At 38.8% G+C, this 63,197-nt stretch overlaps 2 protein-coding genes across 6 annotated transcripts; both read right to left on the bottom strand.

The window, feature by feature from the left end:
* Positions 1-15,402: 15,402 nt before the first annotated feature.
* On the bottom strand, positions 15,403-17,794 carry LOC121782383 (GMP synthase [glutamine-hydrolyzing]-like). Its single transcript, XM_042180193.1, has 6 exons — positions 17,119-17,794; positions 16,686-16,936; positions 16,184-16,559; positions 15,981-16,112; positions 15,723-15,898; positions 15,403-15,650 (listed from the first exon to the last, which is right to left on the bottom strand). The coding sequence occupies exons 1-6, from the start codon at positions 17,662-17,664 to the stop codon at positions 15,527-15,529; spliced, it is 1,605 nt and encodes a 534-aa protein (XP_042036127.1). The 5' UTR covers positions 17,665-17,794; the 3' UTR covers positions 15,403-15,526.
* Positions 17,795-18,360: 566 nt separating this feature from the next.
* Positions 18,361-22,333, bottom strand: LOC121782381. Of its 5 annotated transcripts, none has more exons than XM_042180189.1 (7): positions 21,987-22,333; positions 21,706-21,871; positions 21,364-21,422; positions 19,624-21,091; positions 19,450-19,535; positions 19,155-19,347; positions 18,361-19,062 (listed from the first exon to the last, which is right to left on the bottom strand). In XM_042180189.1, the coding sequence occupies exons 2-7, from the start codon at positions 21,854-21,856 to the stop codon at positions 18,494-18,496; spliced, it is 2,526 nt and encodes an 841-aa protein (XP_042036123.1). In that variant the 5' UTR covers positions 21,857-21,871; positions 21,987-22,333; the 3' UTR covers positions 18,361-18,493. The 5 variants fall into 5 exon arrangements, with proteins under 5 accessions (XP_042036123.1, XP_042036121.1, XP_042036122.1 ...); XM_042180187.1 differs by having other exon boundaries at positions 21,706-21,885; positions 21,987-22,332; XM_042180188.1 differs by having other exon boundaries at positions 21,706-22,333.
* Positions 22,334-63,197: the final 40,864 nt, after the last annotated feature.

Raw genomic sequence — 63,197 nt, 5'->3', positions numbered from 1 at the left:
TTCGGTGTGAGATTTTTACCGACCACAAGAGTCTGAAATACTTCTTTGAGCAGAAAGATTTGAACATGAGGCAACGCGGATGGCTCGAGTTAGTCAAGGATTATGACTGTGGTATCAACTATCATCCGGGTAAAGCAAACGTAGTGGCGGATGCTTTGAGCTGGAAAGCTCAACCGCAGTTGGCTACTTATCTCACTCAGGAAGCGGAGTTGATTTGCGATTTTAGCAAGATGCAATTGGAGGTAGTAAGAGCTCCGGAGACCGTGAAGGGAAAGATTTCCACCTTGGTAATTGCATCCGATCTGCGGACAAGGATAATAGAAGGGCAGCGAAATGATGAAATTTTGGAGAAAATTCGACTGAAGGTGAGGAAGGGTGAACAAGAGAAGTTTCGAGAGGAGGCTGATAATGCTCTCACCTATGAGGGGAGACTATGTGTGCCAAGCGACGAAGGACTTCAAAATGAAATTCTGACCGAGGCACACGAGACTCCATACACCGCTCATCCTGGAAGTACGAAGATGTACCAGGACTTGAAGGGATCATTCTGGTGGGATGGAATGAAGAGGGACATAGCTTCGTTTGTAGAGAGATGTTTTGCGTGTCAACAAGTAAAAGCTTTACATCAACGACCCTATGGGAAGTTGCAACCGTTGGGGATTCCGGAGTGGAAATGGGAACATATCGCCATGGATTTTGTGACGGGACTACCAAAGACCAGACAAGGGAATACAGCCATTTGGGTGATTATAGACCGCCTCACCAAGAGTGCGCATTTTATACACATCCCTATAACGCATGGATCCGACAAACTGGCCCGGATTTACGTGAAGGAAATCATTCGGCTACATGGGGTGCCAGTAACAATCACGTCAAACCGGGATACAAGGTTTACTTCAAGGTTTTGGATAAGTCTGCAACGGGAGCTTGGTACACGACTGAATTTTAGTACTGCCTTCCATCCACAAACCGATGGACAGTCCGAGAGAACGATTCAAACTCTTGAGGACATGCTGAGAGTTGTGGTGCTCGACAGAGGAGAAAATTGGGAAGTAGTACTACCATTGATCGAGTTCGCCTATAACAATAGTTTCCAGGCGACAATAAATATGGCCCCGTATGAAGCATTGTATGGGAGGAAATGTAGATCACCACTTTACTGGGATGAGGTTGGTGAAAGAAGAATAATCGGGCCAGATTCGGTCAAGGAAATGATAGAGATCGTGCGACAAATTCGACAAAGGATAAAGGAAGCTCAAGACCGACAGAAGTCGTATGCTGATGTCCGGCGTACAGATTTACAGTTCAATATGGGAGATAAGGTGTTCTTGAAAGTATCTCCGTCAAAGGGAATAACGAGGTTCGGTGTAAAGGGGAAGTTGAAGCCACGATACGTAGGGCCTTATGAAATCCTTGAGAAGGTGGGACCCGTAGCGTATAGGTTGGTACTACCACCAAGTTTTGGGACTGTGCACAATGTTTTCCATGTGTCACAATTACGAAAGTACGTGTTCGATCCCAAGCACGTGGTTCATCACGAGGAAATGATTTTGAATCCTGACTTGAGTTACGAGGAGAAGCCCGAAGCTATTCTGGACAGGAAAGTGCAAGAGTTGAGGAAAAAATCGATCGCGTCCGTGAAAGTACGTTGGAAACACCATGGCCACGAGGAGGCTACTTGGGAACTCGAGGATAAAATGAAAGAGAAATACCCGGAACTTTTCGTTAGAAATGAGTAAATTTCGGGACGAAATTTCTGTTAAGGTGGGTAGAATGTAACACCCGTACCTTAAGTTTGAAATTAATTTTATGTAACGGAATAATTGATAAAATTATTTCGAAATGCTATGCTTCTCGGTAAATGTGATATGGGAAAAATTGTGGGTTATGTGTGTGGTGTGAAAAGGAATGTGTTTTTGTTTTTTTTTTAATTGTGAACGATGGGAGGCACGCTTAAGGTCTCGTTGAAAGGTCAATGATGAAATTGCTATTCTTTAGCAAGGCGAATGAATTAAGTGGAAAGGTATGTATGTTTTATGGATAATGAAGCGCATAATTTGAGGAACGGTTGAATGAATTTTATATTTGGAACAACACCAAATATAAGTTATGTACGATTTCTCGTACTTTAATTTTTGGTTATGAAGAACGAGATAACAAAATTTAATAAAGGCCAGTGAATTTTATTTAACGAAGGAAAATGCGAAAAATATAAAAATGTATGAAATTACTTTGGACTTTCCAAAATAAATTTGAAGTCCAATTAAAAATAAAATAACTTGAGTTTTAATCACTCTTTAAATACATCAAGTGGTAGTTTTTAACTTGGGCTTGTAATTTATTTATTGGTTTTAGCCCAATTGAAATTTAATTTATGGAAGCCCAAGTTTGGTTTTAAACTAGCTAAGCCCAAAAAGAGCCCCTCCCCCCCCCCCGTCGACGGTTTTCCATCCCCTCCCCCATGACCGATCGGTTTTACTCCTCTTTGATCCACCTCTCCACTTTCCCCATCAATATCTACACCCCAAAGCCACCCCCCCACTTACTCTTGTAACCTTTCACTTAGCAAAAAAAAAAGAGAGAAGAGAGAAGGAGAAGCGACGAGAGAGAGTGCCGAGAGGGAGGAGGAAGCTTTGAGCCACTACCTTGTGTATTTTCCTCCATTTTCAACCATCTTGGAGGTATAATCCATTCCTTGTTTAAGCATGTGTTGTTCTAGTTTTTCATGCATATTACATCCTTGTTTCGTAGCTTTTCTTCCATAACCAAACTAAATAGGAACCAACTTAGAATCTTCCAAACGATCGTCGTACATAGCTGAAGCTTAGAAAGAACTTAACTTTATAGTAATAGCACGTGTTTCGGGAAGTTTCGGGGTGGTTTCGGGCGTGTTCAGAGTGGCGTGGTGGCTGTCCGGCGACTGGACCTCTCGGCGATGGCAGGTGGGTGGCTGTCCGGCGGCTGGGTCTGCCTCCGCTCCAGGCGCGACGACCGACGGCGACGGAGCAGCAGTCGGCGACAGCTGCTGTGCCATCCGGCGACGGCAGCGACCGACGACGCCAACAGGAGCTGCACGGCTGTAAAGGACGACGGTGACAGGCTGGAAGCGTCGACTCCTCGACGACGGGGCAGTAGCAGCGACGTCTCTCGCCAGGGGCGACGACGGCGTGCCTTCATCGTGGTGGCAGTCGGCGAGAGAGAAGGAGTCGGGGAGAGAGAAAGAAGGGAGGAGAGAGAGAGGGAAGAAAGAGAGGAAGAAGATAGAGGGAATTGGGCCATGTACTTTTGTTGTTGGGCCTTGGATTTTTTTTTAGTTGTTGGGCTCTTCCTTTAATTGATGGGGGCTCACTATGTAATTTTGGAGGAATAAGGTGGCTAAGAAATTTAATCCCGGGTCGGTGATTGAGAGTTTAATCGGGGGAAAATATTTAATTAAATTCCGTAAGTTCTTTTGACGAGTAAATAATTTACCTAGGTATGAAATAATACTTTTTCAACGGTAAATAATTACGGAAATTAAAGTATGCGCGTAAATAATTTTTTTAAAAAATTATTTTCGAAGTTATGGAAAATACGAGGAGCCAACGGAGGAAAGAACGAATCCAAGCCCCTTGGCCTAGCGGTAAAGGGTGCTGGATACCGCATCCATCCTGGAGGTCTCGAGTTCGAACCCTGGGTGGCGTAATTTGTCTTTCCTCCTTGTTATAGGAGTTGATTTATAATTTCCTCCTTCATATATATGATATAAATATATGAAGTTAATTTAAAAAAACGGAGGAAAGAACGAGTGTAAGCGGCCGACCGGCGTCGCACGCGACGCCTTGGGCGGCCGCCGAATAATCTAAAGTGCGCGAAAATCAAGAAAGAGAATTAAAAGATTTTAATTAGAGTGCATGCATTCTAATTATCGTCGTTACAGAGGTTTGATGTGAACTTTATGTGTTTTCCAAAAAAGGTGGTTCGCACGCACGCTGAAAGTCGGAACGAGGAATTTTTACGGAAAACTTAAGCATTTGAGGTGGGCTTTATTCTTTAACGTTTATTTTAAATCAATATGTTCACGGTGTTATAAAGATGTTTCTATAAGTATGTCATGTCGTGTTTATGTTTTGAAACTGCCTATCTGATTGTCTACTAGAATAAAACTCTACTAGACTTTGATGGTTAACGAATTCGGGTCTAACTAGGGTCTACGCCCTACTTAGACTAGTGCACTGATGGGGATCGTGAGCCGTCCCCTAGGTCGGCCAGTCCAGTGATCGAGATTGTGGCCATAGTCTCGTTTCACATGATGGTTCAGATATGGTATATGATGGAGGATGATGTTAGTCCGCGCGGACACTATTTCATGGAAATGGTTTTTCTTGTGCTTCTCGGTTCTTTTAAAGTGAAACCCGGGATCCACACGATGATGGCTTGACATATCTTAACGATGAATGTTTTCGGGCGTGAGTTCATTGGGTGCATCAAGTACTCAGCCCCTGCATATGTTTTCCCTATGTGCAGGTTGAGCGAGGTCGGGAGGCGGAGGATGTTGAGTGGTGATTCAAGAACTGGTCCGGTTACTATTATGTCTTCATACGTAGTAGTAGCTAAACTCTCAAATTGCTTCCGCTATTCAATGTCCCAAGAGACTCAATTATTTTCTTTATTGTCGAACTCTGTTATCTTTCATGTTGTAGATTTCGGGATTGAAACGTTGGTTAACTTAAAATGGAATTTCGTCTTTGACTGTTAAGTGGTATTGCCTTGAATTGTTTGATTGTTTCCCCCTTCATCCCCGCTCCTTATTTCCCCCCACTAGTCACGATTTCCCGTGCTTCATATCCTTAGGAAGTGTGGTCGTGACACGAAAGTAGACCACCTTGGGTAGATACCATCGGCGAGATAGTAACCCATGTGGTATGCATTTCCTTTGACGGTGAAGTCGATCGCCGGTGCTACACCATTCAAAACATCATTGAAGAGTGGTGAAGAATAGAGCACGTTCAAGTCGTTGTTGGATCCGACAACACCGAAATATGCATGCCAAATCCATAGGCGGTAGTCGGCGACTGCTTCAAGGATAAGCGTTGGGCCGCCGCCTTTGTGGCCGCTTAAGTATTGCCCCCTCCAAGCAGTCGGACAATTCTTCCACTTCCAATGCATGCAGTCAATGCTGCCAAGCATACCGGGAAAACCATGGACTATTTCGTGAAGATGAAGCAACCGTTGACAATCTTCGGTGGTGGGTGCCCGAAGGAATTCCTCACTGAAAGTAGAACTAATACCGTCGCAGAAATTTTTTAGGTATAGAATTCCAGTTGACTCATCCACATGCAAATACTCGTCGAAGAGGTCAGCCGTTTGCCCAGTAGCAAGTTGTTGGATGACACAAGTACACTTCTGCAACGCCGAGAGACTTTGCTGACCGCTTGCGTCTCTAGTTGATTGAAAGTATTCAACACGGGCGGACAATGTGTTGACAATACGCATAAACAATAATTTTGACATGCGAAAAAGGCACCGGAAGTAATCTTCCGAAAACCGTGGCTGGTCGGAAAAATAATCGGCAACGAGCCTTTCGTTGGCTCCCTTCAGGTCACGAGGTATGTAGAGGCGAATTGATCTAGTTGGTCGAGGAGGAGGGGCGGGAGTGGCGGCGGCGACATAGGCTTCATAGGCGGCACGATATTGTTCATAGTATTCTTGTTCTTCGCGCTCCGCTTCAGCCATGATATCGGTGAAATCCATTTTTAGATAGAGTTTGAGTGAGAGAGGAAGATGTAGAGGAAGATGTAGATGAGTTGTATGAAAAAGGATGAATGAGAGATAATTTGATGTAAAAAATGGATGATGAATGTGTGTATTTGTAGATGATTTTGGGATTTTAAAAAATTTTAAAAAAAATCAAAAAATTTCAAAAAAAAACGGTAATAAACGGCTATATTTTTGGGAATCAGAAAATATATTTTTTTTAATTTTTGGTATTATTTTCAAGTATTATTTTCGATTTTTAAAAAAATCCAACGGATAATCCGTTGGCGAATAGAAACGCGCCACGTCGCCTGCTCAACGGTACGGACGAGCTCGATGCATCGAGCAGCGTCGTGCCAGCGGCGAGCAGGGCGTTGCCGCACCAGCGGCACGGACTCCGTCCGTCCCAACGAGCACCGCTGCGGATGCTCTAATGGAAAGTGAGTTGAAAAAGTTGATAGAATGTGAGTCATACTTTTAAAGTATTAGTTTTATAATAAAATATGAGTGAAAAATAAGTTAGTGGAATGTATGGTCTATTACAAAAAATTGTAAAAAGTGAAATGTGATAAATTTTATGGGATGGACGGAAATGAAAAAATGTAACAAAATTTTAGAGATAGATAGAGAATATTTTTCTCTTTTTTTGAAATATTGGGGTTGTGATAGCACAACACCTCCCGCTGTAGTGGGAGCTCAAAAAGGGATCTATGCCCTCTCACCAAAGCCTTTATTCTTTTACTCAGGAACCTCTCAAAAAGGGATCTATGCCCTCTCACCAAAGCCTTTATTCTTTTATTCAGGAACCTCTCAAAAACAAAAAGGGATCTATGCCCTCTCACCAAAGCCTTTATTCTTTTATTCAGGAACCTCTCAAAAAGGGATCTATGCCCTCTCACCAAAGCCTTTATTCTTTTATTCAGGAACCTCTCAAAAAGGGATCTATGCCCTCTCACCAAAGCCTTTATTCTTTTATTCAGGAACCTTAAACCTTAAAACCTTTTTCGTCCATAGTCGGTCGATTTTGATATCATTACTCTTCGTCTCTTAAAAAACATGTATTTGGGATTTGACACATATTTTAATACAAAATTAAAAAAGTAGTACAGATGTAGAGAGAAAAAGTAATTAAAATATTATTAGTGAGGAATGAGGCCTACCTCATTACAGAGAAAAGGGTTTCCAAAAATTGGAAAGTGCATATTCATGTGGGACAGACTAAAAAGAAAAGAGTGTATATTCTTGTGGGATGAAGGAAGTATATTTTACACATATTTGATCAATGGAAATTTAGAGGAAATATTGCATTATATATTTATGATTTATATTTTAAATGTATTTCAATTTTATTATTTTAATAAAATACTCTATCAATGAAATAATATTATCTCATTTTATTATTTTGGGACATCCATCTTTTAAAATTTTAATCTCTTCGTTCCATAGTAGTAGAGCCATTTCTTTCCGGCACGAAGATTAAGAAAAAATATGTAATGTGATGCAGTACTATTTATTACTCCTTCCACCCCAATAAATGTTGCATTTTGACCCAACATGGGTTATTAAAAAACATTTCATTTAGTATAAATCTAGTCTTTATATTTAAATTCATGCATTTAACCGAAAACATAAACATGCAAATTTGATACTACTTAGTAACTTATTTTAAAGGTCAAATAAATTTTAAAATAATATTTTTATTTATTTGTTTTATATCATACTCCCTCCGGTCCCAATAAAAGTACCAGTTTGCTGTATTTATCCAGTCCCCATTAAAATTCTAACTTTTTCATTTTTACTAACTTTTAGCAAATGGATTCCACGTTCCACTAACTTACTCTCACATTTTATTATAAAATAAATATTGTATATGAAAATACGCTTCCACATTTCACTAGCTATCACATTCATTTACTGTATCAAACAATTTTTTTGAAACCCCTATTGGTATCTCTCAGTTCCATAGTAATGGAAGCGTTTCTTTTCGGCACGGATATTAAAAAAATTTGTGTTAGGTGAGTTAAGTAAAAGAAGAATAAAGTGGAAAATGAAAAAAGTAGAGAGATGGAGAGAGAAAAAAGTAAGAGAGAATAAAGTAGGTGTGGAAAAATGTATTGACTTTTACTAAAAAGGGAAATAACTCTACTACTATGAAACGTACCAAAATGACAAAATAACTCTATTACTATGAAACGGGGGAGTAGTACAGTAGGACTTTTATTGGGAGCAGGAGGGAATAGGTTCTAGCATGAGAAAATAAATACTACTCTCTTTGTCCTTTAAAATAAATTATATTTGACCTTTACATATGTCTCTTAAAAATAGACATTTTATATAAGGAAACTCTTTTCTCATTAATGAGGTGTGTTTCATTCTCTATTAACAGTTACTTTACTAATTGTGCATTAAAACATGAATCGTTCAAAAAATTGTCTACTTTTTAAGGATAGATGGAGTAAGTACTTTTGATGCTTAGAGTGGTCAATGTAAAATATTATTAATATGTTGTTACGACCATACCACTATCTTTTCCTCAACATTATTGGTTCTTCTAATGCCGATGTTTGCTTTTAACTATAGCTCTCTTACGACTTTATTGAAAATGCCATATAAATATTAATAGTAATTTGGGCTTTCAGAATTTAACTTCTGGTTTTGTTTCTAGTCACATTCACTACTAAGAGCATCCGCAGCTGTCGGTCCATCCGACCATCCGTCCGTGACGCTGGCGCGGCGTGGTGTTGTCCGCCACTGTGCTCTTGCCGTTGGCACGGCGCAGCTCGATACATCGAGCATGTCCGTGCCGCTGAGCAGGCTGATGTGGCGGCTTCTAATTGGCCAATGGCAATTCCGTTGGAAATTTTTTTTTAAATCGTAAATAATACCAAAAATTAAAAAAAATTCAGATTCCCAAAAATATGGCCGTTTTTATTACCATTCTTAAGGAATTTTTTTTGATTTTTTTAAATTTTTTATTCCCAAAATCATCTATAAATACACACATTCATCATCCATTTTTCACATCAAAATCATCTCCCACTCATCTCTCATTCATCATTTTTCATACAACTCATCTACATCTTCATCTTTCGCTCAAACCCTCTCAAATGGAATTCAACAATCTCATTGCGGAAGCGGATCACGAAGAACAAGAATACTATGAACAACATCGTGCCGCCTATGAAGCCTATGTCACCGCGACTACCCCCGCCCCTCCGCCTCGACCAACTAGATCAACTCGCCGCTACATCCATCGTGACAGGGAGGGAGCCAACGAAAGGCTCGTTGCCGACTATTTTTCCGACAAGCCGCGATTTCCGGAAGATTACCTTTCGCATGTCAAAACGGTTGTTTATGCGTATTGTCAACACATTGTCCGCCCGTGTTGAATACTTTCAAACAAGTAGAGATGCAACCGGTCGGCGTTGCAGAAGTGTACTTGTGCCATCCGACAACTTGCTACTGGGCAAACGGCTGACCTCTTTGACGAGTATTTGCATGTCGGTGAGTCAACTAAAATCCTTTGCCTTAAAATTTTTTACGACGGTGTTCGTTCTACTTTCGGTGAGGAATTCCTTCTGGCACCCACCACCGAAGATTGTCAACGGTTGCTTCATCTTCACGAAACAGTCTACAGTTTTTCCGGTATGCTTGGCAGCATTGACTGCATGCATTGGAAGTGGAAGAATTTCCCGACTGCTTGGAGGGGGCAACACTTAAGCGGCCACAAAGACGGAGGCCCAACACTTATCCTTGAAGCGGTCGCCGACTACCACCTATGGATTTGGCATGCTTATTTCGGTGTTGCCGGATCCAACAGCGACTTGAACGTGCTCTATTGTTTACCACTCTTCAATGATGTTTTGAATGGTGTAGCACCGGCGATCGATTTCACCGTCAACGTAAATGCATACCACATTGGTTACTATCTCGCCGATGGTATCTTCCCAAGGTGGTCGACTTTCGTGAAGACGGTCAGCAATCCGCATGACCCGAGACGTGTTTTTTTTGCGCAGCGTCAAGAATCTGCTTGGAAAGACGTCGAAAGAGCTTTTGGTCCTTCAAGGCCGATTCAACATTGTGAAGGCCCCGTCTCGGTTGTGGTACGTTAACAATATCGCTGACATCATGTACACGCGTATTATCTTGCACAACATGATTATAGCTGACGAAGGACCAAGGGCGGCTAACTTTTACCAATAGGATGAAGCCGGAAGCTCAACCGCGAGGTCCCCCACGCCGAGATATGCATACGACGGTGGGCGAGAGGATCGAAACAAGAAACACAATGCGCGATACTCGAGCCCACATTGAGCTACAATAAGACCTAATCAAACACATTTGGACAAAATTCGGCCACGAGTAGTGGGTTTTTAATTTTTAAGATTTTAATTATGTAATTTTTAATTTTTAGGATTTTAATTATGTAATTTTTAATTTTTAGGATTTTAATCATGTAATTTTTTTTTTGTAATTTGTAATATTATTCCGGTTATTTTTAATGCATTTTAATATTGTGGAAATATTTTTATTTAAATTGAATAATAGAATGGTGAGACCCTTGAGCATGTCCTTGCGGAAGAGCACGGATGTGGGTATTGTACTCTTGCCTAAGAGCAGGGAGTAAAAGTGGGTCCGGGCCAACATCCGTGCTCGTTGGCAAGAGCACGGATGGGGATGCTCTAATAATACTCCAATTATTTTTCCATTTTCACTATTGTTGTTCTATAAGTTTCTATTTTTATAAGACGAAAAGAATAGTAAAACTAAATGGAGAAAAATATATTATTAGAACGAAAAGAATACTTTTTTGATAAATAAATAACACACTCAATAAATTTATTATATTTATATTCTAAGTATTAGTAAACATAAAATAGGATCCAATAAAATATAACTCGCATATCCTAAAATAATAAGTCTAGAATTTTAAATTGTGAAAGATACGTAGTACTCCATCCGTTCCTTGTTAGTTGAGTCATTTATCTATTTTAAAAAAATCTAAGATTATTGAATCATTTTATTTCAAAAAATAACATTTTTTTACTTTTATTCCTTTATCTCTCTTATTTTATTCACTATCGACCTAACACGTTATTTTTAATATGCATGCAAATATAATGGCTCAATTAAAACAAGGACCGAGAGAGCATTATCTAGTTAGAGCATCCACTATAGGGGCGGCACCGCCCCCAATCCGCCGTCGCCGCGCCTACCTATAGTGTAAGAAGCGTCCGCCCCGAGGCGGAAGCATTTTTTGGGCGGAAGGCACTTCGGCGAGAAATGTGCGAGAACGCGCTGGGGGAGATTCGTCGCGCAGATAGGCGTGCCGGCCTATAGCGCGGTGGTGAGCGGCGCAGCGGTTAGGGACTGACGATTTTTTTTTCATTTTTTAATAAAATTCAATTTAATTTACCTATAAATACACCACATTCCCTTCATTATTTTCACACCATTCCAACTCTTCACTCATACTTTCTCTCACTAAAATTTCTGGATTCAGTTGGTATTAAAAATGGACGATTTGTGGAAAGACGTGTGGAATTCTCTGATTCAAGAGGTGCAGAACCAAGCCAACGAGGAGGATGCGGCGCGCGCGGCGGAATTTGCTGAGGCCTCGATCCCTCGTGAGATTACTCGTCGTCGGACCATCCAACGAGACCATAGCGGAGCGCACTAGCGGCTAATGGCGGACTACTTTGTGGATAACCCCCGTTATCCACCTAAGATTTTCCGTCGGCGTTTCAGAATGTCGTAACGGCTCTTCAACCATATAGTGATGAATTTGGCGGAGCAGTACCGGTGCTTTACCCTCCGGAGTGATTGCACTGGCCGGATCGAGCTCTCTACTTTTCATAAATGCACCGCTGCAATTAGGCAGCTTGCCTATGCCAGACCGACTGATATGTTCGACGAATATCTACAGTTGGGTGAGACGACTAGCCTAACGGTGCTCAGGCAGTTTTGTAAGGGGATTCGGGAAATATTTGGTCCAGAGTTCCTACGAAAGCCAACCTCTGATGAGTGCCAGAGACTGCTAGATATGCATGGTTCGGTTCATAGTTTCCCATGGATGTTAGGAAGCATCGATTGCACGCATTGGGAGTAGAAAAACTGCCCGGTGGTTTGGAAAGGCCAGTTCACTACTGGTTTCAAAAGCAATGGTCCATCGATGATTCTGGAAGCCGTTGCTAACTACCGTTTGTGGATCTGACATGCGTATTTCGGTGTTGCAGGTTCGAACAACGACATCAATGTTCTTCAGTCATCGCCTCTCTTCAATGATGAATGCTGGGGGAGGGTCCAGAAATCAGCTTCGTAGCCAACGGAACGCAGTACCGTAGGGGATACTAATTGGCAGATGAGATATACCCTCGGTGGCCCGTATTCGTCAAGACAGTTCGCCAACTGGTTGGACCGAAGAAACAATATTTTGCGCTAAAGCAAGAGGCTGCTAGGAAGGATGTTGAGCGAGCTTTTGGTGTGCTCCAAGCGCGATGAGCCATTATACGGTGCCCGGCACGAGTTTGGCGCGAAGATGACGTCGCGAATATTATGTTAACATGTATCATGTTGCACTATATGATAATAGAAGATGAAGGATTTGCTGCAGAGCGTTGGGCACCGGAAGTTGGTGCAAGTACAAGTCATGGTGTTGCCTCCGTGCCGATACAGATGGGTGTATCACGTAGTAATGAATATTTGCTCCAACGTTTCACTGATATGCACAGGAGCACAACACATACCACACTCCAGGCCGATTTGATTGAAGAAGTTTGGGCACGTAGAGGAGGTGGCACAGCGTGAAGAACATTGTGATTTTTTATAGATTAAATTTTCGTTGATTTTTCCATTACTTTAATACAACGAAAATTTAGTGTTTAATTTTAATTTATTTAATTATAGCCTTTTTTCTAATTATGTATAGTCCGATAATTTTAATTATAATTGAATAAAAATAAACGAAATTTTTTTTGGGGCTATTGGAAGTGTCCACCTATAGCTGCGGACACTTTTTTTTGTGGGCACTGACAAATAAGAAGTGGGCGTAGACAAAAAAAATTTAGGACTATTGGAAGTGTCCACCTTATAGTAGATTCTCTTATAGTACTCCCTATAGTACTCCCTAGCATTCATTTTTATACGTCACATCTTTGATATCAAATCAACAGATTACGCAGCTTTAAGCCCACGGGCAATCTTAGAGTTTTACGTCCCATCCTTCTAAGTACTGTGACTTTTGAGTTCGACATGAATTTTAATAAGTAAGGGAAAAAGTATAAGAGAGAGAAAGAGTAGTGAAAATAATGTTAGTGGAGAGTGATGTCCACATTATTACAATGATATAAGTGTTAATGGTAATAGTATACGTTATAAATAAAATGATGTTTAAGGGTAGTATGCCATTTTAATTTTTTAGAATTAGAAAGTTCAAACTCTTTAGGGACGGATAAAAAAAGAAATAGTTCATACTCTTTGGGGACGGATAGAGTATTAAAGTTCTCCTCCACCCTTCATAAAAGATGATCTCATCCCTTCTTTCTGTTCTTTCTGTCCCTAAAAAATATGCACTTTGGATTCGACACAAATTTTAATGTAAAATTGGTAAAGTAAGTGAGATATGGAGAGAAAAAATAATTAAAGTATAATTAGTGGAAAATGAGTCGCATCTCATTAGAAAAAAAGTTTCCAAAATTAAAAAGTGCATATTCTTGTGAGACCGACTAAAAAAAGAGGGCATATCCTTATGGGACGAAGAAAGTACAAATTAATTTTGTATATTGAATTAGAAGAATATAGTAAAAAGAGAAATAAAATAGATACTATTTATTTTTAATTATGAGTCGTTGATTGGAACAAATTAAATAAAAAAGTGAATTATTATCGGTGGAATTGAGGGATTACAAAAATGAACATTTCATCCCTCTATACTCTCTTTCTCTATCCTTTTCAAATTCTACCGAGCAATAATTGGATCTATCTACTGAATTTCTTTTAGTCTTTAATCCATACTATATTTAGCTTCACCCTCATGTATATCAATACAATTAATATATTTTCGAAAAATAAAATACTTCCTCTGTTTTAGAGTACATGTCAAATTTTCTTTTTTAATTTATCTAAAAAAAAGTAACATTTCTATATTAGAAAAAAACTCTCATATTAATATACACTAGAATATATTTTCGTTCTCCACTTAAGAAAAACATCTTCTAAAATTATGTGAAATCACCCAAGTGTGATATTTATCTTAGGCCATCAGCAATACTGACTCTTATCCGCCTCTTATCCATATATCTTCTCTTCACTAGTTATGTGCTTCACACCACTTTTTACTTCGACTCGTAATCAAGAGACAACTACCTGCAACCTTCCATCTCTTAATCATCTCTTAACTATTCATGAATCCTACCAATTTAATTTCATTTTTATTTTTTCGCAACAAGTTCAATTTTAAAATTTTTAACACTCCCTCCGTCCGATACAAATAGGGACGCTTCATTTTTCTTTCGTACCATAAGTATAACTCATTTTCATTTATGGAAAGTTTTCCCAATATATTACCCATACTATTACTCATATACATCAATTTATTTACAACTTATATCATTAGGGTCCACCATTAAACACTACTAATAATGTGGGTTCCAGTATCCACTAACATTATTTTAACTACCATCCCTTCTTCTTTTTTACTTTACCAATAATGCATTAATTCTTCTGTCATCTTAAATGTCCCTATTTTTATCGGATGGAGAAATTATTATAAAAATTGACATTTTTATAGAAAAAAAAAATCAAGAATGACATAATTCAAATCCTAAAATTACATCATTCAAAATCCTAAAATTAGTGAGACTGAGAGAATGTAAAATTTTGAAGAAAAAAAATGAGTTTCTATGCTGTATAACTTTTTTTTTTTGGTGATGAATGAATTTTATAACTTTTTTTTGTGATGAATGAATTTATAAATGAATTTAGGATATATTGAATGATAAAGAAATGAAGAAAACAGTAATATAATCACAACACTTCGGCAGTTTTGAGCTTCAATTTACAACAATTTTTATTTGATGGATAGTGGATTACACATTTTTCCCTGGAATTCCAATTTGATCCCTCAAAATGAATTTTACTCATAAAATTGGTAGAAAAAATGATTCTGGAGAATACGATTTCTAACAACTTTATTTTGTTTAAAAAATTATAATGATTTTAAGTTTTGTAACACTAAACCAAAAATATGGAGTAATAATTTATTTATAATGATAATAAATTATTATTATGATTAAATTAAAATCTTCAATGCATAATAGTAATAAATGATAAATTAAAAGTATAGTTATTTGTTAGTATTATAATATAATTCATCATTTTAGAAACTATACTTTGATTAAATAATAAAAAAAATTGAACAAAGCTAGGAATTAAAATTCTAAAAAATTGCACTATTTTTCTTTTTTCAAGATTCTGATTATTTTCTTAATATCAGATTCTAAAAATTAGGGAATAAGATTATTTTTACTGGTAGAATCTAACATACGAACAGTAAGATTTTCTTATCACATAGTATAGACACGATGACTGCACTCTGCACCTTCACTGACTGTTGAGACTGTAGAACTGCACTTGAAATAGAATCTACCATGAATGAAAACTGAAAAATAGAAAGAAACAGTAATATACCACAGAAGCTGTCTCAATTCTCAATCAGCATCTTCATCAAAATACAGTAAATTGCATATTACACTTTTAGCATAAAATTGGGACAGATTCCATAACTTGATCTTCATTCCCATTCAATAGTAGATGGAGGCTTCGAAGTAATGTCCATAAGAACTCGATTTACACCAACCACTTCGTTGCAAATCCTTGTGGATAACTCAGCCAGAAACTTGTGATCAAAGTCATACCTGGTTGTTGCAACAAAAGACACAGTTCATACTCAGCAGTCGATATATGAGCAGAGAGAGGAGAATACGAACCAATCTGCAGTCATTCCATCATGACTGGTGACGGCTCTTAGTGCAATGGCATGACTGTACGTTCTTTGATCTCCTTGCACACCAACAGTTAGTACAGGCAAGAACACAGCAAAGGCTTGCCATATGTTGTCGTAGATCCCAGCATCTTTGATCGATTGAATGAAAATCTCATCCGCCTAATACGGATCACCAGTCAGAAAACTACTTACAATGCAATCTCAGTGCCATGTTGATGTGCAAGGTAAAATTATTTTATACCTTACGGAGGGTGTCCAAATGGTTTCCCAATGTAACATCACCAGGCACACGAACTGCAAGGCCAGGCCCAGGGAAGGGGTGGCGCTTCAAGAAGCCCTCTGGAACACCCATGATTTTTCCCAGTTCACGAACCTGCCAATCATTCACATACAGAATCAAATATCAATGCACCAACACAGAAAAGTAAAAACCTAAACACATACCTCATCCTTAAACAGAAGTTTAAGGGGCTCGATGAGCTTCAGTTTCATGTTCTTGGGAAGGCCTCCAACGTTATGATGACTTTTGATTGTGTGAGAGTGAGTGCTTCCACTTCCAGGAGGAGGGCAGGATTCAATCACATCAGGGTACAAGGTTCCTTGAACCAAATACACAGGTTCCTTTCCATATTTCTGTTTCAATTCTTGACCAAAAGAATCAAATATATTGATGAACTCCTCCCCAATGATTTTCCTTTTCTTCTCAGGCTCTGTAACACCCTTTAGCCTGCTGAGAAATTGCTCTGACGCATCAACACAAGTAACAGGTAAATGAAGATCTCTCTCGAATGTCTCCATCACTCTCTCCCTCTCACGCCACCTATATAAGAATCAAGGAGCGAACTAAGAGAATTAGAATAGCAATAAACATAAAACATATCATCAACAACGTGCATACAACCAAAATCACTTATTGAAATTGAATAAGCATCCATAGCAAGAGAACCTCAACAACCCATTGTCAACAAAAAGACAATGAAGCCTATCTCCAATCGCCTTATGCACAAGAGTAGCCGCAACAGTTGAGTCTACGCCACCAGACAGTCCACAGATGACAAGATCATCAGGTCCGACTTTACTTTTAATCACCTTCAGCTCCTCGTCAAGAATGTCTTGCATCTTCCAACTAGCACTTATTTCACAAATATCAAACAGGAAGTATTTGAGTGTATCCATTCCCTCCGGTGAATGTGTCACCTGCAAAGAATATAGTTTTCTTTTACATCATATTACCAAAAGCACCACACTCACTTTACAATTCATTTTAAACCAGCTGACAAATTAGTAGTATTCACATCACAAGCAACTACCTTTTCAATAAAAAGCAGAGTAACCTATAAAATTCCAAACAAAATCGAAAACAGAGGGTAATTGAATACCTCGGGATGATACTGCAATCCGTAAAAACCCCTAGCTCGATTCTCAATTGCGGCAACGGCTCCTTGATTGCTCCTCGCGACGACCTCAAACCCCTCGGGAAGCTTGACAGCCTCATCGCCGTGGCTCATCCACACGCTCTGCGTAGCCCCAACCTTCTTATTCCCAAACAATCCCTCAGCCTTGGCCACCTCAATCTCCATCCTTCCATACTCATGCTTCCCAGCAACCTTAACCTCGCCCCCCAATTTCTGCACGATTAGCTGCAGGCCATAGCAAATGCCCAAAACAGGGATGTTTTTAGACTCGACGCAGTGGATGAGCTCGGGGGCGAAGCAGGGCGCGCCATCGGCGTGGACGCTGTGCGGGCCGCCGGAGAGGATGATCGCGCTAGGGTTCAATTCGGCGATGGATTGCAAAGTGGAGGTGCCGCTGATGCAGAGGGAGAAGACGTTGAGGGCGCGAATTCGGCGGGTGATGAGATGCGTGTACTGAGAGCCGAAGTCTAGGATTAGGACGAGGTTGGATTTGTTAGATTGAGCGCCCATTGTTTGTGGCGGAATTGCAGAAGACGAGTGAGCGAGAAGGGTGAAGGGTTTAGGGTTTAGGGAGAGTGGAGGCTAGGGTTTTTATTCCTAATCTTTTCTTATCTATTCTATCTGCGGTAGGATTGAAAAGCTTAGCTGTAGATAGCCATATTTGACTCAAAAAATCATAATCCTTTTTATTCTATTCCATACAAAATGCATTCTTTCTTTTTATATTCGTCTCATAAAAATATAGTAGTACAATTTTTAAATTTAGAAACTTTTTTCTCTCATAGTCTCTACGAGGTGAGACCCGTTAATCACTAACCCTACTTTAATTATTTTTTCTTTCTACTTCTCTCGTGCTTTATCAATTATGCATTAAAGTTGTGTCCAACCAAAAGTGTATATTTATGTGGGCGGAATAAGTAACATCTTCTTCCAAATAATCAAGTATGGTAATTTTATGGAGTAAAAAAATCACAGTAAGTTAATAATCAAATATGGTATTTGTATGGAGTACTACTAAATTTGTCACTCATTTCGTATTGTCATTTTTTTGAGATATTTGGTATATTTATGTTGGACTACTTTTGACGAATAAAATATATTTATTCTTTATGCTATTACCGGAGATATTTTAACATATTATGGCGTAACGCATATATTTGCTTCTTAAACATAATATTTGCCTAATCGCAAGCAAATTTTAAAAAGTATAGAATCCTCAAATATTATATTTACAAAATGGAGCCCCCATATATCAATCTGTATATTCCTATTAACTAGATAGATCCTGCAGAATTCACTACAAACATGATGGTTCACATAATTTTACAATATGGAGAAATCAAACTTCTGATGCATGAAACTCAAGTAATGCTTCCTCCAAGATGGCTTCTGAAATCTCAACCACAATACGTTCTGTATCGAGTCGAACATCATCAAGCCACGGTTCACATTTCGCGCCTTCTGAGACAATCTCATCCAAGCTTCTTCCCTCAGTCGTGGGGAGTAAGAAATGGTCAGCTTCTGCCAATATCTCATCGAGCACTGTTTCAGCCAGTGGCCCCGGCCTGGCCTTTAACGGGACAGGAAGTGGTGAGCAGTGATGGCATTCGTACATCTCCAGTAGCAATTGGTTTATCCTGTCAAAGAGAAGCTTAGGGTCATAGTAGCAGCCGAGGGGTGGAAGCTCAACTTCTTCGAATAAGGATTCATGGATCAGCAGCTGTTCGGGTTGGGATCTTATCTCGGATAGGTGATCCCAATCTAAGGAGGAGGCGTCCATCACCAACTGCACGTATTGGCAGAGTTGTTCTTCCATGCAGGGATGTGCACTAGCCGGTGTGTGCTGAGGGGATGAGTCGAATGAGCACTCTTCAAAGATGAGGCGATGTGGCTGCAGTGGCTTTCTGCCTGAGAATTGGTTCGAGTTCTAGTTAGTAAGATGCAGCTGCGAGTACAGAAGGTTAGGAAGGGGTCTTGAGTTTTCGCAATGGCGAGTTTACCTGTTTGAAGTGAGATTGTTGGCGGACTGGTGGTGTCTTCTACGAAGAAAGGCTCAAGAACGGAAACTGGGCTTTGATGCTCTTCTTGAAATTTGATGTTTTCAGCCGAATCTATGTGGTGGCCACCGTTTGAAGAAGTGGATGGGAAATCATCCAGTGTAGAATTAACTGCCTCATTTTCTGCTAGTGAAGACTGCAAAGTTGCAACATTTAAGATGGTAAATAAAAAGATAATGTTACATTGTGTCACCTCAGTGGCAAGGAAGGGCAAAGAGGAGAGGGATCAGATAGATACCAAACGCATTGCGATACCATCGCATTTCTGTGCTTTGACAGTTTCTGTCGTCTCTGAAGGTTTGGTTGTTTCACTGAGGACTTCTCCTGAAACATGTGAGTATGAAAAAAGAATTAGTAAAAACACAGATAGATAGAAGCATATGATCATGGCAGAAATAGGAAAATTTCCTACCATCAGTTTTCATTTTGTCTGCAGTGAGAAAATAATTTTCTCTGGATGCTGCTTCGGTTCTTGGAGTCACAGAATATGCCGTTGCATCAACTGTGTTCGGTCTTAGTTCATTTTGTACATGACAACTGCTTTCAATGACTCTGGGTGTGGTGTTGTAAGGACTAAATCTCTCTGCAGAGCCAGGGCAATACAGGCTGTCCCTTCTCGGGCTGAAGGGCCACGAGTCATGCTCGGGTGAGGAGAGGATCCACTCCAGGGCTACCGGGGATTTTCTACTTGTCACTCCCTCCACAGAGGTCAGATTATTCAATCTTGTGGACAGGTGCCTCTTTGCCTCCAAAATCATGTCAGATTCTGGTTTGTTAAAAGATCTATCACTCGAGACGTATAATTTTCGGCGCGTGGTATCAGCCACACAAGCTATGTCGGACTCAGATCCCCTGCGGGATTTAAGCACTTGATTCTTCAACACCTTCCTTTCCTTCTCAGCATTGGTAGAAGAATTGCAGCAATTCCTGGATTCCTTTTTGGTGACTCCAAATGAAAGTTTTAGTTTTTTCTTCATCTCTCTGAAGGAGTAGGATGCAGTTTTCTCCTCGGATACTCTTATATTCGATTTAGGAAAATGCAACGATGAGCAGCTGCAGGTCCTGTTCCCCAAACCATTTCGGGGATCTGGCCTCAGTAGTACTATTTTATCTGAAGGCTGGGTTGTGAAATACGCTTTCGAGGAGCACGTGAGCTCATAATTTATCCTCTGCAATATATTTTTGTTCATGATGGCAGCCTCGTCCATCACCAACGTGCTTCTAGACTTAGCAGAAGTGCTGTCCTCGCTTAGTTCTGACTCTATTTTATCTTTCTTATCCATATTCTTCGAGGGCATTGCTAGCATCGAGTTTGGATCTGGAAGGAACTCCATATATAGGTCCCTTTTAGAGCTAAGCACTTCCAGTGCATTAGAGAATGATTTGGACTCGGAGTTCCTTCCTTCTTCAAGAACGATCCTTCTGTCGATATAAATTTGATCAACGAAAGCCTTGGCCCTCATCTGCACTTGCTTATGGCTAATGTTATCAACCTTGTCATACTTTTCAAGAAAACTATTTCTTTGTAGATATTCTGAAAGTTGAATCTCTTTCCGGTGATTCCCAGCACAGACCACCCCTAAAGTTGAATCGCTTTCAGTTGAAGTCGAAGGAACCTCGGTCATCAACCTAGCTACATTGTTCAAACGACACGAAGAAGATGGCTGATAGATGTCTTGGCTGTTTTTCCTCGTTTTCTTTTGAGTTTTCGTCAGCCGATGGTCTACAAGTTCACAATCTGTTTTACCATATTGCTGTCTCTTGACTATGTCTCGTTTGTTTCTGTGCTGCTCAATGGGCATCTCATCTCCAATGCAGCTCCTCGCACTTCTGCTTTTACAATCAACACGAACGCTGTCACTTCTCTGACCTGCCCCATTCTGAACCAGAACAAATGCTAAACTAGTTCAGTGTCCTTTTCTTGAAATACTAATGAAGATCTCTCTCAAGCCGAGAAAGCTTCAAGAAAACAATTCGGATGAATTCAAGTAAATACATCACTCGAAAAAGGCACACAGAGAGGGGAGGACTAAAGCAGCAGATTCACTCATTTTGGATACAAAAAAATCTCTCAATCTGAATAACTTGTGCAATTGAAACATAGATTCCTCTACAGTTTGCAAGAAAAAAATACTCTGAACTGAATGCTTACATGAATCTTTCGACATTCTTCATCAAAGCTAGCAATCGTGTCAAGTGGTCTCGGATAATCTGTTGAAAAGTAGGTTCAATGTCTGTAACAAATCATTGACAGTACAAGGAGGCATGATGTTATAAGATTTTCCCACAAATGGTTAATAGCTAGTTGCATTCAACAAGAACCATACAAGAAATAGGCATTTATGGCATAAATTCCCCACAACCATCTAACTGCCACTGCCATTGCCATTTTATCTCTCTATTCATAAATAGCATCACCTAACAATTTGACTCAACATGTATTGCTGAAACAGAATGCACAAAACTCAACATGATACCGATATAAGATACATACCAATGATGTTTCTGCTTGCTGGCCTCCCGTTGGAGATGGCCATATGGCCGGGACGGCCTTGGCATGATTCGAGGATGCTGAACAATCCCCCCACAAAGCTCAGTCCACTTTTCTCCCCTACTTCATGAATTCTTGATGATCTTCTTGCCATAATTGATTTAATTCTCTACAGTAGTATTTCTGAATTGTAATGAATTAGACAAAAACAGAGAGAAAATGATAAGAGGATGAGTGGAAACATTCCTCAAACACATAGAGTGCAGGAAAAGTTAACAACTCACTCAAATTTCTCAGAATCTTCCCCATTTTCATGAACTTTTTCCCAACCAAGTCAAAACACCTAATAAATAATATCCTTAACCAATTCCCTAAAAACAATGCAATCATGCATATGTTTGAGCAGAAAATAGGGTGTTGGGGGTGGGAATACTAACTTAGTCCTATAAAAAACAGCTCTTGACAATGAAGGGAGAGTAAATGCCACTAAAAGGGCATCAATGGTTTGTTTGTTTGTATGCATTTGTACTCATCCAACTTGGCATTAGTTTATGACTTTTTGTGACATTGACTATAATTGATGGCCATATAGGCAACTCCATATATTTATTTCATTCAGGATCTTAAGAGCATCCGCAGCGGTGGCGGTTGGCGCCACCGCCGTCCGTGCCAGCGGCAAGGCGAAGAACCGCCGCCGCTGCAACCGCGCCGCTGGCACGGCGCTGCTCGATGTATCGAGCACGTCCGTGCCAGCGGACGCACACGTGTCACTCTCCCATTCGCCAACGGCATAGCCGTTGGTTTCAAACAATTTTTTATTTTTATTTTTAAAAAATCGGTTTTTTATTAAAAAAACCGATAAAAAATAATAAAAAAAAATTTTTCACTTCCCCAAAAAATTATATCCGTTATAACCGTTTTTCCCCACTTTTTAATTTTTTTTTTATTTTTTTTACCCCAAAAATACACACTTTCATCTATAAATACCCCCAATTTCACTCCCAAAAATTCACACTTTCACTACACAATTCTCATCATCATTCTCTCATCTCCATTCTCATCTTCAATCTCTCATATCCATTTTCATCTTCCTCTCACACCCTACAACACCACTATGTCCGGTAACGCCTCGCTGAGCACCTACCAATCCATGAACGGTAAGTCGTTCAAATATCTTAACGTTTGGCAGGAGACGCGGAAGCACCCGAAGTATAAGGGAGGCATAACATCCTCCTCTAGCGGCTCCTCCAAACGCTCACGGTCGGTAGCACTATCCGACTCCGGCTCGGAAGAAGTGGCTAGCCAACTCGCCGGAGCTAACTTGGGTAGCCCCGATGCCGGACCAAGCGGTTCCCGACGCCGACCGCAAGGTAGGAAGAAGGCGGCGGCCGAACGACGTCGCGCCGCGACTCCATCTGCCCCTGCTCCCGAACCCGCACCCTATGTTCCACCTCCACCCCCGAACAACTCGTTGTGGGCCCTTTTGGCCCAACTCAATATGGCCGATAGGTCAACTATGACCCCCACGCAACTTCAAACGCACGAGTCCATGATATTGGGTCTCCAAAAACAATTGGGGTTGGTGCCGCCGGATGCGTAGTCTTCCTCGGGTTATATTAGCCAATAATTATGTAATTTTTAATTTTTAGGAGTTTAATTATGTAATTTTTAATTTTTAGTATTTTAATTATGTAATTTTTAATTTTTAGGATTTTAATTATGTCTTTTTATTTTATTTGTAATTTGTAATTTTTATTGTGGTTTTTTTAATGAATTTTAGTATTATGAAAATGTTGTTGTGTAATTGAATTTTATATTAATTGTGCTCGTCCTTGCGGAAGAGCACAGTTGTGGGTGTTGTGCTCTTGCCAGAGAGCAGGCATGAATAGTACCGCCCGGGCCCACAACCGTGCCGCTGGCAAGAGCACGGTTGTGGATGCTCTAAATAAATTCATTTGTATTTTTGCTACACAAGAAATCTCCTTATTTTAATCCCAACAAGCATGGTCATGGTGACAAGGCGCCGTTAGTTTCTCTGATTTGTTATTTTTAATCGAATAATAAATAAATGTTTCATTTTGTCTAGTTCTTCAGATCTCTGGTACACTCTCATTTTGAATAAAATAATTATTGAACAAATAGGGATTATTTTTTATTCCATCTTCTTTAAACCTCACAACTCACAGTCTGCACTCCAAACTTCAGCTGATCAGTGAAAATTCTCAACGTGTTAAGTTTTTTCAGAGTATAGTGAGTGGAAAACTTTGACTTCTTACCAACAACTTTAATAGTACTTGTGAGTATACTAAGAAAATTATGATGATTACTAAAATTAACAGTTTCCTCTCATTCTACTAATATGGAGTACTCAACAATGTAATGCCATGGCTCGATTTGAACACAACAAAATTTGGCCTATGGGGCTCGCCAGCAAAATCAAATTAAATTAAAGTTAGTTGAGTAATCATATTAAGTCGTAATTTGATTAATGTAAAGATTATTATCCCAAAATGCAGTACTATTAGTCATATATGCATGAGTTCTAGACCGTGAACCTTATTACGTGACATATATAACTAATAGTACTATATTTTGGGATAATAACCTTTACATTAATCAAATTACGATTCCGCAGTTTAGAGTGTGAAAAGTTTAGGACTCAATTCTCCCAAAGTATAACAGTTAAATGTATTTCTGATTCTGATTTTTTTATATATGGGTGAGACGTATGCTAATTGAAATTTTATCATATTAAATTATACATATCAAAAATAAAATTTGGAATTCATTTTAATTTTTCACTAATAGGCCGGTTGATTGGATATGATTGGAGGGAAGAACAATACTTCAATGTGGTTTCTGTACATGTACGATTCCTCTATAAAACATACTATTTTAATTGCAAAATTTAAAGTTGATAGATATATCAATGACTTTAGTTTGTTAAATTTCAACCATTTATGGCACACAGGGTTAGCTAATTCACTGCCTACATCATGTACAATAAGGATGAATCCAGTATTGGTACGTAAGAATATAAGTTTGTTTTTACTTTTTCCACCAAATGTTTTTTCATAGCAATATGCTGACAATCATATTAATCAGTGTTTATTCCCGGAAAACTTAGTCAATGATATCCAGAAGCCCCTATTTTTAGTTGAATCAACTTTTGGCATGTACCAGGTAAGATTTTTGTCCATTCCAAAAGTATTTGTTTACATTCGACATATATTATTAACATATGTTCATTTTGGATTAAATCTCGTGAATGATTCTTTAATTTTATTAGTTTGATTAGTTTTACATGACATCATGACTATTATTACTCTTTTATTACTGTACATTTCTTGTAAACCTTCCAATCTCATATTATGTTTCAGATTCAACATATACTTTAGTTGGATGGGATATTTGCGATCATAACACTACCACCATAGTATCCCAATGTAATTGGACACAATACAACATTACTAAAGGTGATCCTGAAAACACTATATTTGTCTTAAATATTTATTTATGTTGGCAACTTTGACGAGCTATGTGTGTAACAAATATATTCTTAATTTTGTAGACTTCGGGCTACTTTCATACAGACATTGAAGAGTCTTGACAGCTCTTCAAGCATAGGGTATTTCGTACATAGTTGTTATGCCCATGGCCATGTCTTTGTCAAAAATACTTGGACTTGTTCGTCATTGGCGGGGCACAACATACTTGCAAATAAAGTAAGATAGCATCTCTAAATAGCATTTTCATTTTGAAAGTAGCATTTGCATTTCGTTTGAATTAATAACTAATTTTTGACAAATGGTTTTCAATTACTTGGATTCTGATAGAATATTAGTATTCTTTAGAAAGTAGTCTTTGTATAATTAAAAAACATGGTTTTTTTGTAGTTTATTTACTCAATTTACTTTTAAATTGATCATTATCTTACAGAATATTGGACAAGTTGTCGGAGATTGGTACTTCAACCAAAGCAGTTTTCTAGAGATAGACATGCAGAATGACCTCCCAAGAAATTGCGATGTCATCTTGAGTAGCAGTGTATGGATGTTCTCCAGCAAGCGTAGTCACAACTTTTACTTCTATTAGTTAGCTTGTTAATGGAGTAGTTTGTTAATATAAGATTTCTTAAGTATCATTATCATTTTATTTCTGTTGTGTGCTGGACGAAACAGATGAGAGTTGGAAGATAGGTGATGTTGTGGCCAACCGATATACATTACTCCCTCCGTCTCTCAAAATTTGTCACATTTCATTTTATGCACTCTTTTTAGAAAAATAATACTCCCTCCGTCCCCCAAAATTCGTCACCATTTGACCCGGCACGGGTTTTAAGAAATATAATAGAAAGTGAGTTGAAAAAGTTGGTGGCATGTAGGTCCTACTTTTATATATTAGTTTTATAATAAAATGTGGTGTGAATGAGTTAGTGGAATGTAGGGTCAACTACCAAAAATGGTAAAAGTGAAAGGTGATAAATTTTTAGGGACGGACGAAAAAGGAAATATGTGACAAATTTTCAGGGACGGGGGGAGTAATAAATAACTAAAGTGGAGAAAAGATAAAGTAAGGGAGAATAATATAGATGAGAGTCTTCGCTATATTATTATATCTCTTACTTTACCATTCTCCACTTTAACTATTTATTATCATTTTTCCAAAACGAGGTCAGAAAATGAAATATGACAAATTTTAAGAGACATGAGGGAACTTTGAATTGAACAGTAGAATTTGAACATGATATGTCAATTTGCTTCTAAAGCAATCTCCAGAGTGTGGAATTTTTTACATAAGCAACAAAAATAACTAGAATTTTTTCTAGTTGAACTTGAAATGGTAACGTGTGCCAATTCGAACAACAAATCATGTGAAATATGATTTGTACTATTTCCTAACACACCTGATTCTAAGTTTCCAACATTTAAAAACATTGTATTAATTATTTTAATGACTAAAATGTCATTTGTGATCCAAAATATATGACGATTTTACGATTTTTGTCCAAAACAGCAAAATAAAGCCTAAAAAGATAACAAAAAAATGAAGATGAAAGTCTGGAGCTTTCAAGCTAGCCAGCGGTCTGTTGGACCTTACTCATCGACCGCTGCCCCTATAGCAGCCAGTGGTGGAGGGAGTAGGGACAAAGGGGGTACGAGTGTACCCCCAAAATTTTTTTTTAGTAGTATTATATATTTAAATACAAATTCTGAGTTTATATTAATAATATATGTATAATGTCCCCTTATTTGGCTACTCCAAAAACTACGCGGCCAAAAACTAATATCTCCATAATCCATATTTGGCTATTCCTCCAATAAATACTGGAAAAGAAATAAAATACATTTAATAAATCAAAAAATGGTAAAACTCAATTTTAATTCAAAGCATTTTTTACAAAACACAATAAAAATAACAAACCTATTGCCATCTCCAATTGAAAACCGCCGACTGCTTCTGCTTCTTGCCTTCTTCCGCCGCCGTCTACCGCTCTCCAACTCCGGTTTCTTGCCTTCTTCCGTGACTTGCCGCCTCAATTTTCATCATACACTTTGTTCTTTGTTGAAAAGGTGAGTGATTAGGAATTTAGGTGTAAAAGTTTAGTTCATTAAATAATTTAGGGATTTTGGCAGCTTGTGCAATATAGAATAATGTTTTACACTTTATGACTCTCTCTTATTGGCTTGGAATTGGGGTGAATTGAGAACAGCCGTGCTTCCAATTATTTGTGGATGAGAAATTCTCAATTATGTATTATTTTAGGGATTATAGAGTATTAAATGCACAAGTATTTAATTTTAAATAGCTTAATTGTTGTTTTGGATTCTAAATTATTGTGTTTCAATTTTAAAAATTTGATCTTCTGACTTCTATGATAAGTTGTTTTTTATGTCTAGTTATAATTGTTGTGAATGCACAACATTAGAATTGAATGGTCAATATTTATTTTGACAAATGTTGTAATGACAAGGAAAAGGTACTCAAACTTGCCACTTTTTATCCTTCCGATTTTTCAAACATTGATTTGATGGACCTTAAGTGCCAACTTGATATATTCATTGGAGATATGAGAAGTGATGAAGACTTTTAGAATTTGCAAGATATTAGTTCTCTTTTGGTGAAGCTTGTTGAAACAAAAAGAGATGTGGTTTATTCGCGTGTGGTTTTGTTTATCAAGTTGATTTTGATTCTTCCGATTTCCACTGCAAGTGTAGAGAGAGTGTTTTCGGGAATGACGTTTGTGAAGAATAAGTTGAGAAATGGAATGGGTGATCAACCTTTGAACGATTGTTTGGTCACTTTCATTGAGAAAGATGTGTTTCTACAAGTATCCGATGATGATATAGTGAATCGTTTTGAAGAAATGAAGACTCGTCGAAAAATAAATTAGATATAATGTAGTTTATTTTTGTATTTTGAAATGTATGACTCTAAAATTTGTATATTTCAAAATATATTGCTTTTTGTATTAGTTTTTATTTTTGGTATGTTATATAATGATTTATCATATGACTCGCACCCCCGAATATAAATTCCTGGATCAGCCACTGATAGCAACACGCTTCGGAAAATAGAGATGAAAAGAACACGCCTAGCGACAGCTTTGGAGTGTGCGCAACGACCGCTGAATTAGATACAGAAGCTACAGAATGCAGGCCAGTGACCACTGCACATTGTGCAGCGGCCTGCAGGGAAAACGTGTCACACATAATTTGCCTACTTTCTCTCCAAGACTTACCATACTATGCTGAAGAATTGCTATATTATTATACCGGACTTGAAGGCTATAAATACCTCCTAAAGCTTCATAAAAAAGAACATTTTGCTGCATAATATATGAGCTTCTTACATTGTTCTTCATCGTTCAAGGAGTTTGAAGCATGGAATCAAGAGAAGATCAAGGCTACAAGATTCAACTTTTGGGTTTTATTATCTTAATTCTTATATTTTCTCTACAAACTATGGGTTTAGTATATTTCATTATGAGTAGCTATATTCATAGAATTATAGTAACGACTTTGGTTTATAAAGTTCATATTTATTTAATGTCCGTTTTGTTCATTATTTGCTTCAATTCTAAGGGTTGGATAATTCTTCATGTTTTAGTGACACATACTTTGATGATCGATTGACTTGCAACATAATCGTGAGAGGATGTTTTCTTGTTAGAAGAGCTTAACTACAATTAATTCTCCTTAAAATTTTACTTTTAATTGAGAGCGAGAACAATAGGAGTCTTAGGTGCTTTTGGTTGTTGCAAATCCAGGATTGATGACCCTAGTGTATGTAATATACTTTGTGCCGCATGAGAAATATTTATGTGACTTATTCTAGTTAAGTATGAACTATGCTAGGGTGCTGTAGTTGGAACTTGTATAAACTATAACAGTGAAAGAACATCCCTGGAATTCCCTAATCTCATCTGTTTATCTCTGTGATTTATCTGCAATTGTTTACTTGTTTTCTTTATTTTATTTTTAGTTTTCAAAATCAAAATCCTTTTGTTTTTAGTGAAAGAAGCTTAGTAGAAGATAGCCAGTCTGTTATAGTTTTTCCCGTGATCGATATCCCGTACTGACCTTTAGTTATACTTGCAGGTTTATTCAGTGTTAATAAAAAGTGTATCATATTTTTTGGCGCCGTTACCGATAATTACTTTCATGTTTTTAATTTTTGTTTTATTTTATTTTCTACAGGTTGTGCATGCGAACAAGTTCTGGGAAGGACCTCCTAGAACCTATTGATCGGAGATCGACCATGCTCGTAGGAAAATGAAAAGTGACCTAAGTAAGATGGGAGACAACACTCGAGAGGAGATCGCACTCTTGCGAAGGCAAATACAAGAGCTGCTAAATGATACGGATTCGGAGAGAGCAGTCAGAGAGGAGCAACAAAGGAAGAATAGGGATATAGTGCCTTTAAGCGGATGTTCAATCATGGAAATATGATAACCATCCTTGAGGGTCCTTGCATCGATGCAAATAACATTGATTAAGGATGCCCCTAATCCAAAGAGTGGAGCAATACCCTTTCAACGGGACAGCCACCGAGCATGCAAACTGCCATTTTACAAAGTTCGTGGAAATCGCGAATACTCTCAAGTTAAATGATGTCGAGGACGATGCCATAAAGGTATGAATATTTCCTTTCTCATTGATAGATTCTGCTAAGGAATGGTACGAGTGTCTGCCTTATAGAGAAAATTTCCACATGGAATGAGAAAGTGGCGATCTTCCTCGACAAATACTATCCACCTAGGACAAATACTACCTCCGTCCACAAAAAAATAAACAACTTTTATCATTTAAGGTCGTCCACCAAAATTAACTACTTTTTAAATATGGAATGTTTTAAATATTTAAATACTATTGTAATGAGGACCCCACATCCGCTAACATTACTCATCTCTTACTTTTTTCCCATCTTTAGCAATTTTACAGTTTTCACATTAAAACCTGTACCTTACACAAATATATCTATATTTGATGGACATAGGGTATAAATTAGTTTTTGGTAAAAAAGAATAATTCAAATAAATTATGAAAAAATAAGTTAATAATAATTGTTTTACAATTAAAAAAACGTTATGTATCGAAGGAAATTGGAAAAGTTAATATACTAGCAAATTTAATCTTCAAATAATTTTACAATATAATTTATTACTACGTATTATATTATTTTTAATTTAAATTTTAATTTAGTTGTTAATATTTTCACTAACTTTTTTAATTTTGTTCTTTTTTCTTTTAAGTCATTTTTATATTTTTTGTTAAAACTATAAAAGGCATGATATGAAATATTTGTTTTAATTTCCGAAAATGAAATATTTTTATTAGACTATCTAAGCATTTATTTTTTATATTTAGTTGAAAGTATTATAGTCAATGCTGTAATTAACTTGAAGGGGTAATATTGTAAAATTAAAGTAAAATTAAAATGGGTAAATTCCTAAAGTGCAACAAATGACAAAACGAGAAATATACCCCGAAGTTAATATCAAGAGCACGACGTTGAATAGATGTTGTAACATTAATTAATTCAGACGTTAAGTTTGATAACCCCTAAATATTTTTTTATATTCTTTAGTGCATCAAATGTAACATAATAGAGGTATCGATTATGGAAGGTCGTCACACTCGACACTGATACACTCGGATACGATTATGGAAGGTCGTCACACTCGAAAATGTTTTAAGGCCATTATTTGGTCCGTTTTGAGTGTCAAAGTTGCATGTCTACTATTTATATATTTTATCTATTTTGATATTTTGATATGTTTTGTCCGAAATGGAAAAAATAGAGACTAAAAATAGCAAAAAGTTGAAGATGAAAGTCGGGAGCTTTCAAGCTAGCCAGCGGTCCACTGAACCTTACTCATCGACCGCTGGCCGCCATCAACCGCTGCCCCTATAGCGGTCCGCTTCGGAAAATAGAGATGAAAAGAACATACACATCGACCGCTGAATTAGATAGGGAAGCTACAGAATGTTAGCCAGCGACCACTGTACATTGTGCAACAACTCGCTAGGAAAACGCGGCGCACAGAATTTTCCTACTTTCTCTCCAAGACTTAGCGTACTATGCTGAAGAATTGTTATATTATTGTACTAGACTTGAAGGCTATAAATACCCCATAAAGCTTCATAAAAAATAACATTTTGCTGCATAAAATTTGGGAGTTCTTCCATTGTTCTTCATCATTCAAGGAGTTTGAAGCGTGGAATCAAGAGAAGATCAAGGCTACGAGATTCAACCTTTAAGTTTTATTATCTTAGTTCTTATGTTTTCTATACTTTCCCTACAAACTATGAGCTTAGTATATTTCATTATGAGTAGCTAAATTCATAAAATTCTAGGGACGTGTTAGTAACAACTTTGGTTTATACAGTTCCTATTTATTTAATGTATGTTTTGTTCATTACTTGCTTCAATTCTAAGGGTTAGTTCACTAGGACTAACCACTGCACTGGCACATCACTAGGACTAACCACTACACAATAATAGCATAGCACTAGGACTAGCCGACGCCCTAGCCAATAAAACAAATTCACAATTTCACAAATTCGGAATTAAAAATTCAACACGAATACGGTCGGAGAAAGTACAATAATAATTTCATTAAATAAAAAAAATTTAACATAGTACAATTTAAAAAAATGAATCAAACAAAGTACATTACAGATATACATGTGCACTTCTCCGCGCCCATAAACCCTAGACCCTTTCGGCGTCCCCATGAGATAGCCCCATTTGTACATTAGCCGTGGCCACGCCGTGACTTGGACTGGCAACACCTTTATTGGCCAAATCACTCAGCTTTGAACCTTCATTTTCGACGATCATGTTGTGCATGATAATACATACGTACATGACATCAACAATGCAGTTTTGATACCATAGTCGTGTTGGACCCTTCACTGTCACCCATCGAGCCTGGAGCACACTAAATGCCCGCTCCACATCCTTGAGCGCCGCCTCTTGTCGTTGAGCAAAGTAAATCTTATTTGGCTCTGTTGGGCATCTGATCGTGTCACGCCCACATTTCTTAGGATAGAAAACACGGTTGATCGCAACTAGGGGAGAGTTAAAGAAGCGGGAAAGAAATGGGAAAACAACACAACTCGAAACGAATATTATCATGCCACTAAAATCATTTCCATTGAGTGGACTTATGCCGAAAACATTTTATAAAAAGTATTTATCATGCCACCATTGAGTGACCTCGGGGTTTTAAATTTGAAAATGTCCGAGACACTAAAATCATTTCCATTGTAAAAGTCGACTGATCAGTTATTTTCCCATAGATGTCTACCATATCTGATCCATTGATGACAAGGAATGTGGCCACATTCCAAGTCACTAGACCAGCCAACTCGAAGAGATAGCGCACGATCTCTATAGGTGTACACTAGCCTGAATAAGGACTCACTCCCTAGTCAGACCCGAATTCGGTTATCCATAGATGGAAAAAGCTACATCAGATAGGTTCCATAGAAAATAAAACACGGCATGACAAATATATTTCACATCATTTGAAAAATAAACATACTTAGGACATAGTCCTTATTTAAAAAGAAAGTTCACCTCAAACGCTTAACTCCTCAAACCACTTTTCGTTCCCACCGCAAACAACGTGTACAGGTTCACCCTTTTTGAAATAACATTATATGCAAAATTAGACTTTACAAAATAAATAAATTTACCAATGCATGCATTGCAATCATAAGCGTGTGCTCAAATTATCCTTCATCATTGCTACAACTAAACATACTTCTGTAAGATAAATTTCAACATCAGTTCCAAAAATTATTCATGTTCTCGGGGCTGGAGGAAACAAATAACTCCACCAAACAACCAAAAGTCCAACCCATTACCAAAACTCCAAACTGTCGTTGCAAAACAATTATAATCAAACAAAATAAAGAAACAGGAAAAATACATATTATACTCCCAGCCATCAACGTATATACATTGCAAACAATTAAAAGAAAAGAAAAGAAAAGAAAAGAAAAGAAAAGTAAGAGCACCCACAACTGTGCTCTTGCCAGTGAGCACGGATGTGGGCCCGACCCCACTTTTTTTGCTTGCTCTCTGGCAAGAGCACAACACCCACAACTGTGCTCTTCCGCAAGGACCAGCACAATTCATTTTAAAATTCAATCAAACAAAAACATTTCCATAATATTAAAATTAATTAAAAAACCTAAATAATATTACAAATGACAAATAAAATAAAAACGACATAATTAAAATCCTAAAAATTAAAAATTACATAATTAAAATACTAAAAATAAAAAAAACCACTACTCGTTGCCAAATTTCGCCCACATGTGTTTGATTAGGTCTTCTTGTAGCTCAATGTGGATTCGAGTATTGTGTGCCTTGTCTCGATCCTCTGGCCCACCGTCGTATGCACACCTCGGCGTGGGGGAGACCTCGCGGTTGAGCTTCCGGCTTCATCCTCGTCGTAGAAGCTAGCCGCTCTCGGTCCTTCGTCGGCTATGATCATGTTGTGTAAGATAATACACATGTACATGATGTCGGCGATATTATTCACGTACCAGAGCCGAGCCGGGGCCTTCACAATGTTGAATCGGGCTTGAAGGACCCCAAAGGCTCTTTCGACGTCTTTCCGCGCGGACTCTTGACGCTGCGCAAAAAGAACCCGTCTCGGGTCGTGCGGGTTGCTGAGCGTCTTCACGAAAGTCGACCACCTTGGGTAGATACCATCGGCGAGATAGTAACCCATGTGGTATGTATTTCCGTTGATGGTGAAGTCGATCGCCGGTGCTACACCATTCATCACATCATTGAAGAGTGGTGAAGAATATAGCACGTTCAAGTCGTTGTTGGATCCGGCAACGCCAAAATATGCATGCCAAATCCATAGGCGGTAGTCGGCGACCGCCTCAAGGATAAGTGTAGGGTCGCCGTCTTTGTGACCGCTTAGGTGTTGCCCCCTCCAAGCAGTCGGGCAATTCTTCCACCTCCAATGCATGCAGTCAATGCTGCCAAGCATTCCGGGAAAGCCATGGACTGATTCGTGAAGACGAAGCAACCGTTGACAATCATCGGTGGTGGGTACCCGAAGGAATTCATCACCGAAAGATGAACGAGCGCCCTCGCAAAAATTTTTTAGACAAATGATTCCAGTGGACTCACCGATATGTAAATACTCGTCGAAGAGGTCGGTCGTTTGCCTAGTAGCGAGTTGTCGGATGTCACACGTACACTTCTGCAACGGCGTGATACTTTGCCGGCCGGCAACATCTGGACCTGTTTGGAAGAATTCAACATGTGCGGACAATGTGTTGACAATTAGCATAAACAAGCTCTTTGACATGCGAAAACAGCGGCTGAAGTAATCTGGCGGAAACTGCGGCTGGTCGACAAAGTAGTCGGCAACGAGCCTTTCGTGGGCTCCCTCCCGGTCAAGATGGATGTAGCGGCGAGTTGATCTAGTTCGTTGAGGAGGAGGAGCGGGGATATTCGCCGCGACATATGCTTCATAAGTGGCACGATGTTGTTCGTAGTATTCTTGTTCTTCGCGCTCCGCTTCCGCATTAAGATGGGTGAAATCCATTTGAGGTTTTGAGTGAGAGATGAAGGTGTAGATAGTATGTATGAGAATTATGAATGAGAGATGATTTGATGTGATAAGTGGATGATGAATGTGTGTATTTATAGATGATTTTGGGGGAAAAAATAACAAAAAATCAAAAAAATTCAGAAAACGGGTAAAAAATGGCCATATTTTTGGGATTTGGAATTTTTTTTTTATTTTTTTATCGATTTTTAAAATTAAATACCAATTATTTTAAAAAAATAAAAATATTCAAGGGCAACGGCTATCGCGTGCAGCCACGTCAGCTGCTCGCTGGCAAGGACGTGCTCGATGCATCGAGCAGTGCCGTGCGAGCGGCGCGTGCGCAGCGGCGGTGGACATCGTCAATAGCCGTTGCCCATTCACGTGCCACCACGTCAGCTGCTCGCTGGCACGGACGTGCTCGATGCATCGAGCAGCGCCGTGCCAGCGGCGTGAGCGCAGCGGCGATGGACCTCGTCCTTGCCAGCGGCACAGACTGATGGATGTCGTTCGTCCACCGTTGCAGATGCTCTAAGTACTGCAAACTCCTAGCCAACACAAACGCATTTGTCTCTCTTTCCTTCATTCTCATAACTCTCTCTTTGTAACTCACTTTTTCTCTCTCAAATTTCCTATCCTTTCTAACGTGCTCTCCAGAACCACCAAACTCGACTCCCACCATAGCTCTCTCAATCCACAATTCACAATTTCCCACACAAAACAGAAATTACAGATCCCAAAACAACGCACACCCTCAACTCTCTCTCACCGTCTGCTGTCTCCATTCACTAACTTCCCCCGTGGTCTGCAGTCGTCGCTGCGGAATCCAGCAGCCGCTGCCCTCTCTGTTCTCAAGCAGGTAAGTCCCTCCTCTTTTCCCCACTCAAAACTATTCTTTTATTTATTCCACAATTTTATTAAATTTTAGGGTTGATTAACGAATTGGAAAACGATTTGATTCAAAGAGGGCTAAAGCACTTCATGGGGAATTAAAGATTAGAGCTTGAACATTGAAAGGGTCTCTCAAAAGATTTCAAAGTGTTGTATTAATATCATGTGGTGAACTAACATGAATAGGAAAAATGCCATGGACAAAGAAACGTGGGACTTGAGTATACCTCTAGTTTGATGGACCAGAATTTGTGAAGCAAAAACTGAAAACTCACTGCTGCTCTACTCCTTTTGCTATCTCCTTTGTTTTTCTCAGAATTTGGAAGAAAGATGAAATTGATTGGATATATATATATTTACGCTTATAAATTGTAGATATGAAACTGATTTGGAGTGGTTGAGATATATACGGGCTACACGTTTGGAGATGATAAGGCCATCTGCAACGCAGTCTCTTATCCGTCTCTGAACCGTCTCATCTCTTCACTATTCATTGGCCCCGATGTACTTTTCATCACATCTCTTAACTAAGAAACAACACCTGCAACCCTCCATCTCTTAGTGCATCCAGAATGGCGGCTAGCGGACCGGCTAGCCGATTCCCGGCGCTGGCCGGTCCGCTCGCCGAACCATTGCAAGCGGCGAGCGGCAAATCGGCGAGAAAATCAACGAGCGCAGGCCGATTTTCGGGCTCTGGCCGATCGGCTGGCCGCCATTGCAGGCTCCCGATCGGCGAGCGATCGGCTAGCCGATTTTTATATATATTTTATTTAATTTTTGAAACACTATATATACGCGATTTGTACGTCATTTTCATTCGCACCACTTGTTTTAACGAGTTTTCTCTCTATCTTAATTTCTGTACAAGAGCAACAACACGAAATGGAAAACAACGAGTCTACTCTAGCGACGAGCGGGTCTCAAACCCCCACGGTACCCGTGGGAGCTGGATGGGGGCCGATGGGCAGCGGGTACTACAACATGTACCCTTGGCAGCAGATGATATCGGGATGGCATGTGATGCAGGGCGGGAAGGGGGTACCGCAGATGATGCAGCAGATGATGCCCGGGTGGCAGGCCGGGGTGCAGGGGACGCCGGGGTGGACAATGTCTATCGCCCGAGTTTTGATTTTTTGACTGCTTCTTCGCACGCATCGACCCCATCGGAGACACAGTTCATTGGGTGTGATACTTTCTCCTTAGAGGAGTTGGGGATAGATCTCGAGGATGCGGACACTCCCGTTCAAAAATGGGAGTAGGGCGGGGTTGGGGCGCACCAAAGTAGAAGAAGGGCAAGGGGAAGGGCAAAAGGGTGGTCGGTGAGTCGTCGCAGCCGGCTGATGACGACAGCCCGGCACGGAGGAAGTGGACGGATGCGGAGAACGTCGCGCTGTCCAAGGCTTGGGTGAGTGTTTGCGATGATCCCCTCCGTTCGAACAATCAGAGGATCGTCAACTTGTGGACTAAAATATCAGCAACCTACAAGGCATTTTGCCCGGAGGGGAGGCCACATAGCGGGGAGGAGTGCCGGAAGGGGTGGGACCGAATCAGGGCAGCGGTCTCCCGATTTTCGGGCTTGTACACCAACGCCCTCCGCATGCAGACCACTGGCCAAACTGACGAGGACGGCTGGAGGATAGCGGAGAAAGCCTTCCCCATGCCCGGGCTTTATAAGGAGTTCACCTACTGGAACTGCTATGAGGTGTTGATGGACTCCGAGATGTTTCGGGCAGGTGTTGATGCTGGCTGGCCGAAGAAGCAGTGACTGAACTATGCCGGTGATTACAGCGGTAGCAGCGGCGGTTCCCACGACCTCTCCGAGGATGTTCAGGAGTTCCCGTCCCCTTCGTCGTTTACTCGCCGCACTCGCCCGGTTGGCTAACGGCGGGCGCAATGGGTAGCAAGGGGTGTCGCCCAGGGTCCTAGGAGGTCCAGTCGGCATCCCCCCTGTTTGCAAGTCGCCATCCGAGCTCGCCTTCTTCGCGCGTCAACAAACGCGGGCTCAGATGCACAAGATCTTAGCCGAATGGAGGGCGGCAACTAGCCTATGGCTAGCTTAAAGCCATTGTGGATGCTCTTAACCGTCTCTTAACCATCTCATCCCTTAACTATTCATTCAATTTTTTTTATTCTTTTCCAACAAATTCAATTAATAAAAAATACTCTTCATTAAATAAAATAAAAATACAGCTTAAAATTAAAAAAAATAAATAAAACAAATAATTAAAATTCTAAAAAAAATTAAAATTCTATAATTTAAAATACAATTTTATAGAAATTAACAAAACTACTCCGCCGGTGAATCATCCCCCGAAGGCGGTGGCGGTGCACTCAAGCTACCTGGAGGCGGAATACCAATTTGTCTCGTCATATACTCAATTCCGGCAAGATGGGCTTGATATTGTGAAGGCGTCATACGGGAAGTGTCCGCCATCATGGCGGTCAAGTACATGGACAATAGGGTGTTCGAGATCGAGCCCGAGCCCGCCTGGCTTGATTCGCCTCGGCCCCTCCTCCCTCTAGCCACCTTCGCCGCCTTGGTCCCTTGCGGCCGACGGCGCCCACGGGAGGAGCCCACTGCATCGGTAGCCGTGCCCTCAACCTCTTGTGAGGCGATGCCTGACCCGCCCTCACTAGACGAGTATTGACCACCTGACGTGTACTTCATGCGCTTCGAGCTCGAGCCCTGGCTGGACTGGACACCGCCTGCCCACCTTTCAACGCCTTTGACGGCCTCCCAAACATCGACTTGTTTGAATTCTTTGTCATTGTCGTCAAAGAAGACTCGCAAAGCAGCTCTCATAATGTCGGCTCCACTGGCTCCACTTTGGTATTGAGCTGCTTCATTCTTGTAGATGCCGCAAAATTTTTTGACATCTCTGTCGACGCGGTCAAAATTACTGCGGAGCATCTTCAGGGTGCGGCGGCGGGACTGAGGCAGGTTGTTCTCGTTGTAGGCGGCGGTGACCTTTTCCCAAAAACACTTGCGGGTTTATTGATTCCCGACGATGGATCGTACGAGACGCTGACCCAAGCGTTAGACCGAGTCATCGTGCCCGCCCAGCTGTACGGATGATGACCTATATCCTCCTCCTCGGCCTCCTCCTCCTCTTTCTCCACGGCGTCGAATGCGCGACCCCTGGAGCTTCTACCGCCGCGTCCTCCTTCCGGATTGGGTAAATCCGGAAAATCCTCCCTAATTTGGGATAATCCTTGCGATTGCCCATACCTCGGGGCGAAGGGACGAGAGTATGCATCCACATCAAAATAAGGTGGTTGGTACGTTGGCGGCGTCGACGAGCCTTGGGTGCCCGACGTCGACGAACCGGAACCGGCAGCACCACCCAAGACATTGTACATGCCCCCAGTCGCCAAACGCGTTCAAGTCCTATCCGCCGGAGCCGCCCTCGTTTCCGTCGCCGGACATTTTTTAGATGAAAATTGGAGAGTAAAGAGAGATGATTTGACAAGAATAGATGAAAATTGGACATTTTTCGGCGTGGGCGAGTGGCGAGCTAGCGCGCCAGCCGTCCCTCCGATACGAGACACCCACCGAGACGAGACCGAGACGCATCCATGCAACGCCGTCTCGCTGTCGTTTCGTCTCACCGAGACGAGATAGAGACCGCAACGAGATGCCTTGCGGATGCTCTAACTACCGTGGATTGGAAGAATGGCAAAAATCTTTTGGACTGAAATTGAAAAAAAAAAATAAATAAGATGACTGATTTTGAGCTCAAAGTGGCTTTCACCGAGTAAAGAATTGGGCTGGATGAACTAGGCCCTTAAAATAAAATCCTTCTCTCGCAAAAGAAACGAAGACGAAAAAATTTCAGGTGCACAAATTGCATCTTGAAGAACAATTTAAACGGTAGAAAAAGTTGGGGTGTTACAGATCGTCTTCACAAACACTGGCCACCTTGGGTATATCCCATCCGCTATATAGTAGCCCATATCATCGTGTTGGTTTCCGTTGGCGACGAAGCTGATGGTCGGACCAACGCCGTTGCACTGCTCGTTGAAGAGGGATGAAGACTAGAGGACGTTGATGTCGTTGTTCGACCCGGCTACCCCAAAATACGCATGCCAAATCCATAGCCTGTAATCAGGTACGGCTTCGAGGATCATCGTAGGATTCTTGCCATTGAAGCCGGTAGTGTACATCCCTTTCCATGCGATGGGGTAGTTCTTCCATTCCCAATGCATATAATCTATGCTGCCCAACATCTCGGGAAACCCGTGCACCACCCGGTGCATATCCATCAGAGACTGGTAGTCTTCGGGGGTAGGCATTCGAAGAAACCTCTCCCAGAATATGTGAATGACACCCCGAAAAAAATGCTGCAGACACTCGCGGGCAGTCGCCTCGCCTATATGGAGGTCCTCGTCCAACATATTGGTCGTGCCTCTGTAGGCCAACTGCCTTAATGCGGAAGTGCACTTCTGTATAGGCGAGTGACCGGCCACCACTCGCATCCTCCCTGAACCGGAAATACTTGTACCGTCGCTCTAAAGCATTCACGATATTCATAAACAGCGGTCGGTGGCAAAGTCGTCGTCAAACAAGCGTTGTGGGCACCGATGTGGTCGCGGGGGACTACAGTTCGATGATGGATGGGGCGTGAGAAAGTCGGCTGCTGCTGGCGCAAGTGCTCGTTCACCAACCGATTTATCTCCGCGGACATATAGGCCCGCAATTGTTCGTTAATTCGCCGCGATTCGTCAGCTTCCCCACCCCCACCACTACCACTAGCCATTTTTGATACACAGATCAAATGAGAAATGTAGAGAGAAGGAAGAGAAACTCATTAATACAAGTGGTGCGAATGAAATGAAGTGCAACGAGACGTATATATAGACTTCAAAAAATAGCGTTCGTCGATCGTTCGTCCGTCGCGTCGCCACAATAGTGGATGAATGGACAGACGAGCGCTCTTCCTACCCCGTTCATCCGTCGAGCGTTCGCCGATTCCAATAGCGGTTGAACGGGACGCCCGAACCGCTAGCCGGGCGTTCATCCGCCCGTTTTTGCGCTATTGCGGATGCTCTAACGCTACTCATCTTACTTTTTCCACATCTCTCGTACTTTAACATTTTCACATTAGAACATGTACCTTACACAAATATATGTATTTGGTGGACGTAGGTAGTATAAATTAGTTTTTGTTAAAAAAAATAACTCAAATAAATTTATGAAAAAATAAGTTAATAAGAATTGTTTTCCAATTAAAAAACGTTATGTATTGAAGGAAATTGGAAAAGTTAATATACTAGCAAATTTAATCTTCAGATAATTTTATAATACTAGTATAATTTATTACTACGTATTACTATATTATTTTTATTTATATTTTTAATTTAGTTATTAATATTTTCACTATCTTTCTTTATTTTGTTCTTTTTTCTATTAAGTCGTTTTTATAGTTTTTGTTAAAACTATAAAATGTATGATATGAAATATTTGTTTTAATTTCCGAAAATGAAATATTTTTATTAGAATATCTAAGCATTTGTTTTTTATATTTAGTTGAAAGTATTATAGTCAATGCTGTAATTAACTTGACGGGTAATACTGTAAATTTAAAATAAAATTAAAATGGGTAAATTCCTTAACTACAACGAATAATGAAAAAGAGAAATATACCCCAAAGTTAATATCAAAAGCACGACGTTGAATAGATGTTGTAACATTAATTTAATTCAGACGTGAAGTTTGATAACCCCTAAATATTAATTAGTTGCATTAACGCAAATAAATGAGAGATGGATGAAAAGTACATATAAACGCAAACTATATTGATTAAATTCATCATCAAAGATTTCCATTTTTCATAGAAAAATTAGTAATTGCTAGCAAAATGAAATCCTCAAGAATAGGAGATGTGGTTACAATTTTCCTAGTCCTTATATTTGTTGCTAATTATGCAGCGGCGGACAATTATTACCGTTCTTGTGTAAGTTCATGTGTAGACGCTTGTCCTCAATATGGAAACCCTTGCGATGACTTTTGTAGTGACTACTGTGAGCATTTGAAGGACTCGCCGCCTTATTATGCGGCCTAATAAGATTTATATAATAATAATAGAGATATTTTTAAATATCTTAATAGATTTTTAATTTATTGTGTCACGTTTTTACTATATCCTAATAAGCGTTCTATATGCTTTTTAGTATTGCACATTTGTAAGAGCATCCACAATGGGGCAGACGATAGTGCGCCCGATGCTATCGTCCGCCACTGTGGGTGCGCGGACGACGGACGATGAGTCGTCCGCACCCTAAGCTTAGCTTAGTCTGCGGACGAAGCGCGGACGATAGAGCATCGTCCGCGCCATCATCCGCCCACTGTGGGCGACGCGGACGATGGCGCGGTGATGCAACGCGTTTTAATTTTTGTTTTTATTCGAAAATTTGTTTATATAAATACCTCATCCTCAGATTTCATTTGTAACTTTTCGATTCACTTTTCAACTCTCAAATTACGCTATAAAATGGATTTCGGTGGATACTCAAGTCCTGGTAGTCCGATATTTGGAGATGGAGCACGGTTGTGGGTGCTCTAACTTAGTCCTATCAAAAAACAGCTCTTGACAATGAAGGGAGAGTAAATGCCACTAAAAGGGCATCATTGGTTTGTATGCATTTGTATAATTTATGGCCAAAATAGGCAACACCATATATTTATTTCATTCAGGATCTTAAAATAAATTCATTTGTATTTTTGCTACACAAGAAATCTCCTTATTTAAATCTCAACAAGCATGGACATGGTGACAAGGCGCTCTTAGTTTCTCTGATTTGTTATTAATATAATCTAGTTTCAATTTTTAATTGAATAATAAATAAATGTTTCATTTTGTCCAGTTCTTCAGCTCTCTGGTACACTTGTATCTCATTTTGAATAAAATAATTATTAAACAAATAGGGATTATTTTTTATTCCATCTTCTTTAAACCTCACAACTCACAGTCTGCACTCCATACTTCAGCTTTTCAGTGAAAATCCTCAACGTGTTAAGTTTTTTCATAGTATAGTTTTCTTGAGTGAGTGCACAATTGAACATAATTCAAGGAACATTTCAAATATTGACTTCTTACCAACGACTATAATACTTGTGAGTATACTAAAAAATGTTATGATGATTACTAAAATTAACAGTTTCATCTCATTCTAAATTTGTACTCAGCAATGTAATGCCATGGCCGCTTGAAGTTTTGAGGTGGTCAGATATCTTCATTTTCGTGCGACATCGTATAACAACTATCTGAAATCGATTTGAACACAACAAAATTTGGCCTATGGGGCTCCCCAGCAAAAAACCAAATCTATACAATATATAAAAGGGGACTTTTGGAGAGTTTTTAAAAAATTATTTTATTAAATTAAAAAACTAGGGTGAGTGAGTGAGTGAGTGAAAGTGGAGTGAGTGGGAGGTTAGCAAAGATAATTTGATGATTTTATTAAATTAAAAATCTAGAGTAACGAAAGTATTTTATTGGTAAATTTAAAATTTAACATAAATTTGAATTCCATGATTGTAGGGATTGAATTTAAATAATTTATTATCTATATTAAATATAGAGCACGAAATTAATTCTAATTCTAATAAATATATAATCCTACTTAGTTGGTTTCCCACGTTTCTTCTTATTAGAGCATGAGCAATGGTGTCCGTCGCGGCGGAATTCCAACCGGAGTGCCGGACGTCCGCCATTGTGCAAGAGAGGCACGGATACGGACGTCCGCCATTGAGTTGACTCCCACGGACGTCGGTGCGGACGTACCGATTTTTTATTTTATTTTTTATTTTTAAAAAAAACTCTATATATGTTAGAGAGATTTTTAAGGAGTTTCGAACATTGTAAATTAGTCATTCGACTATCAAAAATTATATTTCGGATGAATTTTCTACACAGCAACTTTAATGGAAATAAAAAATTTACGGATCAATTTTCTACACAGCAACTTTAATGGAAATAAAATTATATTTCCGGATGAATTTTCTACACAACAACTTTAATGGAAATAAAAAATTTCTACACAGCAACTTTAATGGAAATAAAATTATATTTCCGGATAAATTTTCTACACATCAAATTTTCTACACAGCTCGACCCCAGCCAGGGGCTCTGCCCCTTGGACCCCGTCTAATCATAATGAATTCAAACAAGCGTGCACTCCGCACTTCCAAACTAATATGATGCCTCATTATGACAATATTGATCAATCAAGTTAATTCAATTACACTAAAATAACAAACAATATATAGGGCTCGTTGCACTATGTATTTTTTTATAGAAATTATTTATGTTTTTTTAATAATTATGTAACTTTTGTAAAAATAAAGTGGTTGCATTTTCTCCCTATTTGTGTCGAAATTTTAATTTCGTAAATTGTTTACTTCCGAAAATTGTTTAATTTGTGAATTTGTGAATTTTTATTATTGTGGGAAGTCCGTTGGGATGTCCTTGGGGATGTCCGCCATTGTGAAGTGGGATGTCCGTATGACGTGGCATCCCCAGTGGGATGTCTGTATGACGTGGCAGGAGGTGTTTTTGGGATGTCCGCGGGGATGTCCGTCGGGACATCCGCACCACTGCGGATGCTCTTAGTGGAGATTAGCTTCCCATGTTTCATATATACGTGAGTGAGTGGGAGGTTAGTGTCACGACCGCATTTTCTAAGGATAGAAAACACAGTTGATCGCGACTAGGGGAGGACTAAAGAAGCTGGGAAGAAAGGGGAAAAGCAACACAACTCGACCATAGCTCCAAACAAATGGGAAAAGCTCGAAATAAAATCAGAGTTTTGAACAAAATAGACCTGAGTCTTTTAAGATGCACAACGGAAACAAATGAACGCGGTTCCATGTATGAAGACATGAACCTCCGAGAGTCAAAATCTGACTGGATTAAATGTCTTGTCTCAATAGCACTTCCTCCACCACTTCGCTGCTCAACCTGCACATTTAGAAATATATGCAGGGCTGAGTACAAAAAGTACTCAGTGAACACATTGCCGAAAATTACACATATACATTTGAAAATATTGTCAAGCCATCATCACAGTAACACTCGGGGTGTTGTTGAAAAGACCCGAACTTACTAAAAATATCACATTGGGTTGCAACCCCTTTTTCCGGTACTTAGCCATATCTGATCACATTGTGCTGTCGAGATGGTGTTCTCGCACGGTCACCGTCTCTGCCCATCATGTCAGAGGTATTCTTGTGCCGGGAAGGTGGCCACCTTCCACGGTCACCTTTTCTGCCCAACATGTCAGAGGTATTCTTGTGGCGGGAAGGTGGCCACCTTCCACGGTCACCTGCTCTTCCCAACATGTCAGAGGTAGCTTGTGTACACTAGTCCGAGCGGGGACATCACCCTCACTGGGACCCGAATTCGACTTATATCATCATTCATAATTCCTTTGGCCTTAGCCAAACAGATAGGCATCATACAAAAACATTTATGGCAAGACAACAACTTTTAAAGAGATCACGAACATGTGTTCGTGTTTTCATAAAATACGATTTGTATTTTTAGTATAAGAAAGCTCACCTTGATCGCTTAGTTTTCTTAACTTGAATTTCTTACTCCGACCTTACTTGCGGAGATAACCTTTTGAAACAACACAATAGGAAAGTACTATTTTGGTTTTAAGAACAGAAGCAAGGTCTAATTTATTTAGAGAGAAAGTCTCAAACCTAGCCCCGATGATTATTATTATTATTATTATTATTATTAATTAGGATTATATTCAAATTCTAATTCAATCATAGAGTATGTGGTATTATGTTTCCGAGGGAGTGAAAAAGTATGTGCATTTGGCTGTATATTACTGTTAAAGAATATAATATAGAATAAATTCTGCCATTTAAACATTAGGATAAATATTAATATTAAATGAAATTTTCTGGATAACTAAATGTAAGTACTGGTATTATTTCATTCTTAGGCTCAAAAATAATTTAATTCGAAATTAGGCCTTTCCCTAATTATTTACTGTAATGAAATTAGGCTCAGATTCAACTCACTTTTTCTAGGCCCAAACATTTAAATCATTAGCCCAAAAAAAAAAACCCATCACTAATACCCTAAATCCTTCTCCTCCTCCCTTATTTAAAAAAAACAGCAGCTTTCTTCTCCCACTTGGACTCCGCCGCCACTCGCCACCGCCGCCGCCGTCTCTTCTTTCTCCCCAGATTCGCCGCCGCCGCCACTGTGCATGCACAGGCGGCGGCTTCGCCGTCCCCTTCCCGGAGGCCGGCCGCGTCAGCAGTGGTCTGCACGCTCCTCTCTCTCTCTCTCTCGGTCGGATTCTCTCTCTCTCGCCAGATTCGCCGCACCGCCGCCACCGCTGCGGGTCCGCCGTCGTCGCAGGTTCTCATCCCCGCTGCCGTCACCGAGAACCTTCCCCAGCCGCCGACGTCGATTTCCGACAGGTAAGTAATGCTCAATTTTTATCATTTCCCCCTTTTTGTTTTATTTTTAAGGACTTAACCTTGAATTTAAAAGTTTAGTGTTTTTTAATTGTAGATCCGTCAAGGCTGCGATTTTAGTGATGGATTTGGGGTATTGGGCTGTCATTGTTAGCGACGGGTTGCCGAGCTTGCTGCCGGAAACCGGCAGATTCATCTTCTAAGATAAGTATCACTAGCTGCCCTATGTTGGTTCTATTCTATTATTTCAATAGTTTGGGGAAAAATTGGTTTTAGCATGCTACTTGTAAGTTTTGGTGAAACTCAAAGCATTTGTTGTGTTATTGAGAGTCCCTGATGTAATATGTGGTACTGTGGTGCCTAGCATGTGTGTTTCTATTTTCATTCCTACTGTAATTGGATGTATATGCATAAAGAAAATGAAAGGAGGCTAGGGGTTACCTTTTGATGTGGGCACGAAGTGTTGTTGGATTGGGGACTTGATCCTTCAAATTATCTGCAACTCTCCTGCCTCTATTCTATGTGGAAATCTTTGGAAAGCTTGATTGTGATGTGAGTGGGTGGGTGAAAGTGATTGTTATATCTATACATATGTATAAAAGATGGCGGTGAAAGTGGCGTGGGTAGCAAGTTGTGGCAGCAAGTTGCCTGACATTCTCTCCCAATTATTCTCCTTTGTCAGGAGGGGATATGATTCGCATGCTAGAGGTCGAAAAAAATCGATCCTCTAAGATCCGCCTCAATTTATTTTATATTTGTTTAGTTATTTAACTTGCATTACTTTAATTATTTAGAATATTTATTTGTTTATTAACGTAATTATTTGATAATTGTTCACTTGTTCATTTAATTTGGTGTAGGTATACTCGGTTCCTGTTCGTGGCTGTCCTTGTTGAAGTACCCGATTTTCTTATAACACATGATGTACAAATTTAATTTTGTTGGATTTTTGTTGAATGTACCTGGTATTAAAATTTTGATTTTGGGATCTTATTTATTTATTTATTTAAATTTATTATATTCATATATGTGTAGTATATTTACGTGTTCTATTCAATTACCTAACGTCAAAACAAACAACAATGACGATCTATCGCAGTTCGGATTTAATTGCTTAAAAGTTACTTATATAAATAATAAAGCTAATAATATAGTTTATAATAATATTGGCTTAGCGGGTCGTTACAGTTAGCAAAGATAATTTTGTTCAATTTCTCTTCTACACGTTTCTACATTTCTATTTTCTTCTTCTTGGAAATTAAAAAGAGAGAGAAAAGAAAAATGGGAACAACAACGTTCATCGACATTATCGTGGCTATTCTTCTTCCTCCACTCGGTGTTTTCCTCAAGTTTGGCTATGGGGTACTTCTATTTATCTTTCTAATTAATATTCTTTTCTTTAATTTGATAGTATACAATTACTACTATATTTATATTTGATTTTGGTGAAATTAACATGTTGAGTTTTGGATATGCTTCTTATTGACGCTTCTTTTGGTTACATTCATGTAGTGTTGCCCACGGTTCAAAAACCGGCGGTTCCGGTTCGGAACCGCCGGTTCCGGTTTTGTCGAAGGTGGAACCGGAATCGAACCGTGAGGCTATTTCACGGTTCCGGTTCCGGTTCGGAACCGCCTGTTTTTCCGGCGGTTTAGGCGGTTTTGGTTCGGAACCGGCGGTTTCGCGGTTCGGTTTTTTTTTTTTTAATTTGAAATTTGGATTTATATAACAAATTGGAACAAGACAATGTATAATTCAAATAGAAATACGGCGAATAAGGAGAAAATGATATCAATTTTATTGAGTTTGAGTTGTAACGGACAACGATACATTACAAATTACAATACATATACATAATAAATCTACAAGACTACAACTACAAGTATACAAGTATACAACATACAACAATGTAATATAATTTACATTGAAAAAAACATGAAATTGGGGAAAAAATTTGAAGAGGGCTTGAGCTCAACTTAAACTTTCAAAGTTAAACTTTTCAAATTTAAGTTGAGTTGCCTACGTATCCACAATTTTATTGAGGAATTAAAGCCCACGTAGTTCTCTTACCTTGCTTACCTATTTGGTCGGCCGTGCTCGCCGTTCACCGCCCCCCGTCATTGCTATTGTTGAGTGCTCTCGCTTCTGACCTCGTCGTCGCCATCGGAGGAAAATTCTTCACCATCACTATCTACACGGAAGTCGAAATCCGGCTCTTGTGCTCTCATGTCCGCCTTTGCCCAATCATCAAGTAGCATAGTGGCTTCCATGTTCTTGGCGGAGAGATTGCTCCTTTTATCGTCTAGGACACAACCGCCGACACTAAAAGTTTGCTCAACGGCGACGGTGGAAGCGGGAACGGCGAAAATCTCCTTAGCCATGATGGATAGTATCGGAAACTCTTTGTCATGTGTTCCCCACCAATTAAGGACGTCAATTTGTTGCGTAGGAGGACCTGCATCTTGAAAAATAGAGCGCGATTCCAAATATATATCTAACTCACTAGTCGCTCTAGTCCTATTGGTTGTAGTACCATATAGATCTTGCAATTGTGATACTACGTCTGGATCAATCATGACATTGCTAAACTCCCCGCCACCAAAATCAAATGTGGAAGGACTAGGAGGAGCACGTACCTGGTAAGCGGTGTTGTAGCGCATTTCATATTCCGCTTAGAGAGCACGAAGTGCACTATCTAACCTTAGTTTGATTTCATCAACATCCGGAATACTTAGTTCGAAGCATTCTCCTCTTGTCAAGCCCATTTCGCGGAGTTGAGAAAAATCCAAATCGTGCAAACAACCATAGTACATGTCTAAAATTTTATAAACACCATGCAACTTCCACTTTGGATCCAAGCATTTTGCAATCAAAAACACATTTGGAATACGTGAAAAATATTTTAACCACTTTTCAAACATATAAAACAAAATTGCCCTCAACTCAATGAATTGGGTATTTTTCACACAAGTTTTAAAACCAATTGCCACATACATGCAATGCTCCAAAACGCGCACAGAAGTAGGATAATAAACACTGGATAACTCAACAGTGGCATTTTTGAAAGCGCGGAATAATCGAAATAAATCCATGCTGTGGTCCCAACAAGCGGGTATCAAAATCAAATCAGAAGGAACATGAGGACAACTTCTTAAAAAATCACATAAATACTCAATGTGGTTCAAAGTCGACTCCAACATATCATATGTCGAGTCCCAACGAGTTGAAACATCCAAACGAAAGTTGGTGTACCTGCATTGCTTACTATGACAATATCTCTTCCAAGCTCTACCAATAGGAGTTTTGTTATGAATCAACTTCACAGCAGTTCTAATAGGATCAACATACTTTTGCCACAAATCGATCGCATCTTGAACACACAAATTCAAAATATGGGCAATACATCGCACATGAAAATATTTGCCATCAATAACAGGAGAACATGCACTGATTAGTTCATCTATGCTAGCAGTGTTAGCGCTAGCATTGTCAAAACCAATTGAAAAAATTTTATTGATCAATTGAAATTCATTCAAAACTTGAATGATCAATTGAGCAATTGCTTGTGCAGTGTGTGGTGCGAGAAATTCTCGAAATGCAATCAAACGTTTGTTTAAAGTCCAACTGTGATCAACGAAATGCACAGTGATGCCCATATACGAATTTTTACAAAAACAATCAGTCCACACATCAGAGCAAATAGAAACTTTATGCCCTAAGTTAATAATAAACGTACCTAATTGCGCCTTCTTTTCCATGCATTGTCGAACAACGGCTCGAGTCATTGAAGTTCGACTCAATTTTTTTGCAGCGGCATTATAAACTTGACGCATACTCAACTCAAAAGCATCGTTATCAAAAGCATTGAATGGAAAATGTTTCATAACGGCAAATCTAGACATCACATTAAGAGCATTTTTGTGATCATATTTCAAAAGAGTATTGCTACACGTACCTGATGTTTGGGATGAACCCGACCCACTCCCGGTCCCGACTCCATGTTGAAAGTTGAGTTGAGTTTGGGTTGGAGCAATACCAAACTCGACCGGATGCGCTTTCTCCATGTGACGGGTAAATGTACCGTATCCTCCACCCTTTCAGAATGTGTATACGTTTTCGCAATAGTTGCAATACACATTATAAGTGTTGGGATCGTTACTATCTTGTACCTTCTTCAAATGTTTCACCATGATGTTTGAGGTTAAAGACCTTTCAGCTGGTCTAGGAGGTTGAGGAGGTTGTCCACGACCACGACTACGACCACGCCGACTCCTTGGTGGTGGTGGGGGTGGCATTTCTTGAACCTCTTCTACCTCCTCCACCTCCTCCTCGTCGTCATCATCATCATCGTCGTCTTCATCAACATTCACAGGGGTTGGAATTTGTTGGGAATAGACACCGCGACCTGGAGCACCACTACCGGTACCAACATAAGCATCGCCTTGGTTTTGAGAGCGAGAGAGAGCAATAGCATGTGCCACATCTTGCTCTTCTCGAGCCTACAAAATAATATTTGTATTGTAAATACAAAATAAAATTATGAACAATAATGTAATGTAATTCAAAATTAATTAAATTAGTAGATAATAAATATTAACCTGCCACGCATCCATGTTCATTTGAGAAATTTCATCAATAACGGATCTCCGAGATGGCCTCTTGGCCTTTCCCTTTCCCTTATCAACACGACCTTCTCGGGATGAAGACATTTTACTTTGTAGAAATTTAGAAATATGGAGTAATATTTTTTTTTGTTTTAGCAATTGAGAAAGAAACGGGAACAAGTATAACTGTATAAGTGTATAACAATGGGTAATAAGAGTAGCACTTAAGTAATTAAATGGAAGCACAATAGCACAAATGAGAAATTGGAGACAAAGAGAGAGAATTGGGAGATTGAAGAGAGAAACTCTTATTAACACAAGAGTGGGGTAAATGTAAATGAGGATAGAGGGGGGTATTTATAGATAAAAATGGGGGGAAATGGAAGAATTTGAATTTGAAATCTGAAATTAAAAAAAAAAAAATTTGAATTTCGGAAAACCGCCGGTTTCCGGGACAAAACCGCTGGTTCGGTCAACAAACCGTCTGCCAAAAGCTGCGCCATGTCGCCTCGTGTCCCGCGCCGCCTCGTGTCACGGTTAACCGGCGGTGAACCGCCCAAAAACCGCCGGAACCGGCCGGTTTTTCCGCTGAAAAGCTGCCGCCTCCACCCATCCCCCTGGTGCCTTGATTTGCGTGCCCGAATCGGCGGTTCTACCGGTTAACGGCGGTTCGGTGACGGTTCCGGTTCGAAAAAACTTGAACCTGAACCGGACCGCGACCCGATTTGTAACGGTTCCGGTTCGGGAAATTTGCCACGGTTCCGGTTCGGAACCGGAACCGCCGGTTCCGGTTTACCGGTTAACCGCCGGAACCGGAACTGGTGGGCATCTCTACATTCATGGAATCATTCATGCTATATATATTCTCGCCCAGTAGACATATTCACCTCCCTCTCACATTCCCAGGTAAATAAATACTTTTATTCTCTATTTGTCACTTTGATTGATGTTAGTTTATAGTCACTATAGCTTAATCTTCTTGATTTGAATGGCTAGGGAAGCCTCCACAAAATTACTTGGTGTGAATTGTTTGATTGTGTACTTTCATGGGTCTCATACATCTTATGCTTGTTTTATCTTCTTGATTTGAATGGCTAGGGAAGCCTCCACAAAATTATTTGGTGTGAATTGTTCGATTGTGTACTTTCATGAGTCTCATACATGTTATGCTTGGGATGATCGTTTTAATACATATTGATTATTGATTTTGTGCATTGCAAATTGATTTTGTTCTTTATTTTATTATAGTTTTAGGTGAGGCAAGCGGCTTTACCTAGAGTACGTTGATGAGTGACGAATTGTGAAGAATTGAAGGTTTTAGTTTATAATGATGAGATTGATTTAATTTTAAAGTTAATGTAGTGTATAAAGAAGTTTTAAAAATGATGAGTAATTATCCATTGTATTTAATTCTTTATTGTGATAGATTTTTATCTTCCTACTCCATGATTTAATTTTTAGATATTATATTATGTGATTTGTTTCAAATTTATTATGCTTCAATGTTGATTTGCATAGATTTTTGATTCTCATATAATTAATATTGTTACTCATATTGTTTATTGTTAATATTGATTATAATTTATTTAATTAATTTAAAATTGAAAATTAATAATTTAAAAATATATTAATTTGTATTTAATTAATTTAAAATTGAAAATTAATATTTTAAAAATATATTAATTTGTGCATAGTAGCACAGGCGTGATACTAGTTAAGTTAAAAGTTGAGTAATCATAATAAGTTTGTCTGCGAAATCATAATCTGATTAATGTAATTAAAGGTTATTATCCCGAAATGTAGTACTATTAGTCATATATGCATGAACCTTATTACGTGACATTGTCAGTTTGTCACATAAAATATCAAATGACACACTATTCATTGCAGTTTAGTATAGTAGCAGTACTATATTTCTATAAAAAGAATTTAGTTTATATGACATTATCTAATCGTCTTATAACTGCATCAACAATGGTGGTCATTAAATACTATGCATAGTTAATAGTAAATTTACGAGCTGGTCGTGTTGAAAATTATATTTTATATTATTTTAAATACTAGTAGGAGTATATATTATCTCACTCTGATCCATGTCTTTTGTTTTTCGTTAGTTGAGAATTCCGCCCGCATTTAATTTGTTGTCAGTGGATCCCAATTATATTCATATATATTAAATCTGATTCATACATAAATTTTAAATCTGGTTCATACATTTTTTTTTTCATTTTGTAAATTATTTTAAGTGCAATGGGCTCAACTATTCCTAAAAAAATTAATGGAACGAATTTTTATTGTGTAATAGTAGTAAAGGAATAAGTCTCAAATCTTTTTCAGATCCACCTACTCCAACTCAAGGCCCACATCCGTTTTTTTTTGAGATTGATAAACATTACTCCAGTATAAATCATTTTTAAAAAAGAATGTTACAACATTTTCATATAACATAATCCAGTATAAAATAACTCATTTATAAATACGCACAAAATAACAAAAGTTACAATCTCCGGGGCATATTATAAACGAATAATTACACTGAGAATTTGGAATGTTTACAATTGGATCTAAACTGTAATTTAGGACGTGTTTGATTTATTGATTTTGTCTAATTAGGGAAAGGTAAAATATCCAGAATATATTTCGAATGTTTGGTAGGTATTATTACTCTTTCACTTCCTCTATCCTTAACACTCTTCTCTCTCATCTTCTGAGCCATTTTTTTAGAGTTCTCTGTTCTGAGCCAATTTTAAACTTTATAATTTTTTTCATATATATTAATAACAAGGACATTTTTTAATTTTCACATCTTACCTATAAAACAATCTTATTCACCAAGCACTATTATAAAACCAAGTATCTTGTTATATCTTATTGTGCAAATTAAAATAGCTAGAATCTTTTTAATATCATGCATATTTTATCTAAATATATATGGTAGATCACGTAAGTAATGGATATGGATTTCTCATTGACTGTGACCCTCTTGAACCTGGATGCTATTATAAAGATATGGCCATTTGAAGTGTGTGTGGCCCGTTAGCAAGAGGTAAATATATGTGCATCTTCCATCATCTCAAAGAAAAATAATAGTAATAGACAAAACACATAAATAGAAAAGAGACTACATGCCCGCAGGGGCGTAGCGCAGTTGGCAACGGAGGGGCAGATCTTGCTGCAAAGAAAAGAGACTACATGTTATATTACCGTTATGCTAATGCTGAACGGTGTGATGATTATAATCTAGCTAGAATATAATCAGAATTGTATCATCTTTGTTTCACAATAAGAGTTCTATTTTACTTTTAGTATAAAATGTTAAGTAGGCTTCATATTTTACCAATTTATTTCACTCACATTTTGTTATAAGACTATTATATATAAATGAGACTCAAATTCCACAAACTTATTCAATTCACTTTTCTTTACATTCTTAAAATCCGTACTCAAACCAATGATGACTCCTATTATGGGCCAGAGAAAATAACATATAATTGTAGTTTTTTTATTTTGATTAATAGTATTAGTAATAAGGAGTATATCACTCCAATAACTCAATAGATACTTCTATCTCACAATCTTATAATTAAAAACACATTTTTGTGTGTGCGTGATATTAATCTATGATCAATTTATACATATATAAAAACCGAGTTTTGGGAATTATTTTGAATATTTATGAGCTGTGGATACAATTATAAATATTTATAAGTTTATGTTTATAATTTATGTCCGCTATAATTTATGTTTATAAGTTCATGCTTCATATTAGTGTTTTGCAATAAAGTTGATGGAGTTACAAAAGTAATTCTCATTATTATTGTCCATTAAATATTCGACACATTTCTTAGGTGTATAACGTTAGGAAATTCAAATACTCAAATCGACGAGAGTAATAATGATTTTAAGTAAAAAAAATGTGGGGCACTGTTGACAGTTTAAATATTGAATTCATTGACGTATAAATAATGATTTAAAGTCAAAGAAGATATCATACCTATACCAAGTCTATCGTGTGTGTGGATCTATGGCACGTTGAATAATTGGCCAATCAGAGAAACTATGGGTAAGCTGCCCAAACCGATAATTTTAATCACTGACCTACGTATATGTCTACATCAAAAATGAGAGAAAATGGAAAACTAATTACTTCAAAATATAGATCTGTAAATGCTGATTTTGTTAGTTGAATTAACCTTTCACATTCACTCATCTACATAACATGCTTAAGCTAGGCGCTTTAAATTATTCCTAATTTATATTTTGTGTGGTTGGTCGAATTAAATGAATGGAATGACATAAGATATTCTCTCCATTCATGAAAAATATGAGCTCTTTTCTTTTAAATCCGTTCCTAAAAAGAATGAACATTCTAATTTCGAACACTTTTTTCTCTTTAATAAGTAGGTAGATTCATTCCTCACTAAAAATACTTAACTTTTTTTCATAGTTTGTGTGGTTGGTCGAGTTAAATAAATGAAATGATATAAGATATTATCTCCGTTCATGAAAAATATAAACTCTTTTCTTTTTAGTCCGTCCTTGAAAAGTATGAACATTATAATTTCGAACACTTTTTTCTCTTTAATAAGTAGGTGAGATCAATTCCCCACTAAAAATACTTTAAATTTTTTTCATAGTTTTGTGTGGTTGGTCGAGTTAAATAAATGAAATGATATAAGATACTATCTCCGTTCATGAAAAATATGAGCTCTTTTCTTTTTAGTCCGTCCTTGAAAAGTATGAGCATTCTAATTTCAAACACTTTTTTTCTCTCTAATAAGGTGATATCCATTCCCCACTAAAAATACTTTAAATTTTATTCATAGTTAACCTAAGTAATGGGTATAGATTTCTCATTAACCGTGACCCTCTTTTACTTGGATGCTAATATAAAGGTGTAGCCATTTGAAGTGTGGTCCCATCAACCAGAGGTAAAATATATGTGCATCTAGAGGTGCCCATGGTTCTAGAACTGGCGGTAACAATTCGGAACCATCTGTTCCGGTTTTGAAATTGTTGAACCAGAATCGAACCGCGAGGGTGTCTCGCGGTTACGGTATCGGTTCGGAACCGATGGTTTTCTGGTGATTTTTTTACGTTTTTTCATGGTTCCGAACCTTCGGTTTTCGACGGTATTTTGCGAACCCAACTCGGTTTCACGGTTTTACGGTGATTTTTCACTGGTCCGGTACGGCTTCGGTTCAGAAAATTTCAAACCTGAACCGAACCACAGTTCTAAAATTGACGGTTTCAGTTCGGATAAATTCTCACGGTTCTGATTAGGAACCCACTGCCGGAACTGTAGACCTTAGAGTGTCCACAATAGGGCGCCGCGGAGCCCTATTGGGTGGAAACAGAGGGGTGGGGCGGGGGTTGGTGGTGGAAAGGCAGGGGCGAGTACACGGCGTGGACACGACGCTCTGCCCGCAGCGCCCTATTGCATGACGCTGGAATAATATTTTGTTTTATTTTTTCAGTTTTTTTTTTATATAAAATACTACACATTCATCATTTTTACCTCACACACATTTTACACCATAATTTTTATTCTCTATATTTTTGTTGTCTCAATATGCAAGGTGGAGATGGCGATTCTCCCTGCTACAGAGACTAGGGATACTATCCACCTCCCCAGCCGTGGAGATCAAGTCCCACTACCCCTCCATCCCAGTCGTGGGGGCCGACATCACCGTCGTGGCAACAGACACCCCAAATTCGGGATCAGTCCTCCTCTCATCAGAGGAACATGGGTCGTCCCCAATCGGGGTTCGGGAATTACCGACCCAGCATGAACACGATCACCTATCCGCGCCCTGATACCCCTTCTCACAACTTCCAACCCACCTAATCTCCTCTGTCTGATTTTGATAGATTCACATCGGAGCAGATGATGGGTATGAGTCCGGGCCTACCGGAGACCCCGACATCCGATCCCGTGGAGGCGGGGAAAGGAGGCGGCGGCGGAGAAGGTGGCGGCGGCGGCTGTTGGAGAGGAAGCGGGGGCGACTCTAGCGGTGGGCGAGGAGGCGGCACCGGCAGCTGTCGACGGTCGTCCACGTACTACTCCACAGAGGAGTCCATTGCTATGGCTAGGGCCTGGGACGCCATCACGTCGGATGTCGCAGTTGGCACGGATCAGACCGACCTAAGCTTCTGGAAGCGCGTTCTTGTGGCGTACAACAGATTCAAGCCTCCACACACGACCCCGCGTAAACCTGACCAGATCCGTAAAAAGTGACCGAGGATCTATAAAGCCGTCAAGAGGTTCACAGGCATATACGAGAATAACATCCGCACAGATGAGAGCGGCCGCAACGAAGCCGACATAAAGGCGTTGTCGTTCGAGATGTACAATACTGAAGGGTACCCCAAGTTTAGCTACTGAGAGAAATTTCTCGTTCTCCAGGACTGCCCAAAATTCAGGGCCATCAGCAAGGAAGAGCGTGTTCCTGGGCTGAAGCGGACAAGACTCGGTGAAACCGAGAACTACAACAGTAGCAGCGGCTCACGCACCATCGACCCTAACGACGATGCTTTCAAGGAGCCCCCCTCCACACTCTCCAGGCGCCCACGTCCCCAGGGGCAACAGTCCACTATCTAAGACACTAGAGCCGCCTCTCGCCTCTATGTGGCGTGTCCACTATTGAGCTAGACAAGTTTTTTTGTAAGTGTGGATAAATTTTGGTAGCTGTGCCATGGGCTTGGCCAAACTATTATGGACTCTCTTAGCACCTCTACGTGCATCTTCTATCATCTCATGTGGAAGAAGGTAGATTCAGAGTTAGTTTCTGATTTCTACCACCCTCTTCATTATTTCACCAAATAAAAAAATGAGATTCCGCACTTTTATCTAAATATACTTCAAATTTGTAGATTTTTACAATTGTCTCTAACTATAAACTTAAATTAATCTTTTACCTAGTAAGATATCGCTAGTCGTTTACGTGATCAACAACTTTATATTTTTTATAAGGCTAAGGATTTGTTTGTTGCCTCTGGTAATATATAAATATGAAGTACTCCACTAAACTTTAGGGTAAACTATCAATTTTATTTCATTGTCAAAATGTTTACTTCAAATTTCAAAATATCATTACATTTAGATAATGATCATTAGACACACAACATATAATTTCTTGAAATAAAATGTAGAGAAATTTTTTTCGAAGATCAAAATATTGATATGACTACCAAAATCACATCACTTATCTATGTGGTCATCGGCGGATCTAGGTGGGGTCGGGGGGGGGGGGCGACCCCACCGCTGTCCCCGGAGAATCACCGGATAATGCCCTCCCTCAGCCGCCGACCCCACGCCGCCAATCTCCTGCCCCGCGTCGCCGATTTTGCAGAGAAGAAGGTCTCCTGCCCTGCTGCCCAGCGTCGCCGTTTTTTGCAGAGAAGAAGGAAGAAAGATTGCTAATTTGGGCGGCCTGCTTTTACAACTGGGTTTTACAATTTGGGCTTCCTTTTAGTCATTAATTCTAGAATTGAACCCACTTTTAATTGACCCAATTCTAATATGAGTAGACCACATTTTAACCTATTAAAATAGGAGTAGACAGTAGTTCACGTTTTAACACTTACACGCCGATTCTGATTTCTGCAGAGAAGAAATTTCACAAGTCCTGTGCAAGAAGTTTGAAAGAATATTTTAGCAATTGGCAATTTGACAATCAATTACTCATTGTATCAAGGATTCGAGGTAGGTAAAATCAATAAATCATAATTCAAGTTTAAGTTAGTAATACTATTATTTATTTGTTTTTTTTTTCAGTTTTTACATTTAACATTTAAGTAGCAGTTAGCACTATTAAATTGATCATCATTTAAGTAGATATTGCAAATTCTTTGCTTAATTGCTTTGGAGTTGTGGACTATTCATTTATTTTGTATATGAAAAATGATTAAATATAAATTCTAAATTTATGTTACTTTTTTTTAGGTTAATGGATAAATATCTTAATAAAAGACCTCGAGTTTCTATCGGTTCTTCTTGTGCTAATGTTGAGCAAGAACCACAACAATTGGGAAATAATGTGGTAGTTGAAAATAATCCGGACGAGATTGAAATTGATAAAGAGAAAATCAAAGCCGACCCCGGATTACGAGACCCTATAGATAGTTTTGATGTGAATATTCGTGATCGAATTCGTAGAGAATATGTTGCCAAAGATCCTTGCCAACCAAAAGACCATGACTTTCCAAAAAAAACATATGGGAAAGATAAGAGAGGTTTTAGGGATGTTTGGTATAAAGATTATATTTGGCTTGAATATAGTACGACAACAGATGTTGCGTATTGTTTTTGGTGTTTTCAACTATTCCCAATGAAAGGATTTTGAGTCGTTTTCAGAAAATGGATACTCGAAGAAGCCAACTATCTCGCATAGCATAAGATTGTGGTATTTATATTTTTACATATTTTTGTTTAGAGATATTTATTAAAATATTATATTTATAATCTTGATCGGTTCGACCCCACGATTTTTGATTCCTGGATCCGCCACTGTACGTGGTAATGAACATTTGATGTGGAAACCATAAAAATGTTAGTGTGTACTCAATTGATTTTATCAATCTAATAAATAAAGCAACCACATATGTTAATTCATTCATGTAAAAACTAAATAACTTACTCTTATTTATTAACTAAATAAATAAATCCTAATTCGAATATTATGTAAATAAATCCAATTAAAAATACTTCTATATAACTTATTTCTTCCACAAATGTTAGTTTAGTATGTTAGGTTAGTCATGAGAAAAATAAGTCTAATAGTAATAATTATTTTTAACAGTATAATAATACATTTTCAGTAATGAAAAGTGAGTTTGTGGTCTAAATGTAGCTACAGAAAATTTAATATGATGGTACTAAAGTGGAGGTATGAATGATGTGTGGAGTAACCCATGCCTTTTGAAAATCGGACTTGTTTTAGCTAAAATTTAAAATTTACTCTTCCCGTATCAAAATTTGATGGGAAATTCGATCATGTTGAAGTGAACCTAATCCATTTAAATCAGGCCTAACCCCATTCACTAAATATGTTTCCTTTTTTCATGTAATTTAAATCAGGCCTAACCCCATTTCAATAATTATATTTCCTTTTTTCATGTAATTTTAGTTGATGATCTGATCTACCAAAACCATAGAGTTCAATTTTTTAGTTTAAGTTTAATTAGTGATCAAACAAAAGTTTTATATAAATATGCGCTCTTTTCTTTTTAGTCCTTCCTATAAAAATATGCATTTTCTAATTTTAGAAACTCTTTTATCTCTAATTAAGTGAGGCACATTCTCCAATAACAATAACTTAATTACTTTTTCTCTCTACCACTCTCTTACTTTATAAATTTTGCATTAAAATTCGTGTCGAATCCAAAATGCATATTCTTTTAGGACGGAGAGAGTATGAATTAATTTGTAACCCTCTTTTGAAAAAGAAGGGCTGAAGTTGCGTATGTGAGCTGACCTAGTGATAAAGTTGTCATTCATGAGGCCAAAGATCTCGAGTTTGTATTTAACACCACATGATCTTTATATATATATATATATATATATGGATGTATTCATTTCCTTTTTGCATATTTTCTCCTTTTTCCTTCTTGATCTCAGCCCCACGATTTTGTCATCCGACGGTTAGATTGGTGCCACGTGTCATTTAATAATGCAGATTTTCAGTTGAATAATGCACACCGACTAATAATGCATCATTATAGTGTAATAATGCAGATTTTCAGTTGAATAATGCACACCGACTAATAATGCACCATTATAGTGTAATAATGCAGATCATCTGGACCGTTGATGAATGAGATCTAACGGCCCATATTAAGAAGAATAAAGGATCTAAGATATGAAAAGGAGAATAACGCTCCCCTATATATATATATATATATAACGGTGTGTTAAACTCCTTTTCTCCCCTTAGATTTAAGTTCCTTCTTAATCTGGACCGTTAGATCTCAATCATCAACGGTCCAGATGATCTGCATTATTACACTATAATGGTGCATTATTAGTCGGTGTGCATTATTCAACTGAAAATCTGCATTATTACACTATAACGGTGCATTATTAGTCGGTGTGCATTATTTAACTGAAAATCTGCATTATTAAATGACTCGTGGCATCAATCTAACCGTCGGATGACAAAATCGTGGGGCTGAGATCAAGAAGGAAATAAGAGAAAATATGGAAAAAAGGATTTGAATACAATCCTCTACATATATATATATATATTTTCATAGGTCTACAAACAATGAAAAGGAAGACTTGAAGTTTACTAAAAATAATACTTTAATAGGAATAACATTTTTACAAAAATGTGTTAATAAAATAGTAGGACCAAAATTGTCTTAAAGTGGCTTATAAGAAATTAATCCAATTGTTACTTAAAAATGTAAAGATAAGTTTTTATCTTTACGACAAAAATGTTTTAGTCACAATATTTTATTTTTCTCTCTCTTAGTTTATCCAAAAAATAAATACCATGTAGAGGTTATGGTACTGCGCTTAAATGAACACCATATGGAGTACATTGAGTAGTGAAAACATAATCATAAATGCTCTTTGCTTATTTCATGCACAAATGTTAAGTCTCTTTACTTATTTAATGCACAAATGTTAAGTCTCTTTACTTATTTCATGCACATATATTAGGCTAGTGAAGTATTTTATTAGAAAGATAAATCCAATAACAAATACTTCTAGCCCTTACTAAGAAGGATAAATCCAACAAAAAAAATTATACTACTATTTATATTCTTGATAATAAAAAGTGCGTTTGTACATGCAGAGAAATTTTAATACTATGATACACGAAAATGGAGGTATGATGACTGGCCTCTAAAAAATAGGTTACACCAGTTCTAGTTAAGAATTAATTTATTCTTTCCATTTTAGTAATTGATGGAAAATTGTATCATTTGATATTTTGATGTATACCTAATCGGCCCATCTCCGTTTCGCCAATTCATGGTACGGTCACTATATAGAATCACACAATTACCATAAATTAGTGACGGATCCAATATTAGAAAATGGAGGGCGCGGAATGAAAGAGGTTTGAATTACTATAGACTATTCTCTCCGTTTCATAGTAATAGTACTGTCATTTCATTTTCTGCACCTGTTTTGGAATAATGATAATCAAGAATATTAATTGTAATGGTATCAAATACGCGACTCAATCTTGCTATCACAACAAGATCGATTCCGGAACAAGAAGAACAAACACTCGATATGAAAATGAATAAAGCTAAGAACAACTCTCGGAGAATTAATGGAAATCTTGTATTCAATTTCTTGTGGAAGATTACAAACTGATGGATGAAAAATCTTTTTCTCACTCCGCTTGCACAGCTCGGTTATTCACTCTATTTGACTAACACTAATCTAACAACCAAAACAAATCCAACGGCTGTCATTTAAGCTAACTAACTAATCGCATCCGACGGCTCACGTTTGTCTATGCATCAGTTAATAACAACGGCCAACACCGAACTCGACTAAGTTCGGCTAATACCGAGCACCAGCAAGCTCGACTAATCACCGAGCACGATTAAGCTCGGCTAACACCGAGCTGCAATCAATCACCTAACAGTATATCAGTCCCTGCCGAGCACGATTAAGCTCGGCTAACACCGAGCTTGACTGATTGTGCAGTTTTGCCCCAATCCTCATAACAAATCTCCACCTTGGGACACAACTGGACAATCCACAGAGCATATCCATCTTCCACAATCACTCCAGCTGAATCAGATTCACCAAATCCATGCAATACTTCAACTTAAGTCCGGGTAACACCTTTGTTAGCATATCAGCAGCATTGTGCTCAGTAGCTACTTTCTCAATCTTTACTGAGCCCTTTTCAACTTCATCCCTCACAAAATGAAGCTTAACATCCACATGCTTGCTCCTCTCATGGAATGTCTGATGTTTTGATAGACATATGGCACTATTTGAATCACATAATACAGTCACAGCTTCTTGATCGACTCCAAAATCCGAGCAGATTCCTTTCAGCCACATGCTCTCCTTTACAGCCTCAGCCATGGAAATATATTCTGCCTCAGTTGTTGAGAGTGCCACCACAGATTGCAAACTCGATCTCCAACTTACAGCAGCTCCATACATGCAGAAAACATAGCCGGATTGGGACTTCCTTGTGTCAATGTTAGTTGCAAAATCAGAATCACAATATCCCAATAGAGGCTGTGTATCAAAATTCTTACTTCCATCAAACAGTATGCCATAATCCCGAGTGCCATTGAGATACCTTAATATCCATTTTAAAGCTTGCCAATGCTGTATACCCGGATCAGCCATGTACCTGCTCACAACACTTATTGCCTGGCTGATATCTGGCCTTGTACACACCATGGTGTACATGATACTCCCCACTATGTTTGCATATGGGACCTTATCCATTTCTCTTCTCTGTTCATCATCTTTAGGGCTTTG

Source organism: Salvia splendens, chromosome 20 (genome assembly GCF_004379255.2).
Source record: "Salvia splendens isolate huo1 chromosome 20, SspV2, whole genome shotgun sequence".
NCBI classification, from domain to species: Eukaryota; Viridiplantae; Streptophyta; class Magnoliopsida; order Lamiales; family Lamiaceae; genus Salvia; species Salvia splendens.
The sequence above is the reverse complement of the archived record's forward strand: the minus strand, read 5'-3'. Positions and strand labels throughout refer to the sequence as shown.

Excerpts from the sequence above, each read along its gene's own strand:
- LOC121782383 (XM_042180193.1), bottom strand. The coding sequence starts at position 17,664 with ATGGGCGCTCAATCTAACAAATCCAACCTCGTCCTAATCCTAGACTTC. Across the intron at positions 16,560-16,685 it reads GTTGACAATGGGTTGTTGAG|GTGGCGTGAGAGGGAGAGAG; the intron begins GTTCTCTTGCTA and ends ATTCTTATATAG. Across the intron at positions 15,651-15,722 it reads GATGGAATGACTGCAGATTG|GTATGACTTTGATCACAAGT; the intron begins GTTCGTATTCTC and ends TGCAACAACCAG.
- LOC121782381 (XM_042180188.1), bottom strand. The coding sequence starts at position 21,856 with ATGGCAAGAAGATCATCAAGAATTCATGAAGTAGGGGAGAAAAGTGGA. Across the intron at positions 19,536-19,623 it reads AGACAAAATGAAAACTGATG|GAGAAGTCCTCAGTGAAACA; the intron begins GTAGGAAATTTT and ends CACATGTTTCAG. Across the intron at positions 19,348-19,449 it reads ATGGTATCGCAATGCGTTTG|TCTTCACTAGCAGAAAATGA; the intron begins GTATCTATCTGA and ends GCAACTTTGCAG.